We start from the raw sequence: 72,089 nt of genomic DNA, 5'->3' as shown, positions 1-72,089 counted from the left end.
GGTTTTGTCAATAGTGATGATCAAAAGAAATTGAGAGTTATTGTCTGTGCAAGAGCCAGCATTCCACCCCCACCCCCCCACCGCCCCACTGTGTGTGACTGGAGAACTTTTGGAATCAACAATCCTCACAGACGATGCCATTTCAAACAAAGGGTTGGTCACATGATTAACATGCTGGCCAACCTGGGGAATTTTTGAATTGTGCCACACAGAATGGGCAGACTGCAATTTGAAGACCATAGAGAATGAAGGCCTCTCTCCCTGTCTCTCTCTCTCTCTCGCAAAATTCCAGGGATCAATGGAAGCAGCTTAAGCCTCAAGACAGAGGACCACTTCAACCTTCTGATACTAGCGAAACAAGTCTGAAAGTGTGCACTGGGCTCCAACGAGAACTGCAAGACTTAATTCCAATCAAGGACTTTAAATCCCAATTAAAAACAGTAACTGAATTCCATCTACTGCTCCAAATGCTCCCCCTTCAATTCTTTCTCCTCCTCTGTATCTATTTGTTTGTGTGTTTATCTCGTATGCATGCTAGCATGGTTGCGTCATGTATTTTTAATAATTTTAACTGAGTTAGAGTGATATGATTAATAAACTTACACCTTTCTTGGTTAAACCTAAGAAAGCCTGTCCAATTGGTTCATTTACAATTACAATTAGAAAGCAGTGAGTAAGGACTCACTGAGGTGAAGCTAAAACACCGTGTTTAAAAAAATTAAACCCTGTTATGGCCAAACCAGGAAAGGGGCCAGAGGGGAGCCTGAGACTCCTTCCTCACCCAGTTGTAACAAAGTAAAGCTAGAAGATGTGTACAATGTGGATCTAATGTGATTTAGACAGAAGAAAAATGAAAAGCTCCAAGAAGAGACTTCCAAAAAATCCTGTTCTATAGGCATTATGGCAGCTTATTGTCATGCATGGCTGGACACGATACAAGAGATCCCCGCAGACCTCACAACATTTTGGCCACACCATGACGAGTTAGGAATATCCAGTGGTGTCATTTTTAAAAGGGAGAGAAGAGTTGATTCCAAAAATGCTATATTAAGATATCATTACACAGTTGCTTCAAGGTCACATGGGCATTGAAAAATCCAGACGACTTGCATCTGAGACAGTTTATTGGCCAGGAATCAATGGTGACATAGAACGAGCAGTGAGGATGTGTGATGCATGCCAAGAGCATCAAACAAACCAACACAGAGAGCTACTTAATCCTGATGATGTTCCATCACATCCATGGTCAAGGACAACCACTGATCTATTTACCATCAAAGGTAACAACTTTCTACTCATCACCGACTACTTCCTCAAATTTCTGATCATTCGCCAATTGAGAGATACGTTAAACGCATTGGAAGCAAACACAATGAGCATTATTTTTAGTCTCTTTGGTTCCCTAGAAGAGATAGTATTGGATAACGGTCCACAGTACACCAGTAAGCCATTTCAAGACATGTGTGCAAAGTGGGCTGTAATTCATGTTACATCATCACTGCATTACCCTAGGCTGAACTAAAGGATGGTGCGTACAGTAAAGTCATTAATTCTGAAATGCAGATAAACTACTCAAGATCTGAAAATTGCAATGTTGCACTTATGAGCAACACCTCTAGATGCAGGTGTCTACAACGTGTCAACTAATATTCATTATAAGCCCAATGACTCTCACAGCTACCTCGACTACACTTCTTCACACCCTGCCTCCTGTAAGGACTCCATTCCATTCTCCCAGTTTCTCCGTCGCCGATGCATCTGCTCTGATGATGCAACCTTCCACGACAGCGCTTCTGATATGTCTTCCTTTTTCCTCAACAGAGGATTCCCCCCCCCCCCCCACTGTGGTTGACAGGACCCTCGACTGTGTCTGGCCCATTTCCCGCGCCTCTACCCTCCCCCCTTCCCCTCCCTTCCAGAACCGCGACAGGGTTCCCCTTGTCCTCATTTTCCACCCCACCAGCCTCCACATCCAAAGGATCATCCTCCACCATTTCCGCCACGTCCAGCGTGATGCCACTACCAAACGCATCTTCCCCTCCCCTGTCATCATTCCGAAGGGAGCATTCCCTCCGCGACACCCTGGTCCAATCCTCCATTACCCCAACACCTCATCCCCTTCCCACAGTACCTTCCCATGCAATCGCAGGAGGTGTAACACCTGCCCTTTTACCTCCTCTCTCCTCACTATCCAAGGCCCCAAACACTCCTTTCAGGTGCAGCAGCAATTTACTTGTACTTCTCTCAATGTAGTATACTGTATTCGCTGCTCATAATGTGGTCTCCTCTACATTGGGGAGACCAAATGCAGATTGGGTGACTGCTTTGCGGAACACCTTCGCTTGCTGGCCGTTTCAACACACCCCCCCTGCTCTCATGCCCACATCTCTGTCCTGGGCTTGCTGCAGTGTTCCAGTGAACATCAACACAAGCCCGAGGAGCAGCATCTCATTTACCGATCAGGCACGCTACAGCCTGCTGGACTGAACATTGAGTTCAATGATTTCAGAGCATAATGGGTCCCCCTTTTTATTTTTAGTTATTTTTTGTTTTTCTTTTTTATTTGTTTATTTTATTTTAGTTAGTTTCATCATTCATTGTTTTACCATGTGCCTACCCACTGTTTCTTTTCCATGTTTGTGCTTTGGGCCAGGGCTGTTCATTTTTCTGTCAATTAACACCCACTCTGTACTAACACTTTGTCTTTCAGCACACCATTAACGTACCATTTGCATTTGCTCCATGACCTTCTGGTCAGTTATTCTCTGTGACCCTCTGTCCTATCAACGCTTTGCCTCTTGTTATTTCTTGCCCCACCCCTGCTTCAATTGCTTAAAACCTATTACATTTCTAACACTTGCTAGTTTTGATGCAAGTCACTGACATGAAACGTTAACTCTGATTCTCTCTCCACAGATGCTGCCAGACCTGCTGAGTGTTTCCAGCATTTCTTGTTTTCATTACCTTTTAGATACAGGACTACCATCTCCAGCAGAAATCATGTTCAGAAGGCAAGTCAAAACAACTCGTCCAAGTCATCACTTGATAAGATCATCATCAATCCAAGACAAACTCTTGGTGAAACAAGAAAGAATGAAAATTACACACGATAAGCAGCACAGTGGTGCAGTGGCTAGCACCACAGCCTCACAGCTCCAGTGACCCGGGTTCAGTTCTGGGTACTGCCTGTGCGGAGTTTGCAAGTTCTCCCTGTGTCTGTGTGGGTTTCCGCCGGGTGCTCCGGTTTCCTCCCACAGCCAAAGACTTGCAGGTTGATAGGTAAATTGGCCATTGTAAATTGCCCCTAGTGTAGGTAGGTGGTAGGAGAATGGTGGGGATGTGGTGGAGAATATGGGGTTAATGTAGGATTAGTATAAATAGGTGGTTGTTGGTTGGCACAGAATCGGTGGGCCGAAGGGCCTGTTTCAGTGCTGTATCTCAAAATAAATAAAGGTGTGGAATTACCTCCTCTACGGTTCTGACAAAAGGTCAGAGTGATCCATCTGTAAGAAAAAGCGTGGTTCCCTGTGGAAGTGTCAAAGATCTGTATTGAGCCACATTCATACGAAGTAACCACCTCAAATGGAGCAACATTGAGAAGAAACAAATGTCAACTGAGAGAGTTATCCAACAGCATCGTACCTAACACTTCTATAGCATTGACATCACATTCACATTCAAGTCCTAAGAATGGAACTAAGAAAAGTGACACATACAATTCTCAAGTACAAAATGATTGTCAGTCCAAACCTACGAATCAAGAGAAAAGAATTGACAATTCCAGATCTCAGAAAAAGTTCACAGTTACAAGATCAGGTCAAGCCAGCAGACCACCTGTACATTTCAGAGACACTTGATTAATGAACATGACAGTTAATACATGTGTAAATATTGTTCACAACTATCCTATTTCATTATGTACATAGCTTATGATTTATGACGTTTCCATTTAAGGAAAGGGGATGTTGTGATATTGCTTTAACTGTTGAGTACTGGTTAACATACTGTTGAATATGTAAATAATTTAATATACATCACAGGAAGTGATGTAAATCAACATGTGATTACAGTAATTGGAGCAGTGTTAATCAACAGTAAGCACTTGTATCTTGGAGCTCTCCTGTAAGTCTGTTATTTCGTAATAAAGAACCCTTTATTCAACTTATCATTCAGCCTCAGATTGTTTGGTACATTTTTGTTGAGAAATTAGTCGCATAACAAAGAGTTTTGATCGAGTAGATGAGGATAAACTGTTTCCCACTGGCAGGATGATGGGTACGCAGATTTAAGGCAATTGGCAAAAGAACGAGAGGGGAGATGAGTTTTTTTTTGTTATGCAGCGAGTTATGAGCTGGGAGAACTGCCTGAAAAGGTGGTGGAAGTAGATTCAACAGTAGCTTTCAAAAGGGAATTGGATATTGACATGAAGGTGCTTCCATTATTAACATTTTTCTGAGGACTCATGTTTAAAGATTGTTTAAATTGGTACATTTGAAAGACTGAGGAGGTGCCTGGATTTGTTTTTTTTAAAAGGTTACTGGAAGGACACTTCGGATTAAAAAAGAAACACTTACTGGAAGAGACAATGATGTGCTAAATAAACATAAGGAGCTTTGCTGGCTATTGGAGTTGTTTACAGAGAAGTCCCATGTCTAGATTTATGGATGTGAGGAGTTTTGGATTTCTGATTTGGGCGTTGATTGTTTGAATGCTCAGTTGGTGTGTATCCTGCTAAGAGAGAAGCCACCCAACTCCTCCTTTTCCACCTGCTTTGGAAAATCTTCAGAGAATCCAGTGTGCTAGCTGAAACCACTCATGTAGTAATGCTCCCAAAAAGCCTGCAACTCATCGATGTCTCCTGAACAGAACTGCTGCAGAAAGATCCCAGTGACAGCTGTCTGCATGTACCCGGACACAGACCAAAGGCCACCTGGAACATTCCATATCTTATCCTTTTTCTTCAAGAATTGACAATAACTAGTCCAACGTATTTCTTTTAGAGGTTGATCTCTGCAGAGCCAGTTTTTTCATTTTTCTTCAATCGGTGTGTGTGTTAGGTTATTTTAGGAGGGTAGATATTCATACCTTCATATTTCAAACTGTGTGTTAATAAACTTTGCATCTTTATTGAATAAGTCTTGTTCTATAATAAATCAATAATTTTGTTGTTTATTAAAGAAACCTGGTTGGTGGACTTTTATTCTGAAACTAATATAAAGTATATAATTAGCCGTATTGGTAACTGGGTAAAACATTTAAATATGTCGTGACCAGTGGAGTAGTGGAACTGGAGAAAGAAAGTGCATTTCTCCAAACTCAGTCGTGACAATATAAACTTAAAAAGGAAATATTTGCAGTACTTTCGAAAAGGGGAGAACAGTGGGACTAATTGGTAGCTCTTTCAGAGAGCTGGTATGGGCATGGTGGGCCAAATGACCTCTTCCTGTGCTGTATGATTTTATGATTCTAAAACCCAATCACTTGTAGGAGAAATGTATCTCAAAAAAGACAGAATTTTTTCAATGCACTGTGCAAAAGGAATTATGGAAAATATGACTTGATCCATTAGCAAAACAGAAATCATGTTTCTTGACCCATTCTTAAAAAAACTATGCAGTAATTAGTTGACTTGGCCATTTATCACAAGTTTTTCCTTTATTGATTGGCCATATTCACTATCAGTTACAGCTCACTGACTAACGATTGGCCAAATTGTCAGCTCATTAGTATAGACTTTAGCCTGCTATGTCACAAAACATGATGAAGGCTCAATGAAGTCAAAGACCTCTAGATATTAAAGGGAATCGTTCCAATTACTGACTTTTACAATTTTTAGTGCAACATTATACAGTGCAATGCCACACCCTTGAATCAATGTTATGAAACTAAATCAGTGGACTGTACCACCAGTGTCACCCTGCATATTGTTCTTGTGTTTCTGTATAGGAAGTTCTGCTATGTAATAAAGATTTATGATAAGTAAATTTTCCATTTTAATGGATTTTTTTAATGCTTTCTCAGGATGTGGCATTGCTGGTCATGTGACATTTATTCCTCATCCCTAGTTCAACTGAATGGATAGTTCACAGGGCAGATAAGAGTCAATCCCATTGGGTATGGGACTATAGTCACATACTTTTTTTAATTTCCAAAATATACTTTATTCATAAAAATCTGTAAAACTTACATTCCCAAACAGTTTAAAACAGCATCAAGTCAAAAAATACAAACAGTGCAAAGGTGATCAGTTTCCTTCTATACAATCATGAGTTGTCTCACAACCCTTCCATTTCATTGTCATGCCATATACATTTTTACATTTACAGCACACAAACTTTTCCCGATACAGTTCGAGGGGTTTCCCATGAATCCAGCCCCTCAGTTCAGCTTGGTGGGGGGGGACCTTACACTGTGGTCTTTCCTCATTGAGCCTTTGCTGTGGCTGCCCCAAGCTTTAGTGCGTCCCTCAGCACGTGGTCCTGGACCTTGGAATGTGCCAGTCTGCAACATTCGGTCGTGGACAACTCTTTGCGCTGGAAGACCAGCAAGTTTTGGGCAGACCAAAGGGCGTCTTTCACTGAATTGATAGTCCTCCAGCAGCAGTTGATGTTTGTCTCGGTGTGCGTCCCTGGGAACAGCCCGTAGAGCACAGACTCCTGTGTTACAGAGCTGCTTGGGATGAACCTCGACAAAAACCACTGCATCTCTTTCCACACCTGCTTTGCAAAGACACATTCCAGGAGGAGGTGGGCAACCGTCTCTTCCCCACCACAGCCACTGCGGGGGCATTGTGCAGAGGGGGAGAGACTTCGGGCGTGCATGAAGGATCTGATGGGGAGGGCCCTTCTCACCAGCAGCAAATCTACATCTTGGTGCTTGTTTGAAAGTTCTGGTGATGAGGCATTCCGCCAAAATGCCCATTGGGTATGGGACTGTAGTCACATGCAGTGCAGGCGGGGTAAGGATGACTGGTTTACTTCCCTTAAAAGACATTCGTGAACCAGTAGGGTTCACCAGACAATCTGAAAGCTTTATGGTCGCTCTTACTGGAAACCTTTTGGTTTTTGCACATTATTTTAAACTGAATCAATTCGAATGAGATATTTTTAGCAATGCCTTATTACAATAAGGTTGGATATTTAAGAGTATACATAAGATCGGGGCCTCTTTCTTGGAAGATGTATTGCTGTTAGATGTATGGGGGTAAATTTGCATCTTCACCTCATGGATGGTAATCTGGGGGAGCAGATTGCATGCCCTCAGATGAGTTCTATGAGGGGTGGACATTTGGATCTACCAGTTGAAGGTAAAGAGAATAATTTACCCTCTGGTCATTGGTGCATTTGTATACTCCATTCCACCTTTTATGACAGATGCAATCAGTAAAATGACAGTGACAGTAAGGAGTACAGAATTACAGTGAGTAAGTTGCAAGCAAATATTTGAACAAGATGGTACAATGATAGGCATACACAATGTATGTGTTTTTTCTTAGATTTAGCAGACGCACTTTCCAATGAGAATATGTTGCCATCTTTCATCATTAGTTTTCTTCTCTTACTGGTTGTTGCAGCTCAGTCTAGGTTGTACCTGGCACAATGGAAGGTGGTTGTGGTTGTTGGAGGCCAATCATCTCAGCCCCAGGACATTTCTGCAGGATTTCCTCAGAGTAGTGTTCTAAGTCCAACCATCTTCAGTTGCTTCATCAATGCCCTTCCCTCCATCATAAGGTCAGAAGTGGGGATGTTCACTGATGATGGCACCTTATTCAGTACGATTCCTCAGATACTGAAGCAGTCCATGCCCACATGCAGCAAGACCTGGACAACATTCAGGCTTGGTCTGATAAGTGGCAAGTAACAGTTGCAGCACACAAGTGCCAGGCAATGATCATCTCCAACAAAAGAGAATCTAATGATCTCCCTAGATGTTCAAAGGCATTACCATCACTGAACCCCCATCATCAACATCCTGGTGGTTACCATTGACCAGAAACTTAACTGGATCAGCCATACAAAAACTATGGCTACAAAAGCAAGATAAAGGCTGAGAATTCTGTGGCGAGTGACTCACCTCCTGACTCCTCTAAGCCTTTCCACCACCTACAACAACAACAAATAACATAATAAAATGTCCCAAAGAGCTTCATAGGAGCATTATAAAACCAAATATGACACTGAGCCATATAAGGAGATATTAGGTCAGATGTCCAAAAACTTGGTGAAAGAGGTAGGTTTAAAGGAGCATCTTAAATAAGGAAAGTGAGGTAGAGCGGCGGAGAGGTGTAGGGAGGGAATTCTAGAGCTGAGGGCCGAGGCAGCTGAAGGCACGGCCACCAATGGTGAAGTAAAATAGGGATACTCGAGGTCAGAATTAGATGAGCACAGATATCTTGGAGGGCTGGAGGAGATTACAGAAATAGGGAGGGATGAGGCCATGGAAGGATTTGAAAACAAGGATGAGAATTTTAAAATCAAGAGTTTGCCTGACTGGGAGAAAATGTAAGTCAGCAAGCAAAGGGGTGATAGGTGAACTGGACTTGCTGTGAGTTAAGACATGGGCAGCAAAGTTTTGGATGATCTCAAGCTTATAGAGGGTAGAATGTGGGAGACCAGTCAGAAGTGCATTGGTATAGTTAAGAATAGAGGTAACAAAGGCATGAATGAGGGTTTCAGCGCAGATGTGCTGAGGCATGGGTGACGTCAGGCAATGTTATGGAGGTAGAAATAGGCCGTCTTAGTGATGACACGAATATGATATGGGAAGCTCATCTCAGGATCAAATATGGCTTAACCTTAGAATGTTGCCAGGGAGAAGGATAGGGTTGGTAGCTAGGGAATGGAGTTTGAAGTGGGGACGAGAAACAATGAATGGCTTCAGTCTTCCCAATATTTAATTGGAGGAAATTTCTGCTCATCTGGTTCTGGATGTCAGATAAACAGTCTGATAATTTAGCAACAGTGGAGGAGTCGAGAGAGGTGGTGATGAAATAGAGCTGTGTGTCGTCAGCGTACATGTGAAAACTATCGCTCTGCGTTCGGTTGATGTTGCTGACGGGCAGCATGTAGATGAGCAATAGGAGGGGCCAAGGATAGATCCTTGGAGAACACCACAGGTAACGGTACGGGAGCAGGAAGAGAAGCCGCTGAAAGTGATACAAGGCACAAATCAGGAGTGTGATGGAATACTCTCCACTTGCCTGGGTGAATGCAGCTCCAACAACACTCAATAAGTTCATCACCATCCAGGACAAAGCAACCCACTTGATTGACACCCACTCCACCACCTGACACATTCACTCCTAACACCAGCAAACCATGGCTGCAGTATGCACCATCTACAAGATACAATGCAGCAACTCGCCAAGACTTCTTCTTTGACATCATCTCCTAAACCTGTGACATCTACCACCTGGAAGGCTAAGGGCAGTAAGTGCATGGGAACACCACCACCTCCAAGTCACACACCATCCTACTGGAAATATGGGTCAAAATCATGAAACACCCCTAACAGCACTGTGGGGTTTTATTTATTCATTCATGGGATGTGGGCATAGCTGGCTAGTGTTCATTGCCCATCCCTAATTGCCCTTGAGAAGGTGGTGGTGAGCTTCCTTCTTGAACTGCTGCAGTCCATGTTGTGTAGGTACACCCACAGTGCTGTTCGGAAAGGAGTTCCAGGATTTTGACCCAGCGACAGTGAAGGAACGGCGATATAGTTCCAAGTCAGGATGGTGTGTGGCTTGGAGGGGAACTTGCAGGGGGTGGTGTTCCCATGCATTTGCTGCCCTTGTCCTTCTAGGTGGTATAGGTCACAGGTTTGGAAGGTGCTGCCTAAGGAGCCTTGGTGCGTTGCTGTAGTGCATCTTGCAAATGGTACACACTGCTGCCACTGTGCGTCAGTGGTGGAGGGAGTGAATGTTGTGGATGGGGTGCCAATCAAGCAGACTGCTTTGTTCTGGATGATGTCGAGGTTCTTGAGTGTTGTTGGAGCTGCACCCATCCAGGCAAGTGGAGAGTATTCCATCAAACTCCCTGACATGTACCTTGTAGATGGTGGACAGACTTTGGGGAGTCAGGAGGTGAGTTACTCGCTGAAGGATTCCTAGCCTCTGACCCACTGTTGTAGCCATGGTATTTATATGGCTACTCCAGTTCCGTTTCTGGTCAATGGTAACCCTCAGGATGTTGATAGTGGCGGATTCAGAGATGGTAATGCCATTGAATGTCAAGGGGAGATGGTTAGATTCTCTCTTGTTGGAGATGGTCATTGCTGGCACTTGTGTGGCATGAATGTTATTTGCCACTTATCAGCCCAAGCCTGGATATTGTCCAGGTCATGCTGCATTTCTACACTGACTGCTTCAGTATCTGAGGAGTCACAAATGGTGCTGAACATTATGCTATCATCTGCGAATATCCCCACTTCTGACGTTATGATTGAACGAAGGTCACTGATGAAGCAGCTGAAAATAGTTGGGCCTAGGACTCTACTCTCAGGAACTCCTGCAGTGATGTCCTGAGATGATTGACTCCAACAGCCATCTTCCTTTGCATTAGGTTAGACTCCAGCCAGTGTAGAGTTTCCCCCCTGATTCCTATTGACTCCAGTTTTGCTAGGGCTTCTTGATGCCATACTCGGTCAAATGCTGCCTTGATGTCAAGGGCAGTCACTCTCACCTCACCTCTTGAGTTCAGCTCTTTTGTCCATGTTTGAACCAAGGTTGTAATGAGGTCAGGAGCTGAGTGGCCCTGGCGGAACCCAAACTGAGCATCAGTGAGCAGGTTATTGCTAAGCAAGTGCCGCTTGATAACACTTTCGATGACACCTTCCATCACTTTACTGATGATCGAGAGTAGACTGATCGGATGGTAATTGGCCAGGTTGGACTTGTCCTGCTTTTTGTGTACAGGACATACCTGGGCAATTTTCCACATTGCAGGGTAGATGCCAGTGCTGTAGCTGTACTGGAACAGCTTGGCTAGGGGTGCGGCATGTTCTGGAGCACAGGTCTTTAGTTATATTGCCGGAATACTGTCAGGGTCCATAGCCTTTGCAGTATCCAGTACCGTCAGTCGTTTCTTGACACCAGGCAGAGTGAATCGAATTGGCTGAAGACTGGCATCTGTGATGCTGAGAACTTCAGGAGGAGGCCGAGATGGATCATCCACTCTGCACTTCTGGCTGAAGATTGTTGCAAATGCTTCAGCCTTATCTTTTGCACTGATGTGCTGGGCTCCCCCATCGTTGAGGATGGGGATATTTGTAGAGCCACCTCCTCCAGTTAGTTGTTTAAATGTCCAGCACCATTCATGACTCGATGTGGCAGGACTGCAGAACTTAGATCTGATCTGTTGGTTATGGGATCGCTTAGCTCTGTCTATCGCATGCTGATTACGCTGTTTGGCATGCAAGTAGTCCTGGGTTGTAGCTTCACCAGGCTGACACCTCCCTTTGAGCTATGCCTTGTGCTGCGCCTGGCATGCCCTCCTGCACTCTTCATTGAACCACGGTTGGTTCCCTGGCTTGATGGTGATGGTATAGTGGGGGATATGCTGGACCATGAGATTACAGATTGTGATTGAGTACAATTCTGCTGCTGCTGATGGCCAATAGCGCCTCATGGATGCCCAGTTCTGCATTGCTAGATCTGTTCAAAATCTATCCCATTTAGCATGGTGATATTGCCACACAACACAATGGAGGGTATCCTCAATGTGAAGATGGGACTTTGTCTCCACAACGACTGTGCGGTGGTCACTCCTACCAATACTGTCATGAAGAGATGCATCTGCGGCAGGCAGATTGGTGAGGACGAGGTCAAGTATTTTTTCCCCCTCTTTTTGGTTCCCTTACCACCTGCTGCAGATCCAGCCTAGCAGCTATGTCCTTTAGGACTCGGCCAGCAGTGGTGCTACCAAGCCACTCTTGGTGATGGACATTGAAGTCCCCCACCCAGAGTACATTCTGTGACCTTGCCATCCTCAGTGCTTCCTCCAAGTGCTGTTCAACATGGAGGAGTACTGATTTATCAGCTGAGGGGGGTAATCAGCAGGAGGTTTCCTTGCCCATGTTTGACCTGATGCCATGAGACTTCATGGTATCCAGAGTTGATGTTGAGGACTTCATAGGGCAACTCCTTCCTGACTGTATACCACTGTGCCATCACCTCTATTGAGTCTGTTCTGCCGGTGGGACAGGACATACCTGGGGATAGTGATGGCGGTGTCTGGGTCACTGTTTGTAAGGTATGATTCGGTAAGTATGAGTATGACAGGCTGTTGCTTGACTAGTCTGTGGGACAGCTCTCTCAGCTTTGGCACAAACACCCAGACTTTGCAGGGCTGGGTTTGCCGTGGTCATTTCCAGTGCCTACGTCGATGCCAGGTGGTCCGTGTGGTTTAATTCCTTACTGATTTTGTTGTGGTTAGGTACAACTGAGTGGCTTGGGGCTAGGCCATTTCAGAGGGCATTTAAGAGTCAACTACATTATTGTGGGTCTTGAGTTACATGTAGGCCAGACTAGGTAAGGGCGGCAGATTTCCTTCCCTGAAGGACATTAGTGAACCAGGCGCGTTTTTACAACAATCGACAATGGTTTTATGACCATCATTAGATGAGTTTTTTAATTCCAGTTTTATTAATTGAATTCAAATGCCACCTTCTTCCGTGGTGGGATTCAAACCCATGACCCCAGATCAATACCCTGGGTCTCTGGTTTACTAGGCCAGTGATAATACCACTGTGCCACTGCCTCCCCATGTGTTCCTACATGGAGTGCAGTGGTTCAAGATGGCGTCTCACCACCATCTTCTCATGGGCAATTAATTTTTGGCAATAAATGTTGTCCTTGTTAATAACGCTCACATCCCGTGAATGAATAACTGAGAAAAAATACAGCTGTCAGCTCTTCAGACCCAGCAGGGCCACTGGGAGCATTGGCCACTGCTGGGACTGCACCCAGCCAGAAGAGGACCATGGACTTTGGCCTCCATAAAGGCGAGTGGGGTTTCAGTTCTCGCTGGAGACATTAGGCTGGGCCCCAACTAGGGGGTTGGTGGTCGTTCAGGAAGGCGGGGGAGGTGCTCCATCAGGGATGGCTTGTGCTGCTGGGGTGGCCCTCCGTGGGGCACAAGGTGCCCAATCAGGAGGGCTCCCCCCCTGGGGCCAGCCAGTTGCTAAAATTCCCGGCCGCCGCTGGTAATGTACCAGCTGTGGTGGGAGGAGGAAGCACTCAAGTGGCAAGTAATTGATCACTCAAGAGCCTCAATTGGCCTGGGGCAGGTGGGTTGTCCCATCCCCAAACCCACCATGGCCAATATGATTGACGCGGGAAACGGGGTCAGGAAACTGGCATGCCAGCCATTTCTGGTATTTTCAGGTCCCGTCTGCCTCTGTTCCCAACCTTGGTGTGGCCCGAAAATCCTACCCAAAGTGCATGACTTCACACTTTTCCACATTAAACTGCATTTGCCATGTGTCTGTCCATTTCACTACTCTATGTCCTCCTGAAGTCTGCTCCTGTCATGCTCACTATTTACTACATTGCTAAGTTTTGTATCCTCCCCAAACTTCAAAATTGTACTCACTAAACCCAAGTCCAGGCCATTTATATAGAAATAGTAAAGCAATGGCTCTAATACCCACTCCTTGGAGGAACCCACTACAAACTTCTCTCTGGTCTGAAAAACATCTGTTCACCACTATTCTGTGCTTCCTATCCCTTAGCCAATTATATGCACAAGTTAGCACCGTCCCTTTAATATCATACGCTTCTATGTGGTACTTCATCATATGTCAGGTATTCTGGTCAGTTATTCTCTGTGACCTTGTCCTATCAACACCTTTTCTTTTGTTATCTCTTGCCAGCACCCCGGCTTTACTTGCTTAAAGTCTTTTACATTTCTAATATTTGCCAGTTCTGAAGAAGGGTCACTGACCTGAAACGTTAACTCTGCTTCTCTCTCCACAGATGCTGACAGACCTGCTGAGTATTTCCAGCATTTCTTATTTTTATTACTTTATCATATGTGTCATACAACACCTACTACACTACATTCATCAACTATCTTTACTTTATCAAAGAACTCAATCAGGTTAGTCAGACACATTTGCCTTTAACAAATCTATCCTGGCTGTCCTTTATTAACTCCTGCTTCTCAAAGTGAGAATTAATATTGTCCTTGACAATGGTCTTCAATAGTTCTCTCACCTGAGTTAGACTGATTGGCCTGTAGTTATTGGGTTTGAACAGGAGTATAACTTTTTCAATCCTCCAGTCCTCTGGCACTACTCCCATATCCAAGAAGGATTGAAAGATTTTGATCAGAGCTTCTGCTATCTCCAACTATCTCTGGATCGGGTAACTTGTTAACTTTGAGCGATGCTGAAATATTTGGCATCTTCCTATCCAATACCTCTATTCTCCCTTCCTCCACTGTGACATCAACCTCATCCACTTGCTTTTTTTTTTAGAGATACAGCACTGAAACAGGCCCTTCGGCCCACCGAGTCTGTGCCGACCATCAACCGCCCATTTATACTAATCCTACACTAATTCCATATTCCTACCACATCCCCACCTGTCCCTATATTTCCCTACCACCTACTAGGGGCAATTTATAATGGCCAATTTACCTATCAACCTGCAAGTCTTTGGCATGTGGGAGGAAACTGGAGCACCCGGAGAAAACCCACGCAGACACAGGGAGAACTTGCAAACTCCACACAGGCAGTACCCAGAATTGAACCCGGGTCACTGGAGCTGTGAGGCTGCGGTGCTAACCACTGCGCCACTGGGCACACTCTCCACACTCCCCCCCCACACACTCTCCACTCTCCCCCCCCCCCACACACTCTCCACACTCCCCTCCCCCCCCACACACGTTCCACACTCCCCCCCCCCACACACACTCTCCACACTCCCCCCCAACACACTCTCCACACTCCCCCCCCCCACACACTCTCCACTCTTGTGAAGATAGATGTCAAGTATTCATTCAGTACCTCAGTCATGTCCTCTTGTCTGCACAAGATTTTCTTTTTGATCCCTAATTGACCTCCCCACTCCTTCAACCATCTATTTATTTTGGTGGCCTTTATTTGAATGTGCAGTTATTCACCTGGTATCCCAATCTGAGAGGCAGTGTGTGAACCTTTTTCATTAACGCACAGAATAAGAAGTTCCTTTAACTTCTAAATAACGGGAACTCATTCCCTTCTATGATTTATGTGAAGAATCATTGCCTGTGGAAAAAAACAGAATTGGAAGACACCTCAGGCATGAAATATAAATCATCATTATCTTCTCCTAGGTACATTTAAACCCTGACACATGAGATTGGTTGCCAATGTCAAATTGTTAATAAGTGCATTTATATCTGATGACTGCACCAGTGCTAAGGCAAAAATGAAGTAGATTTTGTTAAAGAAAATCTAGTCAGAAACCTGTCTGTTGATGATAGAAGATGTTCTCTTATGACGAGCATGCTACTCTAGAAGTGTCATCCATTTACAGGTTAGGATTCTTTAGTAAAATTATATTTTTTATTTATTTAGAGATACAGCACTGAAACAGGCCCTTCGGCCCACCGAGTCTGTGCCAACCAACAACCACCCATTTATACTAACCCTGCAGTAATCCCATATTCCCTACCACCTACCTACACTAGGGGCAATTTACAATGACCAATTTACCTATCAACCCGCAAGTCTTTGGCTGTGGGAGGAAACCGGAGCACCCGGCGAAAACCCACGCGGTCACAGGCAGAACTTGCAAACTCCGCACAGGCAGTACCCAGAATTGAACCCAGGTCCCTGGAGCTGTGAGGCTACGGTGCTAACCACCGCGCCACTGTGTTGCTATGTGACCATGATGCTGCACCAATATGCAGGGATGGCTCAATAATTTGCATTTATATGGCACACTTCACAATGTCAGGTATCCTAAAGCAACTCACGGCCAATGAAGGAGTTTTGAAGACTAATCAGTGCTGTAATATCTGGAAACCGAGCAGCCGATTTGGGCACAGCAATGTCCCACAAGCACCAATGAGATGCTTGACCAGATAACTTGTTTTTTAGTGACTTTACTTAAAGGAGAAATGTTGGCTAGGACAGTGGAGAGAGCTGCCCTGCTGTTCTTTGAAATAGTGCCCTGGGATTTTTTACATCCACCTGCAAAAGCAGACAGGGCCTCAGTTTAACATCTCACCTGAAAAACGGCAGCTTCAATAGTGCAGCACTGGGAGTGTCAGCCTGAATTTTGTGCTCAAGTTTCTGGACTGGGACTTGAACCTGTGCAACTATGGGCTAATTTTTAGAAAAGGCAATGGCTGGAGTTTCCTGTCCAGTGAAGTTACAGGCCAGCAAAGGCAGAATCAGAAAGCCAACAAATTCGGGGTGCATCATTTCTTCAAACAGTGAGACGGACTGATAGGATTAAGGTGATGGAGCTCTGAGAATGGGCTGAATCCATGCAGAAACAGAGGGCTGAATTTTCCGAGCCCTTTGGGAATGTGCTGGAAGATGGGAGTGCTGGCAAAATAGTGGGGGAAGGCGTTGGGAGGGGAGCCCAATGTCTTCTTGGCGCCATGCTATATTGCCAGCAGCGGGAAGGTTGGTGGCTCGGACGCCCACTGGGAGGCCAATTGAGCCACTTAAGTGTCAATTAAGGGCCACTTACTGCCTCCAAAGGCATTTTGCCCACATTGGGAGGGCCTGCTGTAGCTGGGGAGTTCGCTGGGTGAAACCTGGCAGTCTCCCAGTGTGTTCCAGGGGAGGGAACCCTCCTTTACCGGGAACCCCATGGCCCAGGGAGTGGAGCCCCTAGGAAACGGCGATGCTGCCACTCAGCAATTTCCCCCTCCCCCACTTCCACCCCCGATCACCAGGGCCTGCCTGCTTGGCCCCAGCATCCCTCAATCCGACTTACCTGTCTTCAAGGGCACCCAGCCATGGAAGTGCCCTCTCCCCGGAGCTGCAGCTTCAGCAATGGCCACCGCTAACAGTGGCACCTCTGAGGCTGCTGAGCTGCTGACCCTCTGAGTGGGCCAGCCACTCTTGAAGGTGACCTCTCTGGTGGCGGCCTCTTAATTGGCCACCCCTGGCAATATGCTGCTGGCCGAAGTGGAGTCGTTTCCTGCTTTCAGCCCTGACTACCCGGTTAACGACAAAATTCAACCTAAAGATTTTCCTTTTGGGGGAGTAGGCAGTGGGTGCAGTTGTAGGGATGGAGGTGTTCAGCGATAGGGTGAGTTAAGGCCATTAAGGGATTTAATTTGCGGTGAGAGTGGGGGGTTCCGAAGAAGGGTCACTGACCCGAAACGTTAACTCTGCTTCTCTTTCCACAGATGCTGCCAGACCTGCTGAGTGAATCCAGCATTTCTTGTTTTTGTGTGAGAGTGGGGGGGAAGGGTTAAGAGTGACAATTTTACATTGGAGAGATTGAGGACCAAGAGCCAATGTGAGGGTGAACATTCTGATGAAGGGTCACCGACCTGAAACATTACCAATGTTTTTATCTGCACAGATGCTGCCAGACCTGCTGACTGTTCCCAGCATTTTCTGTTTTCGTTTCAGATTTCCAGCATCTGCAGTACTTTGCTCCTGAGGGTGAATGGGTTGGATTTGGCGGAGAGTTTGGATGAACAGAAGTTTATGGAAGGTGGAGATGCGAAGCTGACAAGGATGCAATATTCCTTAACATTTTGCGTTCTTCTCTGACATGCGAAAATAAATTGGTTAATGGCTCCATTAGATGCCAACAATGAAATCTCAATTCAATGCATTCAAGTCTTTGTCTGCTATTATCCCCTACGATGATTGCTAGCTTAGAAAATCATGTGCAAGGCCTATCTGATCCTTGCTTCTAACTCCATACTGGAAAAAGCAGACAGCCATTTATGATTGGAAGAGATCAACTCTGGGACTTTCTTCTCCCTGAAAGATCTGCTCCAAAGATGTACACAACAACCACATGTTTATTCGTCTGCAGAACTGCCAAAATGTTTTATTTTACAATGTCATTTTATGATACATTAAGTTCCTTAAATCTACAATCTATATCAATGCTTAATGAGTGATGCTGCTGATAATTGGCCTTTTGGATGAGGCACACTCAAGAGTAGAAATACACTCGCAAGTGGAAGAATATGAGCAAACAAATGGGAAAAGGCTTCTTATACGTTTGCCATTGGTCAAGCATCTCCTTTGTAATGGTGATATCTTAAACTAAGCTCATGAAAGCAAGTTGAACTTTACGCATGTTTCAGTAATTGGAGGGGTCGATGGTGAATCTGCCTGTGAGATGTTTGTACTTATCTGCCATTAACTTTGATGGAACATCTGTCGAAAACCCTATCCCTGAGACTCTGAGGTACATATAGATTGAAGCTCGAGTGTTGTCTTTGGCAGTCACCCATTGCCATCTGAGGTCACTTTCAAGCGTTCCAGATTTTTATAACGATAGAATGTTCTTCTATTGGAAGATGACAACACAAATATCCTCTGTTTGTCTCCTCAAGCTTTTTCATCATGAGGGAAGAATCATGTGCTGGCTGCTATGGACAGTGCTGTCATAAATGCATTTGCTAAGCTCTCTTCTGTTCAGTGCCTTTACTGCAATCACAAGCACACTCAGTTCTACTGCTCGTGTGGCTGCCCTGGAAATAGGGCAGAGGAAAATTCTTCCCAAAACATTTCTTCTGCCTCTATGCAGAGCCAGTCGGGATGGGGAGGGGTGGGAATTGTTACTCCTGCCCCGTCTCTTCTACCTCTAAGTATGAGGCTAGAAGTGTAATCAGCAAATTTGGTGTAAATCAAAATGGTCATAGTTACAGATGGAAAAACATTGGAACACACAAGAAGGATTTCAGTTTGAAACATTGTGGTACTGCAAAATGGGTGATAGCAAACCAGCCACCCATTTTACAGTTCTCCATTGATTTCATTTGAAAGTAAAATGGAGCTGAGTTAAAGTGGGCTGCCAATTCACTAATGCCTGTTCTGTGCTACAGTCCTAAACTTACTTCAAAACTGAGAGGTTAATGCCCAACAGGCACCCGAAACAGCATGACGGGCCCCTCTTTTTTATTTTTATTTTTAGTTATTTTTCATTTTTTAAATTTCTTATGTGTTTATTTTATTTTTGTTTGTTTAGTTTGTTTCTGCTGTGCCAACCCACTTTTTTTTTCATGTGTGCTTGGGGCCAGCCTGTTCAGTTTTCTGTCTATTAACACCCTCTCTGTACTAATGCTTTGTCTTTCAACACACCATTAACATACCATTTGCCTTTGCTCCATGACCTTCTGGTCAGTTATTCTCTGTGACCTTGTCCTATCAACACCACTTTTGTTGTCTCTTGCCCCACCCCCACTTTACTTGCTTAAAACCTATTATATTTCTGGCTCTGCCAGTTCTGATGAAGGGTCACTGACCTGAAACATTAACTCTGCTTCTCTCTCCACAGATGCCACCTGACCTGCTGAGTATTTCCAGCATTTCTTGTTTTTATTACCCTAAACAGCTATTGTTTTCTGAGACAATGGGGAAGCCTCCTTGCTGTTTATTTAGGATGGAGTTAGTGGCCAGTAGGGAATTTTTTAATAGTGTAACTGCACCCCAAGAGACACAGGATACCAGCTAGTTTATCAGAGATCAGGAGGGGACCACTCAGCCCCTCGAGGCTGTTCTGCCATTCAGTTAGATCATGGCCAGCCTGTACCTCAACTCCATTTATCTGCCTTTGTTCCATATCCAGATCTGATATCTCAGTCTGGAAGCTCCAGCAGACCCCCAGAATGAACAGCCATTTGGGAGAGTGAGTGCCAGATTTTCACAACCTTTTGTGTGAAAAAATGCTTCCTGATTTTGCTCCTAAATGGTATTATGCAAATTTTAAGACTGTACCCCTTGTTCTGGATTCCTCCATCAGGGGAATTCGTTTCTCTGTATCTGCTCTATTGAATTACTTCATTTTAAACTCCTCCACTAGATCACCACTCAACCTTTTAAACTCAAGGGAACAGACATCAAGTTTATGTAACATGACTGCAGAATTTAACCCTTTAAGCCCTGGTACAGTTTTGGTATATCTGCACTGCCTTCACTCCCTGAGAAATGGTGCCCAAGAACTGAACGCAACAATATAACTGCAATCCAACCCAATGTGAATGGGGTATAATTCTGTCTTGGCTGGTAGTGCAAAATGGACATCAGCGAATTGGCAGTCTGTTTTACACCCTTCCATCAACTTTAATTTATATCTGAATATGTATTCAATGTAGGTGTTATGACAAATAAATCATAAGTGTCATGATTAACATAACTTTGCAAACTGTCAGGATCAGAACAATATTAGGAATGAGATTTATGATTAGTTCGAGTAATTAAATAGAGCAAGTAGAGCAATTGAATATATGGAGGTGTGTTTATTTTTAAATGTGACAGACTTTCATTATAGATCATAATCTGCAAACCAAAGTTCTTGATTAATGAATGACACTGGGCATTAGTCCCAATGGTACTAATGGTATGTTCTCCTCAACCTTTGTCAAAGAGCTTCATCTAGTTCAATGTGTTTTATGGACATCAGTCACAATGTCCCAGGAACCATCCAGTCCAATGGATTTTGATGGACATTGGTCACAATCTCTTACTGGTCATCTACTCCAATGGGTTTGATGGACATAAGTCACCATCTCCCACTGGATAACTAGTCCAAAAATTTCAATGGACACCAGTCACAATCTCCCAGTGGCCATCTAGTCCGATAGTTCCAATGGACAATAGCTGCAGTCTCTCAGTGCTTGGTTGACATTTCATTCTAATGAAAACAAAGTATACAAAAAGTTTTACTTTGAGTATCGAAGCTAAATAAAACCCAACGAAGAACAATTAGAAAAATATATACAATAAATATGCCAATGGTTCTGTTGTAGTTCAATATATATCCATAAATGGGTAATGCACCATAACTCCTGTGTGTATTCCGATTAATACACATAAATTTTACATGCAAATAGAACTTAAACCATTGTGTTAACAACAGGGCATTCATTAACTGTAAAATTTGAAATAATATACAATTATCTTTTTTTAACCATCTGCATGCTTAACTTTCAGAAATGTATCAAATGGTTAAATCAGTACTGTCAAATCAATTTTTTTTGAAGCTTCACCTTTATGGACATTTGTACATGCTCCAGGTAAGTTGCTGTTTTCCTGGTTTAACCAGATTTCATGTTGAGTAGGTGATTAGCTGAATAAGTGCCCAGCAAAGGAAAAAACATTTCAATCCCTCATTACCATAGTTAGGTTTGAGCTAAGTGCTGTCAAAGATTCTCTTCTTTAAGTCCTGGTGGAATATTTTTGAATACGTTGTTGGCACTTTGAGGAATTCTGGGAACAGTCAGTAGGACTCCGTTGTAATTCAGCCACGTTGATGTAAAGTTGTACAGTAGGTATAGCCGTAACCGAAGGTGAGGTTTTGTGATCCATATTGTTCCTTTTCCAATTAAAGTTCAGGATTTTTTCTGGTAGATGTGATTGGTGGCATGGTGTCTTTGTGGCATCACTGAACACATAATTGCACACAATTCTGATCAGAGGCCTTGGTAAAGTAATTATTTAGCCAATGACAATGGGTTATAGTTTCCCTTTTCCAATTAATATTAATGGGTAGTGGACATGAGTAGAAAATAGTGTGATATCAGCCAATGTGTGCACAGCAAGGTCCCACAAACAGCAATGAGATAATGATCAGATAATCTGTTTTTGAGATGCTGGTTGAGGGATACACATTGGTCAGGACACTGGCTCCTCTTCAAAATGGTGCTGTGGGATCTTTTACATCCACCTGAGAAGGCAGATGGGGACTAGGTTTAATGCCTCAACCGAAAGATGATGCCTCCAACAGTGCAGCATCCCTCAGTAATGCACTGGAAGTGTCAGCCTGGATTATGTGCTCAAGGACTTCTGACTCCCACTGAGCCAAAGTTTAGGTGGGAGAAAATAGCAGGAGAGAAAATGAGATAAGCTAAGGAGTAGAGTTTAGATGATGCCAAGCGTGTATGGGAATGGGAATAAGGATTTAGTAAAACAAAGAAAGGAAGGTTGTAATGGATGTAGAGAAAAATTGGCAGTAGAACTGGCAGCAGAATCAGTTATTACAAGTGCCTTGTGGCAGCTCTCAGTTCTGCTGAAAGAACTTTTTGCGTAATTACTCGTAAGGAACAATTGATTACAAAACCCTGCCCAGTTTCAACGTCCAGGCACAGTTAGGGAGCATTAAAGTATTTTGTGAAGAAGAATTTGGTTTCATGACTGTCATGATATCAGATACATCTTTGTATTCAGCTATGCTGCTTTATAGAAGGTGGAAGCTACTTGATTTGGGAGATAACAATGCCTTTAAGCCTGAGGAATGGGTTACAATGTTGGGGTAAAACAAAGGTTGTCCCACTTCTGTTTCAAATATGTTTTTGAATCTATATAAACAAGTAAGGAGGATTACCTCGGAACAGGAGAAAGCCATTCAGCTCCTTGACTCTGCTCCGCCATTCATGGCTGATCTGTAACTTAACTCTATTAACCCAACTTTGTTCTCTATCCCTTAATACTCTTACACAAGAAAAATATATCGATCTCAGTTTTGAAAGCTTCAACTGACCCCCAGCATCAATAGCCAATGGAGAGTAAGTTTCACATTTCTACTTCCCCTTATGTGAAAAAATGCTTCCCGATTTCACTCCTGAATGGCCTGGCTCTAAGATTTAACATTGTTCCTCCTTATTCTCGAGTGCTCTAAAAAGAAATGGATTCAAAAGTTACAAGCTGGATTCAGCCCAACATTATGCCCTTTTGCAAAGATGACAAAATGGCAAAAGATATTTCACTGAAAACATCTCAGCACTGTGGATTTCTTTATTTGACCATTATAAGCTCTCCCCCTCTTCAAAGTTGCTTCTCCAGATTTCTGCGTTCCTCTTTTCTCCTGATGGCAGTGACTCATTGTACAGGGACAGACTCACAGGTGGTGGTTTCCCATTAATAACTCACTCAAATGCTTTTTTTTCATTCATTCAGCATTTATTCCCCAAGCCTAATTGTCCTTCAGAAGGTGGTGGTGAACTGCTTGAACTTCTTGAACCGCTATAGTGCACGTGGTATAGGTACACCCAAAGTGCAGTTAGAGAGGGAATTCCAGGATTTTGACCCAGCGACAGTGAAGGAACAACAATATAGTTCCAAGTCGGGATGGGATGTGGTCTGGAGGGGAACTTACAGGTAGTGGTGTTCCCATGTGTCTGCTGCCCCTGTTCTTCTGGGTGGTAGAAGTCGCAGGTTTGAAAGGTGCTGTTGAAGGATCCTTGGTGAGTGCTGCAGCGCATCTTGTAGATGGTACACACTGCTGCCATGTGTGCGTCAGTGGTGGAGGGAATGAATGTTTAAGGTGTTGGATGGGTTGCCAATCAAGCGGGCTGATTTGTCCGGGCTGGTTTTCTTAAGTGTTGTTGGAGCCGTGCTCATCCAGGCAAGTGCAGAGTATTCTATCACACTTCTGACTTGTGCCTTGTAGATGGTGGACAGGCTTTGGGGAGTCAGGAGTAGAGTTACTCGCTGCAGAATTCTCAGCCTCTGCGTTGCTCTGTAGCCACAGTTAAGTTTCTGATTAATGGTATCCCCCAGGATGTTGATAGTGGGGATTCAGCGATGGTAATGACATTGAATGTCAAAGGGAGATGGTTATACTCTCTCTTGTTGGAGATAGTCATTGCCTGACACTTGTCTGGCACGAATATTAGTGCCACTATCAGCTCAAGTCTGAATATTGTCCAGGTTTTACTGCACGTGGGCATGGACTCCTTCAGTATCTGAGGAATTGCGAATGGTACTGAACACTGTGCAATCATCAGCTAACATCCCCACTTCTGACCTTATGATGGAGGGAAGATCATTGATGAAGCAGTTAAAAATGGTTACGCCAAGGACACTACCCTGAGGAACTCCTACAGTGATGTCCTAGGTCTGAGATGATTGGCCTCCAACAACCACAACCATCTTCTTTTGTGCTAGGTATGACTCCAACCGGTGGAAAGTTTTCCCTCCAATTTCGATCAACTTCGATTTTATTGGAGCTCCTTGATACCACCCTTGGTCAAATGCTGCCTTGATGTCAAGGACAGTCACTCTCACCTCACTTTTGGAATTCAGCTCTGTTGTCCATGTTTGGACCAAGGCTGTGTTGATGTCTGGAGCCATCATGCACAAGGGTGTCTCGACACTGATGGTTAGCGGGCCATTCGACCATGAAAGACGTCATGGTGCAGAATATCCAATCGCCAACGTTCACACAATCACACTGCGCTTGTTCTCTGGGCTAGTGTCTGCGCATTCTGTCACAGACTTGGCTGATCTTAACTGACCTGCTGAGCCTGGCGCAGTCTTCACCTTGTGACGTGCCCCTAAGCATCTAGCCGACGGTTGTCGACAGACATCAGGGGCAGGAACCCTTCCCTTGGCAGATGCTACAACCAAGTGAAGCCTCCCTCCAAATGTGGCTGGCTGAGGTCAGTTGATTCAGGACAGACCAGGGGGTGGAGTTGGGGAGAATCGGTGGCGCCATGATATCGTGGGCACATCCTGACATGGAGCATTCAGGCACTCCTGGGAGGCCAGGTGCTTGTCAACAGAGATGCATTGGGATGGGATGAGGGTGAACTGCAGGGACTGAAACTTATGGCTAGTCTAGTGGCTTGTTTGAGGGTGTCATTACCAGAGGCCTTAGAGGAGGTTACAATCAGTGAAGAGATCAACAGAAGGAGAAGGGAAAGAAGCAAGTAGATACCTTAGAAAGCCTAATTTTTACAGACTGTTTCCAAAGCTACCATCAGATTGACTATTAAGACAGCTTGCACATTTTTTTCTACATTTATATCATTGCTGTAACACACATTTGAAAAGTTATCTTGTCCTTACATTTGGGGCAAAGCCTCCTCCTTGTGGAGCTGACTGAATTGCCAGTTAGAGCCCAGGGTATTTCTGGGCAGCACTTGGCTTTCTTTTCTCCCAGTACTGTACACTGATGCAATTGGTCGGTATCATGAATGCTGATGAGGTTTTTGTTTTAATCAAATGTTCTATCGGCCGTGTTGGAACTCTCCAACTCGCATTCTGATTTTGGGACATCTGTCACGCAGCTCAAGAAGTCACGTGCCAAAGGGCTGCGTGTGTGTACATCTAGGTCAGAGTTCTACAAATGGTTGTTCTTGGACAGATAGGCTATCAGCGCCACGGCAACACCCACGTAAATGCCAGTCCCAATGGTGATGGAGAGCACAGCCAAGAAAAGTGCCCGTCTGGAGCTGGAGCTCGCATGGTGGTAGTCTCCCTTCGCCACACCCTTGTTGGTCTAGAGAGGAATGAATAAAAGTAACTGGTTTTAGACAGTGAGGAATGGCGCACTTTTCATCAGTTATTCAATGATGAAATTGCCTCTTTAACCAAAGCATTTATCAGCATATCCCACAACAATAGTATTGCATCATAACATTTAGATGTACTGCTGTTTATAAAGTCTTTATATTGTGAATATTATGCTCTTCAAGGTGAAACAGGTTACTGGTGGGGTATTGAACATTTCAGGTGCCCAATGACTGTATTAAACATCGAGAGCAGGCTTGCATAAAGCATGTACATCAACTTGTTAGCTGTGGCTAGGTGCTAGTGTTCTCACCTCTGAGCCAAGAAGGTTATGGATTTAAGTTCCACTTCAGACACTTAAGTACTTTGTGCTGATATTCCAGTGTAGTAGCGAGGGAGCACTGCACTGTTAGAGATATTACCCTTTCATATGAGACATTAAACTGAGGCTCTCTCAGCTGGTCCTAAAAGATCCTGTGGCACTATTTTGAGCTGAGTTGTGAGGAAAGATTGGAATAACTTGGCTCTTTCAGCCTTGAAAGAAAATATCTGAGAGGCAATCTTATTGAGGAATATAACTTTGTAAATTGTTTAGAAAAGGTAAGCTGGGAATTTGAATTAAATTGCAAGTAGATGTCACAGATTGAATTCGTAAATTTAAAACTGATATCTGAAATTATTTTTCCACAGAGACTGCTTCAAACCTGGAATGGGCTTCCAGATACAGGAGGCAGAGGTAAACCCCTCAAATCATTTAAGAAGGATGAAATAGGGAAGGCCATTCAAGCCATCTTATCTGTAACTGGCTTGTGATGTGGAAAGGCAACAGCAGTAAAGCAGGTATTGGGGACTACGAGGGGAATGGTGAGGCTAAGGTTGGGATGTGATGGCTGTGACATCTGGAGCATGTAGCTGGGAAGCAGGATCTGGAGCTGGAGTCCAGAGATGGGAGGTGGTGGAACCAATCAGAAATGACAACAGACCTGCTTCAGGGATCTGATTGGTTCTTGATTTCATGGTTCTGGGATTGAATTGGTCCCTGGATCTAATTGGTTGAAGGGACAATGTTATTGGGAATCTGATTTATCAAAGTTTTGATTAGTTGACGGATAATGGTCACTTGTTCTGGGATCTGATTGGTTGAAGCTAATTTATATATTTCTGGGCACAAGCTTTTTACGTATTTCGATACATATGTATACCTTAAAATAAAACCCATAATGGAATATTGTCCTTACACTGCCACTTCACTAATTGTTATGTGCAGGCAAAGAGGGATTGTGACAGATTCTCAGGAAAATCCAGGCCATAACGATTCAGATATGAGACAATGTAGAGGTGAACTGATCAGTATAGAAATTGAAAGTTAATTTTGCTTTGCAATTTTCTCCACCCATCTTTTAAAAAAATTATCCCCATCCAGGGAACAGCAAACTAACAGTCACTATCTGTAAGTCTTTTACAGCAATGATGAGGCCATTTGACCCAACAGATCTATGCTGGTGTTTATTTTCCACACAAGTCTCCTCCCAGCCAATGTCATCCCACCTTATCCTCCTATTCCATTTTCTCTCATTTGATTATCTAGCTTCCCCTTAATAACATCTCTATTATTCACCTCAACCACTCCATGTGGTTGCAAGTTCCACATTCTAACCACTCTCTGGGGAAAGATGTTTCTCCTGAATTCCTCATTGGGCTTGTTAGTGACTATCTTATGTTTAGATTTCCTCTTGAACACAAGAGGCCAGAACTCAAGGCATGTCAGAAACATACGACAGACTTTAGGAGAGGGAAAAAGGCAAGAGAACAATTAATAAAAACAATTCCGCTCTGTTACCTTCACAGATCTCTGGACAGAAAGCAAGAAGCCAACAGAAGAGTTTTCTCAGTAATCGTTCACTGTATTGAAGCATCAAAGTACAATGTACCCTGCACGGATACTGTCAACTGCATCAGCATGAGTTCATTTCATTTGGTTTTCTTGTTGAACCTGTAAGTGCCTTGCTGCCTCGTATATGAGTCAGGATGCTGTTACCTCTACTGAGGGAGTGCTGCACTGTTGGAAGTGCCGTTTTTAAAATGACAGGCTAAACCAAGGTTCCGCCATTCCTTTCAGGTGGATGTAAAAGATCCCAAGGCAATATTTCAAAGAAGAGCTGGGAGTTCCTGGTGTCCTGATCCGTATTTATCCTTGAACCAACATCATCAGATTACATGGTCGTTATTACATTGCTGTTTGCGAATCTTGCTGTGTGCAAATTGGCTGGCATGTTTCCTACATTACAGCACTGACTACATGTCAAACATACTTAATTGGCTTTAAAGCGCTCTGGGACATCCTGAGAGCATGAAAAGTGCGATATAAATGAAAGTCTCTCTTCCTTTCTTTCTCAGCTAGTAGCATTCAGCAGCGGCTGGTTTTAATTATTCATGCATGCTCTTTGCAGCTGCTTCGAATGTAAATAAGTCATAGTTGTGGCATAAAGAATGTGGCAAAAATAGCTGCACAACAGCAATGTGAAGCTGCAATACTTGAGCCTTTCTTTGCTGGAATCCATCTGATATTTTCAGTCTACCTGCTGCATATTACAAATAGAAGAAAATTCACTTCCACTTTCATTAAGAAGCACAGCACTGGGAGGGGAGGGAGGAGGGGGCTGATCATGAGTTTTCAGGAATGCTATGGAGTTGAGAGGAGCACTCTTGCTTATCCTGGCTGCACAAAAATGACTATTTAAGAATAATTTCATTGGCAGTGGCCACTGAAGAAACTGGAGTGAGGCCTCTGTGGATCAATTCAGCAGATGGGCTTGAAACAGTCCTTGGGCCCTGCATTTCCATGCATGCAAGGTCTAAAGCCTGTTTGAGGCAGCTTGGAAAATGGCCCCACCCACTCTTGGGTTGGCCGTTTATCAGGGATTGATAGGGCGCTGGATAGTGGACCCTGAAATTGGACCATATTGTGCCTGTTTTATACCCAGAAAAGGACACAATGAGGTCCAATTTCTACCTACACAATTCTACAGCAAAACACCATAAATACAATGCATGGCACAGCTATACAAGAAAATGGAAAGCCAAAATATACACAAAAATGATGCATAATACACAACAATTTTCTTTGCGGTGAGTAACTGATGAATAAAACGACTAAATCATTTTTTTATGAGCCAGTGATCAACCCACTCCATCATCACTTACGCAGCGCACCACTGCACCAGCTGCTCTACTTAATTGACAGGAGGTCATTGCCTATTCCAGAAATATTTCATGCGCAGTTGTTTGGGTCACACAAATAGCTGAGGAAGATTGAATTAAAGCAGAGGCTCAACATAATCCAAGGTTGGTGAGATAGTGCGTAGGGCTCGTTTCTCTACTGATTCCCATTTGTCTCTGTCAGTTGTCATCTGTTCAATTCACTTTCTGCTTCTGTTGGCTAGAATCAAAATGTTAATCATTCAGTGCCTTCCAACATTCCCTTAGCAGGCAAAGGCATTTTACATTTACATAGCCTCTGTGTTTTAGGTATATGGAAAGTGGATATAATGGAGAGCACTGATTGGGTTTTTGTCCTTTTGAATCATAAACCGAGGTCCCGTCTGCTCTCTCGGAAAAGATCCCACAGCACATTCATTCACTGTCGCTGGGTCAAAATCCTGCAACTCCCTTCCTAACAGCACTGTTGATGTACCTACCCCACAAGGACTGCAGCGGTTCAAGAAGGCAGCACACCACAACCTTCTCAGGGACAATTAGGAATGAGCAATAAATGTTGGCCTAGCCAGCTACTAGAGCTACTAAGTATCATCACCTCACTCCATGACAATATGAAAGGCACAATTCAGCATAGCAGTGCCTCGTCAGACCCCTTTCCCATCCTGAGTGGCGTGAAACAGGGCTGTGTTCTCGCATCTACACTGTTTGGGATCTTCTTCTCACTGCTGCTCTCACAAACGTTCAAGTCTTCAAAAGAAGGAAATTTCCTCCACACAAGATCAGGTGGCAGGTTGTTCAACCTTGCCCATCTTAGAGCGAAGACCAAAGTACGGAAAGTCCTCATCAGAGAACTCCTCTTTGCTGACAATGCTGCATTAACATCTCACACTGAAGAGTGTCTGCAGAGACTCATCGACAGGATTGCGACTGCCTGCAATGAATTTGGCCTAACCATCAGCCTCAAGAAAACGAACATCATGGGACAGGACATCAGAAATGCTCCATCCATCAATATCGGCGACCACGCTCTGGAACTGGTTCAAGAGTTCACCTGCCTAGGTTCAACTATCACCAGTAACCTGTCTCTCGACGCAGAAATCAACAAGCGCATGGGAAAGGCTTCCACTGCTATGTCCAGACTGGCCAAGAGAGTGTGGGAAAATGGCACACTGACATGGAACACAAAAGTCTGAGTGTTTTAAACCTGTGTCCTCAGTACCTTGCTCTACGGCAGCGAGGCCTGGACAACATATGTCAGCCAAGAGCGACGTCTCAACTCATTCCATCTTTGCTGCCTCCGGAGAATCCTTGGCATCAGGTGGCAGGACCATACCTCCAATGCAGAAGTCCTCGAGGCAGCCAACATCCCCAGCATATACACCCTACTGAGCCAGTGGCGCTTGAAATGGCTTGGCCATGTGAACCGCATGGAAGATGGCAGGATCCCCAAAGACACATTGTACAGCGAGCTCGTCACTGGTATCAGACCCACCGGCCATCCATGTCTCCGCTTTAAAGACATCTGCAAACGCGACATGAAGTCGTGTGACATTGATGACAAGTTGTGGGATTCAGTTGCCAGTGATCGCCAGAGCTGGTGGACAGCCATAAAGGCGGGGTAAAGATTGGCGAGTTGAAGAAACTTAGCAGTTGGCAGGAAAAAAGACAGAAGTGCAAGGAGAGAGCCAACTGTGTAACAGCCCCGACAACCAATTTTATCTGCAGCACCAATGGAAGAATCTGTCACTCTAGAATTGGCCTTTATAGCCACTCCAGGCGCTGCTCCACAAACCACTGACCACCTCTAGGTGCTTACCCATTGTCTCTTGAGACAAGGAGGCCAAAGAAGAAGAAGAAGCCAGCAATGCCCACATCCCACAAAGAAATTAAAAAAAACTATTTTAGAGAGAAGGGAGTTCTCCTCAGTGTCCTGGCCAATATTTAACCCTGACTTAAAAAAGATTATCTGGTCGTTATCACATTGCTGTTTGTGGGATCTTGTGCGCATATAGGCTGGTAGTTTTTCTGCAGAACAACAGTAACTACACTTAAAAGTATTTTTGTGGTTGTGAAATACTTTGGAACACTTTGGGTTCATGAAAGGCAAGGGCATCACCAACAGAACTATGGCTGGCTACCTAAATAAAGGGTAATGTGCCAGATTGTTACCATTGCACTGGAATGAATGATTGCAACAGAAGGTATAAAACAGGCATAGAAACAAGAAATGCTGGAAATATTCAGCAGGTCTGGCAGCATCAGTGGAGAGAGAAGCAGAGTTAACGTTTCAGGTCAGTGACCCTTCTTCAGAAATCGCAAATATTAGAAATGTAAAAGGTTAGAAGCAAGTAAAGCGGGGTGGGGCAAGAGATAACAAAGGAGAAGGTGTAAATAGGACAAGGTCACAGAATAGCTGACCAGAAGGTCGTGGAGCAAAGGCAAACAATATGTTAATGGTGTGTTGAAAGACAAAGCATTAGTACAGATAGGGTGTTAATGGACTGAAAATTGAACAGCAGCAAGTACAAACATGAAAAAAAAAGTGGGTAAATAAACTGAACAACCTAAGATGAAATAAAATAAAATAAACACAAAAAAGGAAAAATATATTTTAAAAGGGGGATAAAAAAACTAAAAATAAAAGTAAAAAGGGGGGCCCGTCAGGCTCTGAAATTATTGAACTCAATGTTCAGTCCGGCAGGCTGTAGCGTGCCTAATCGGTAAATGAGATGCTGTTCCTCGAGCTTGCGTTGATGTTCACTGGAACACTGCAGCAATCCCAGGACAGAGATGTGAGCATGAGAGCAGGGGGGAATGTTGAAATGGCAAGCAAAGGGAAGCTCGGGGTCCTGCTTGCGGATTGAGCAGAGGTGTTCCGCAAAACGATCACCCAGTCTGCGTTTGGTCTCCCCAATGTAGAGGAGACCACATTGTGAGCAGCGAATACAGTATACTACATTGAAAGAAGTACAAATAAATCGCTGCTTCACCTGAAAGGAGTGTTTGGGACCTGGGATAGTGAGGAGAGAGGAGGTAAATGGACAGGTATTACACCTCCTGCGATTGCAGTGGAAGGTGCCATGGGAAGGGGACGAGGTGGTGGGTGTAATGGAGGAGTGGACCAGGGTGTCACGGAGGGAACAATCCCTTCGGAATGCTGACAGGGGAAAGGAGGGGAAGAAGCGTTTGGTAGTGGCATCATGTTGGAGGTGGCGGAAATGACGGAGGATGATCCTTTGGATATGGAGGCTGATGGGGTGGAAAGTGAGGACAAGGGGAACCCTGTCGCGGTTCTGGGAGGGAAGGGAAGGGATGAGGGTAGAGGTGCGGGAAATGGGCCGGACACGGTTGACGGCCCTGTCAACTACAGTGGAGGGGGGAATCCTCTGTTGAGGAAAAAGGAAGACATAGCAGAAGCGCTGTCATGGAAGGTGACATCATCAGAGCAGATGCGTCGGAAACGGAGAAACTGAGAGAATGGAATGGAGTCCTTACAGGAGGCAGGGTGTGAAGAAGTGTAGTCGAGGTAGCTGTGGGAGTCAGTGGGCTTATAATGGCTATTAGTAGACAGCCTATTGCCAGAGATGGAGATAGAGAAGTCGAGGAAGGGAAGGGAATGGAAGTGTCGGAGATGGACCATGTAAAGGTGAGAGAAGGGTGGAAATTAGAAGCAAAGTTGATAAAGGCTGCTCACAATGTGGTCTCCTCTACATTGGGGTACATTGGGGAGACCAAGCGCAGACTGGGTGTCCGCTTTGCGGAACACCTCTGCTCAGTCCGCAAGCAGGACCCTGAGCTTCCGGTTGCCTGCCATTTCAACACCCCCCCCCACCCCTGCTCTCATGCTCACATCTCTTTCCTGGGATTGCTGCAGTGTTCCAGTGAACATCAATGCAAGCTCGAGGAACAGCATCTCATTTACCGATTAGGCACACTACAGCCTGCCGGACTGAACATTGAGTTCAATAATTTCAGAGCATGACAGGCCCCCCATTTTACTTTTATTTTTAGTTTTTATTCTTTCCCCTTTTTAAAATATATTTTTCCTTTTTTTGTGTGTTTATTTTATTTTATTTAATCTTAGTTTGTTCAGTTTGCTTACCCACTGTTTTTCTCGTGTTTGTACTTCCGGTTATTCAATTTTCAGTCCATTAACACCCTATCTGTACTAATGCTTTGTCTTTCAACACACCATTAACATATTGTTTGCCTTTGCTCCACGAACCTTCTGGTCAGCTATTCTGTGACCTTGTCCTATTTACACCTTCTCCTTTGTTATCTCTTGCCCCGCCCCCACTCTACTTGCTTATAACCTTTCACATTTCTAATATTTGCGATTTCTGAAGAAGGGTCACTGACCTGAAGCGTTAACTCTGCTTCTCTCTCCACAGATGCTGCCAGACCTGCTGAGTATTTCCAGCATTTCTTGTTTTTATTTCAGATTTCCAGCATCCGCAGTATTTTGCTTTTATTTGAGTATAAAACAGGCAATCTGGTGCAGCTCACAGGATTGAAATCTTAAGATTTGGCTGGGACAAAGTACAATGCAGAGGTTAGGAGGGTGGAAAGGCTGCAATCATGAATGTGGATATCCTGGGACGGCAGTGTCCCAGAGTATTTTTGTGGGCCGTGGAGGTGCAGTCCTGCAGCTCCGGGACCCACAGAAATTAATTGCACAATTAGCCGTAGACGGCCTCAGCATTTCCATCACCCATAGAGTTGGTAGGAGCCTGCTCAAGTGCAGCCTCCAACTAGTTCTGATCGAAGATGGTAATCAGAGTCTATTTACATCACAGGGCCACGATTTCCATATTAAAAGGGATCCATTGTCTGAAACTGGTGGGGGCTTTGGGCACCCAGCAGTAGGTCCCTTGCAAAGTGGAGCCAGCCACATCATCAGTATTAACAGGGACGGTAACACTGCTGACCCCATTTTGAGGTTGTTACTATCCTGTTAACGCCAGTGAAAATCGAACCCCAATGTGCGAATGGGCCTAGTTACTAAAGCAACTTACATAAGTGGCAACAAAATGCAAGATGCAGAGTTTTAATGATTTTCATCCATTTGTCTCAGCAAGCTTTTCACTTCCAGAGAAAGTAGAAGAATTTGGCATTTGCTCCAATGATTTATTTGTTAAATAATCTTGACTACATGCAAGATATTAATCTCTAATGAAGGATTAAGTACTTAATTTTACAATTTTTTTAACAAATGGCCATGTCATTGTTCAGTACACTGCTGATAATACATTAAAACATGAGGGGTTTCTTAGCAACCAAGTAGGCTTCTAAGCAACAGACATGTAAAACAATTCAACAGATAATGAAGAAGTACACATTTAAATGTTTGTGATCTTTTCCAAAGACATTCAATTTGTTTCCCTGATTGAAAAACTGTGGCTGACCTTGTATTTATTTATTGAACATTTTTGAATTTGATTTGGAGGTTGTTACAGTCAGCGAGATAAATGTTATAAACCTGCAAAATGAGACTGAGATTTTATCCTGTGAATGCTTGATGTCTTCACATCAAGTAATATCAGCTGTAGTTCAGTGATAGCACTCTTGCCTCTGTATCAGAAGGTTGTGGGTTTAAATCTCACTCTAGATATTTAAGTAGAAAATAAAGGCTGATACTTCAGTGAGGGAGTGCTACACTGTTGGAGGAGTTATCTTTCAAATGAGATGTTAAGCTGAGACTCTATCGACCCTCCTAAATGGATGTAAAAATTCCTGTGGCACTATTTGAAGAAGTGGAGAATTCTCCCTGGTGTTTTGGTTAACATTTATCCCTCAACTAACATCACTAAAACAGATTAGCTGGTCATTACCTCTTTGTTACTTGTTGGATTTTGTTGTATTGCCATGTTTCCGACATTACAACATTTAGGCATACCTAAAAATGAGATGCCAACCAGGTGAATCTACAACACAAGACTACATGCATGCTAACCAGGGCAAGCAGCATGCGATAGACAGAGCTAAGCGATTTCATAACCAACGCATCAGATCTAAGCTCTGCAGTCCTGCCACATCCAGTCGTGAATGGTGGTGGATAGTTAAACAACTAACTGGAACAGGGAGCTTCACAAACATTACCATCCTCAATGATGGCGGAGCCCAGCACCCAATGCAAAAGACATAACTGAAGCATTTGCAACCATCTTCAGCCAGAAGTGGTGAGGGAATGGACCATCTTGGCCTCCTCCTGAGGTCTCAACCATCACAGATGCCAGTCTTCAGCCAATTCGATTCACTCCATGTGATATCAAGAACTAGCTGCAGTGGTTAGCACTGCAGCCTCACAGCTCCAGGGACCCGGGTTCGATTCTGGGTACTGCCTGTGTGGAGTTTGCAAGTTCTCCCTGTGTCTGCGTGGGTTTTCTCCGGGTGCTCCGGTTTCCTCCCACAAGCCAAAAGACTTGCAGGTTGGTAGGTAAATTGGCCATTATAAATTGTCACTAGTATAGGTAGGTGGTAGGGAAATATAGGGACAGGTGGGGATGTTTGGTAGGAATATGGGATTAGTGTAGGATTAGTATAAATGGGTGGTTGATGGTCGGCACTGACTCGGTGGGCCGAAGGGCCTGTTTCAGTGCTGTATCTCTAATCTCTAATCTAGCTGAACACACTGGCTACTGAAAAGACTATAGGCCCAGTCAACATCCCAGCTGTAGTACTGAAGACTTATCCTCCAGAAATAGCCACACCCCTAGCCAAACAGTTCCAGTACAGCTACTGCACTGACATCTACCTGACAATGTGGAAAATTGCCCATTTATGTCCTGTCCACAAAAAGCAGGACAAATCTAATCTGGTCAATAACCACCTCATCAGTCTACTCTCAATCATCAGCAAAGTGATGGAAGGTGTCGTCGACAGTGCTGCCAGTACTACTTGCTCAGCAACAACCTGCTCACGATGCTCCATTTGGGTTCCACCAGGATCACTCAGCTCCTGACCTCATTACAACCTTGGTCCAGAGGTGAGGTGAGAGTGCCTGCCCTTGACATCAGGCAGCATTTGATCGAGTATGGCATCAAGGAGCCCTAGGAAAAATGGAGTCAATGGGAATCAGGGGGAAAACTCATCAGTTTTTGGAATCATACCTAGCACAAAGGAAGATGGTGGTGGTTGTTGGAGGCCAATCATCACAGCCCCAGGGCATCACTGCCGGAGTTCCTCAGGGTAGTGTCCTAAGCCCAACCATCTTCAGCTGCTTCATCAATGACCTTCCCTCCATCATAAGGTCGTAAGTGGGGATGTTCACTGACGATTGCACAATGTTCAGTACCAGTCGTGACTCCTCAGGTACTGAAGCAGCCCATGTCCAGAGGGAACAAGACCTGGACAACATCCAGGCTTGGGTTGATAAATGACAAATAACATTCACGCCATACAAAGTGCCAGGCAATGACCATCTCCAACAAGAGACAATCTAACCATTTCCCCTCAATGTTCAACTGTATTACCATTGCTGAACCCCCACCATCAACATCCTGGGGGTTACCATTGACCAGAAACTGAACTGAACCAGCCACATAAATACTATGGCTACAAGAGCAGGTCAGAGGCTGGGAAGTCTGTGGCAAAATCTCCTGACTCCCCAAAGCCTGTCTACCATCTACAAGGCACGTCAGGAGTGTGAAGGAATACTCTCCACTTGCCCAGATGTGCAGCTCCAACAATACTCAAGACGCTTGACACCATCGAGGACAAAGTGGCTCAATTGATCCATACCCCATCCACTACCTTGAATATTCACTCCCTCCACTATTGGCACACAGTGACAGCAGCGTGTGCCATATCCAAGATGCACTGCAGCAAGTCGCCAAGGCTCCTTAGATAGCACCTTTCAAATCCACAACCTCTACCACCTAGAAGGACAAGGGCAGCAGGTGCATGGGAACACCACCACATGCAAGCTCCCATCCAAGCCACACACCATCCTGACTTGGAATTATATCACCATTTCTTTACTGTCGCTGAGTCAAAATCCTGGAACACCCTTCCAAACAGCATTGTGGGTGTACCTACACCAGATAGACTGCAACGGATCAAGAAGGCAGCTCACTGCTACCTTCTCAAGGACAATAAGGGATGGGCAACAGTAAAAAAAGTGACTACATTTCACGAACGAAAGTTTTCAGGAAGTGTAAAATCTACTTGAATCTTTATTTTCATTCATTCTTGGGATGTAGATATCACAGGCAAGGCCTATGCTAATTGTCCATCCTTAGAAATTTGATTCAACTGAGTTGTTTTCCAGGCTACCTCAGAGACAACAGTTCAGAGCAAACCACTTTGGTGTGGGACTGGAATCAAATGCTGGCAGACGAGGCAAGGGTGGAACCTTCCCTAATGAACTTTAGTGAATCAATTGGATTTTTTTTTTGACAATCTGGCAGCTACGTGGTCACTTATACTGAGACCAAATTTTTATTCCAAGATTTAAGAAAAATGTAAAAATGGTAAACTCAAATTTCCATGGTTGGATTTGTATATCATTCCCTAGCTGATTGGCCAAGACCTCTAGATTTTTAGTCCAGTAATGTAACCATTATACTACCACACACAATACTGTTCAAGCCTATGTGCCCATCTGTCACTTCATCCTTCAATCTTTTCTCTGTTAAACATATTGTCATGCAGGCCCCCACCTGCTAAGAATGAGGCACATTAATTTCGCCACATGGTCATTAAATTTCAAATTGTTGCTGGGAAGAAGAGAAGGCCTGTGACAATGGGTTGCCAGGCCCCTGGCTGGAAAGACATTTTTGCATATTAGCAGACAGTGCTTGGAACAAAGGAGCCATCTCTGCTCCTGTCTGCTCCCATCTCTTTCTCACGGAACTCCAAATCCCACTGAAGATACATGAACCCCAAGAGAGAAATGTCTCCGACAAGGTTTAAGAAGAATACTGGGCCCCAACAAAAAGCAAGATCTATCTACAATCAAGGACTCTACAGTGAGCTCGAAGCACAGTAACAAAAAACTGTCTTCAGAGATTGCCTCAAACTTTTCCACTTTATTTTCTTCTGCTCTTTCTGTCCCTATCTGCATGTGTGTAGCATGTATGCATGCTAGCATGGGCATGTTGTGTTTTTGTAGGCGTTAACTGAATTAAAGTTTAAGTTTAATAAATTTCCATCTTTCTTCTTTGAACCTAAGAAAGCTTGTGTGTGCTGGTTTCTTTGCTTTATAATTGGAAAGCGGTGAACAAGGATTCATCAAGCGGGAGCTAAAAACCCAGTGTGTTTAAAATTAAACCCTGTTACAGTAAGACCAGGTGAAGGCTGAAAGGGAACCCTACACCTCTTTCTCACCTGGTCATAACAATATCTAAATGTAACTTGAACCCATTTTTATTTCCCACTTCAATGTTTTACCTGGTAACTTACTCCACATATCTGTTATCCTGGGTTAAAAAAATACACCCTTCTCCCCTTTTACCATGCTTTTGTCTTTCTTCACATGCTTCTCCTATAGGAAAAGAAAAAAGAACTTGCATTTATATCGTGCCTTTCATGACCTCATGACATCAAAAAGCGCTCTACAGCCAATAAAGTACTTTTTGAAGTGCAGTCACTGTTGTAGTTCAGGAAATACAGCAACCATTTTGCACACAGTATGGCCCCATATACAGCAAATGAGATAATGACCATAGAATCTGTTTTAGTGATGGTGGTTGAGGGATAAATGTCGGCCAGGAAACCAGAGAGAACTCCCCTGGTCTTCTGCAAAATAATGCCATAAGTTTTTACATTCATCGGAGGGGGTAAGTAGGGCCTTGGTTTAAGGTCTCGTTTGAAAGACAGCACCTCTGACAGTTCAGCACTCCCTCGGTGCTGCAAAGGGGTGCCAGCCTAGATTTGGTGCTCACGTCTCTGGAGTGGGAATCTGACTCAGAAGCAAGAGGCACTGCTAACACAGGAGAATTGGGAAGGGAATGGTAAGTGATGGCAACTGCCCTCAGCCTGAAGCTCATGAGGCAAATAGGAGGAGCATGGACAACTTTCACTTTGCAAATTGTGCCACTAGCACATAGAGTAAAATAAAGTTTTACAGTGAGCACAAAACAGATGGTGATCAATTGGACTGCTGCCCTAAAGGCAGGCTGACATAACAGATGGACATTTTAATTTTGTCACTTTTGTTTTCCATCTCTGCATAAGATTCTGTGATATCTGTGATATCAACATATCAAGACTGTACAACTATAACTAATGAATTGCCTTCAGACTTAAAAGGAGCTATAAAGGTGTTGAATAATTTCCATATGATGGATAGGTTTTGTGTAAATTCTCAAGTGAAGATATATATACAGACCCACACACACATGTGTAGATCGTTCAAGGTGTGGGGTGAAAGCGAGCAGTACGAGGGTAGCATCTCAGGGCCCCTGAGCTTTCAGGTGGGCTCCCATGGTCTGGGGATGATTATGGGATTGGGAGCACTGGTACAGTGTCTATGGGCTTGCAACCACTGAGGAGGAGTGTCACAGGATCTAGGGGTGTGGTAGGGAGGTCTAAGGAGGGAGGTCTTGAGGTCCAGCAGCTTGGAAAGGAGCTTGGAGCATGGGAGGTTGGCATTGTTGGGGAAAGCAGGATCTAATACCCTTGTGGGGGAAAGGGAGCCTAGGAGAATGGGATCCAAATTGTAGTTGGCCCCTATCAAGCCTTCAAACCCACACCCTCATGTGCCAGCTATCCTTAACATAATTTTCCCCATCATTGATGGGTGCCATTCTTCTTGTTCTTGCCTTTAAGCATTTAAGTGTAAATTCCTGTTAAAATTAATGACTAGAAAGATTTGTATTTATATAGCACCTTTCATGGCCTTAGGACATTCCAAAGCACTTTATAGCAAATGAAGTTCTATTCAAATGTAGTCACTGTTAATACAAGAAAGAGATTTAAGAAAGGAGAGGCATTTTACAGACATGCAACGAGTTAATAACTCGAGCTGGCAAATCACAAAGAGAAGAGTCTTCCAACCACTGATCCTCTGTCTGCAGTGGGGTTCCTGCAAAATGGTCGACAGATAGAACACAAAATCAAACTGCATCCTCCAGCACCTTCTCGAACTGCTGCTACATTTTCTGAATCATGACTTGAATTGGCTTCATTTGACCTGCATGGAGACAGATTGCATAACATCACCCTGCTCCATGTGAAGGAAGCCTCTAAGTTACTTACTTTCACTTCAGAGATGCACAGCTCCCTACCAAGCTGAGAGGCGACTGATATTACACACTTAAAACATTTCCAGTTAGGGCTGCGTGAAGAAAATTCACAAAACTATAGCCATGGTGCCCTGGGGCACAGTGCACACAGCAAGTTATTTCCTTTGAGGTTCCTGGATTGCAATTTAATATCTTTCTGAATTTTACAGTGTTGTCTCCCTTCATTGTAATGCAGTCCTCAGGAGCTGTATTATAATGAAGAAAGTGCTAGAGTGCACATCCCACAACACTGCATAAAATCAAACTGAGGCCCAATAGCTTTCAAACAGAGACTTTACAATTATCTTTAATGAGATTCTCTGCTGACCATCTGAATATAACCTAAACACTACACCTCCCCTCATTGATATCAGGCAGATTCATCTGCTGTGCTCCGCAATTGCTGTTTTGCGTGGAGCTATTTGGTTGTCAGAACCCATCCCTGTTTTATGCACAAAAGATTCACTGAAATAAAATGCTGCTGATGCCAGAAATCCCAATGAAGACAAAAAAAAAAGCAGCTGGAATGATGCAGGAGGTTGGGGCAGTCAATATTCTGATCTAAAGACTCTGCTTTAGTCCAGTCAGTGAGGGAATGGTTTTCTGGCCTTCAAATCACTGTGCGGCAAACATGGCTAGTGAACAAGGGGTTCACATTGGTGAATCTTAGGATCTCCCTATCGCAAACTGACCAATGGGAGAAGAAACCAACTCCTCATAATTTAGGAGCAATGGCAAAGCTTTCTGTGATTAATGTTCCTCTGTTTCAAGTGTCCTGGCCAATATTCATCCCTCAAATAGCATCAATAAAACAGATGATCTGGTCATTATCACATTGTTGTTTATGGGAGTTTGCTGTGTGCAAATCGACTGCCACATTTCTTACAGTACAACACTGACTTCACTTAAAAAAACACTTTGTTGGCTGTGAATCGCTTTAAGACATCTTGAGGCCATGAAATGTACATTACCAATGGCGATTTGTTTTGCTTGGTAAAGTTGAAGATTAGTTTTTCTTTTGAATTGTCATTACAAACCCAATGATAGGTCAGTTAAACATTGCCTTTTCTTCAATTATACACACAGAGAAATAGTCACAGGCGCCAAACAATCTACAGCTGGGTGGATAATTTCAAAGGGATCTAAATGGTCACCCTGCTGTTATTTTCCACCTAATTCGTGGTTAATGCTGTTAGTCATGGCCTCCGCATTCAACTCCTACTTGGCTGTATGAGAGAATCGCGGTATGCTCTCAGCACAGTAAAGCATATATATGGCAAACATCTCATCCTCTTGTTCAAATCCTCTTGGTCTCGTCCCTCCCTATCTCTGTAACCTTCTCCTGGTTACAACCCTCTGAGATTTCTGTGCATATACAATGTGTGCTTTGGAATAAATTAAAACCACAAAATATTTTCGACCATATAAAGGCAAGTTGTTTTTGGTGTTGTTGAAGTTTCAACCACTGATGCAGTGGTGAGGGTTTTCTAGTCAGGCATTATTTGGTAATGCTTGTTTCTGCCTGTTGGAAAGGAGGAGGCCTGAAGCCTATTGATTTTTATGAAAGATGCATATTAGTAGCATTTTCAGTGACTTCCGGGTATGGCAAACACCTCCCATTGGGAGCTCCCTATCTAGCTGGGGAAAAATAGCCTGTTGTACCACTCTAACGGGAGGTAGATTGTTTTTGATAAAACAGGGATAATGAATCTAAGAATATATTTTTCCCTAATGGGGGAGAGAGATGCTACAGTGGAAGCATCAGGTGACAAGCACGAGGCATGCACATCATTTGTGGACAATAATATTTGATTACGGTTCAATTCAACTGCACCCAAATAGGATGTTGGATAGTAAACAACAACAGGTTTGCCAGTAATTGACATTGGAGATGAGGTCATATTTGGAATGGCATGGTAAAGATGTTGGGTTGACTGCTTTGGGAAAATGAGGATACTTCCAAAGGAAGAAAGAATAAACTTGCAGTTATATAACACCTTTCATAGAATCATAGAATGTTTACAGCACAGAAGGAGGCTATTTGGCCCATTGTGTCTGTGCTAGCTCTCTTCAGGAACAACTCATCTAGTCCCACTCCCCAGTCTTTTCCCTGTAGCCCTGCAAATTTTTTCTCTTCAGATAATTATCCAATTCTCTTTTGACAGCCTCGACGGAATCTGCCTCCACCACACTCTCAAGCAGTGCATTCTAGATCCTAACCACTCACTGTGTAAAAAAGGTTTTCCTTATGTCACGGTTGTTTCTTTGCCAATCACCTTAAATCGGTGTCCTCTGGTTCTGGATCCATCGACCAATTGGAACAGTTTCTCCCTATCTACTCTGTCTAGACCCCTCATCATTTTGAACACCTCTACCAAATCGCCTCTGAATCTTCTCTTCTCCAAGGAGAACAGTCCCAGCTTCTGCAGCCTATCCAAGTAACTGAAGTCCCTCATCCCTGGAACTGTTGTTAGGCAAGGGAATCAAAGGTTATCTGGGGTAGATGGGAGTATGGTATTCGAGACATAAACAGATCAGCCATGATCTTATTGAATGGTGGAACAGGCTCGAGGGGCCAAATGGCCTACCTCTGCTCCTAATTCTGTATGTTCGTATGTTCTCATGCATCTTTTCTGCACCCTCGCAAATTTCTTGACATCCTTCCTCAATTAATAGTGGAGTTAATGGTGGATAACACAGAAATGGTGGAGACACTAAATCAGTATTTTGCCTCAGTTTTCATGGTGGAGGACACTAGTACCATCCCAATAGTAATAAGTAATGCAGACGTTATAGAAAGGGAGGAACTTAGAACAATCATCATCACTAGGGAAAAAGTACTGAGCAAACTATTGGGATTGAAGGCAGACAAGTCCCCAGGGCCTGATGGCCTACATCCTAGTGTCTTAAAGGAAGTGGCAGGTAGTGGGTCCATTGGTTATAATATTCCAAAATTCCCTGGATGCGGGAAAGGTTCCAGTGGGTTGGAAAAATGCTAATCTAACGCTCTTATTCAATAAAGGAGGGAGGCAGAAAGTAGGAAACTATAGACCAGTTAGTTTAACATCTGTCATTGGGAAATTGTTAGAATTAGGGTGACACAGTGGCGCAGTGGTTAGCACCGCAGCCTCACAGCTCCAGCGACCCGGGTTCAATTCTGGGTACTGCCTGTGTGGAGTTTGCAAGTTCTGCCTGTGTCTGCGTGGGTTTTCTCCGGGTGCTCCGGTTTCCTCCCACAAGCCAAAAGACTTGCAGGTTGGTAGGTAAATTGGCCATTATAAATTGCCCCTAGTATAGGTAGGTGGTAGGGAAATATAGGGACAGGTGGGGATGTGGTAGGAATATGGGATTAGTGTAGGATTAGTATAAATGGGTGGTTGATGGTCGGCACAGACTCTGTGGGCCGAAGGGTCTGTTTCAGTGCTGTATCACTAAAAAAAAAAGAATCCATTATTAAGTAAGTAATAACAGGAAATTTAGAAAGCCAAAACGCAATCCATCAGAGTCAGCATGGTTTTATGAAGGGTAAATCGTGTTTGACTAATTTTTTAGAGTTCTTTGAAGATGCAACAAGTAAAGTGGATAATGGGGATCCTGTAGATGTAGTGTATATGGACTTCCAGAAGGCATTTGATAAGGTGCCGCACAAAAGATTAATAAACAAGGTAAGATCACACGGGATTAGGGTCAATTTATTAGCTTGGACAGAGGATTGGTTAACCAACAGAATACAGAGAGTCGGGATAAATGGGTCCTTTTCTGGTTGGCAAGATGCAACTAGTGGGGTGCCACAGGGTTCGGTCCTCGGGCCCCAACTATTTATAATCTATATTAATGACTTGGATGCAGGGATAGAAGGTACTATAACCAAATTTGCAGATGACACTAAAATAGGTGGGATAGTAAGTTACAATAAAGAAATAAGAAATTTACAAATGAATATGGATAGGTTAGGTGAATGGGCCAAAATCTGGCAGATGGAGTTTAATGTGGATAAGTGTAAGGTTATCCATTTTGGTCGGAAGAATAGAAAGGCAAATTATTATTTAAATGGAGAGAATCTTCAGAGTGCTTCGGAGGGATCTGGGTGTCCTTGTGCATGAATGGCAAAAAACTAGTATGCAGGTGCAGCAGGTAATAAGGAAGGCAAATGGAATTTTGACATTTATTGCTAAAGGAATAGAGTATAAAAGTAGGGAAGTGTTGCTGCAACTGTACAAGGCATTAGTGAGATCGCACCTGGAGTACTGCGTACAGTTTTGATCCCCTTACTTGAGGAGGGATGTAGTTGCATTGGAGGCAGTTCAGAGGAGGTTCATTAGATTGATTCCAGAGATGAGGGGTTTGTCTTATGAAGAGAGATTGAGCAGTTTAGGTCTTTACTCTCTAGAGTTTAGAAGAATGAGAGGAGATCTAATTGAGGTATATAAGATGATTAAGGGGATTGACAAAGTAGACGTAGGGAGGATGTTTCCTCTGGTGGGGCAATCCAGAATGAGAGGTCATAGTTTTAGGATAAGGGGTAGCAGATTTAAAACAGAGATGAGGAGAAATTACTTCTCTTAATGGGTCGTGAGTCTGTGGAATTCACTACCCCAGAGTGCGGTGGATGCCGGGACATTGAGTAAATTTAAGGAAGAGATAGACAGATTTTTAATTAGTAAAGGGTTGAAGGGTTATGGAGAATTGGCAGGAAAGTGGAGTTGAGGCTGAGATGAGATCAGCCATGATCGTATTGAATGGCGGAGCAGGCTCAAGGGGTTGAATTGCCTACTCCTGCTCCTAGTTCTTATGTTTTTAAACTGTGGTGCCCAGAACTGAACAAAATAATCCAATTGAGGCCAAACCAGTGTTTTATACAGATTTATCATAACTTCCTTTTCTTGTACTCTATGCCCTTATTTATAAAGCCTAGTACCTCATATGCTTTATAACTGCTTTCTCAACCTGCCCTGCAACCTTCAATGATTTGGGCACATATACCCCCAGATCCCTCTGCTCCTGCACCACTTTAGAATTGTAACCTTTAATTTATATTGCCTCTTCTCGTTTTTCCTACCAAATGAATCACTTTGGACTTTTCTGCATTAAATTTCATATGCCACTTGTCTGCCCATTTCACCAGCCTATGTCCTCTTGAAGTTTATCACTATCCTCCTCACAGTTCACAAAATGTCCAAGTTCTGTGTCATCCACAAATCTAGGTCATCAATATATATCAAAAAAAGCAGGGGTCCTAACATCGGCCTCTGGGGAACCCCACTATTTACATTCCTCCAGTCCAAAAAACAACCGTTCACTACTACTCTTTCTTTCCTGTCACTCAGCCAATTTTGTATCCAAGCTGCTACTGTCCCTTTTATTCCATGGGCTCTAACTTTGCTGGTAAGCCTGTTATGTGGCACTTTATCAAATGCCTTTTGGAAGTCCATGTACACCACATCAACCGCATTACCCTCATCAACCCTCTGTGTTACCTCATCGAAAAGCTCAAGTAAGTTAGTTAAACATGATTTGGCTTTCCTTAACTAATCCACATTTGTCCAAGTGACTATTAATTTTGTCCCGAATATCCCACCACTGAGGTTAAAATGACTGGCCTGTAGTTGCTAGGCTTGTAATTACACCATTTTATGAACTAGGGTATAAGATTTGCAATTCTCCAGTCCTCTGGCACCACCCCTGTATCTAAGGAGGATTGGAAGATTATGACCAGTGCCTCTGCAATTTCCACCCTAATTTACCTAAGTATCCTTGGATGCATCTCATCTGGTCAGGCTGACTTATCAACTTTAAGTACAGCCAGTCTATCTAATAACTCCTCTTTATCAAATTGTAGCCCATCCAGTTTCTCAACGACTTCCTCTTTCACCATGACTTGGGCAGCCTCTTTTTCCTTGGTAAAGGCAAATGCAAAGTACTCATTTAGTACCTCAGCCATGTGTAAATCCCCTTTTAGGCCCCTAATTGGCACCAGTCCTTTTACAATTTATATGCCTCTAGAAGACTTTTAGAATCCCTTTTATGGTAGTCACGAGTCTCTTCTCATACTCTCTCTTTGCTTCTCTCATTTGTTTTTTCACTTTCCCTTTGAACCTTCTATATTCAGCTTGGTTCTCAATTGTATTATCGACCTGACATCTGTCATATGCACCCTTTTCCTCCTTCATCTTACTCTCATATTCATAACCTTAGGACATTCCAAAGTACTTCACAGTCAATGATACCAGCATGGAGTTTTTGGACTGAGTGGCCTGTTTCTGTGCTGTAGATACGATTCAAGTACATGAGTGTAAGAACACTGTGGAAGGCCTCATCTCCCATCTCATGGCACTAATTGAAGAAGAGCAGGGCAGCTTTCCACAGTGTCCTGGCCAATATTTATCCCTCAACCAACATCACAAAAAAAAAAACGATTATCTCATCATTAATATATTGTTGTTTGTGGGATCTGGCTGTGTGCAAATTGGCTGCCATGTTTTCTACATTGTAATAGCCAGCACACTTCAAAAAAAATACTTCATTGGCTGCAAAATGCTCTGGGCCATCGATGAAAGGTGTTCCTTTCTCCCCTTAGGATCATAGGACATCTGGCTGTCACACTCCCTGATGTGACAATATTTGGACTGAAACCTTCAAAGATGTGACTATGTCAATAGTTGACTCTTATTATTTCAATAGGAATTAAAATGATAATGAAACCCAGCATTTTGATTGTCAGGTTTTTTTGTTTCTGGCTTGCTATTATTCTGCCCTACTCCTATTTCTTATGTTCATAAGACACAGGTACTGTAATAGTTCTTTAAATGGATTATTGATGTTACTAATCCCTATGTTTACAGAGCTCACAGGTTCTGTAATAGTTCTTTAGGTCAGATTATTCACCTCTGCATGTATACAGGACAAGGGTACTTTACATAGAATTACATAGAATGTACAGCACAGAAACAGGCCATTCAGCCCAACCAGTCCATGCCAATGTTAATGCTCCATTCAAGCCTCCTCCCATTCTACCTCATCTAACTCTATCAGCAAAATCCTCTATTTCCTTTATTCCCTTCTCCATCATATGCTTATCTAGCTTTCCCTTAAATGCGTCTACGCTATCTGCCTCGAACAATCTCTATGGTAGCGAGTTCCACATTCTCATAACTCTGGATAAAGAAGTTTCTTCTGAATTCTCTATTGGATTTGTTGGTGACTATCTTATATTGATGGCCTCAGTGGAAAGACCCTATTTGTGTCTACTCTATCAAAGCCTTTCATAACTTTAAAGACCTCTATTAGTTCATCTCTTGGTCTCCTCTTTTCAAGAGAAAAGAGACCCAGTCGGTTTATCTTTTTCTGATAGGCATAACCTTGCATTTTTGACATTATCCTTGTAAATCTTTTTTGCACCCTCTCCAGTTTATATCTTTTCTATGAAATGGTGAACAGAACTGTACACAATAGTTCAAGTGTTGTCAAACCAAGGTTCAATACAAGTTTAGCTTTACTTTTCAATTCTATCTCTCTAGAAATAAACCCTAGTGCTTTGGTTGCTTTTTTAACAGCCGTATTAACCTGCATCACAACTTTTAGTGACTCGTGTGTTTGTACTCCTAGATTCCTTTGCTCCGCTGCCCCATTTAGATTCTTATTTCTAAGTAATATGTGACCACCTTATTTTTCTTATCAAAATGTAATGTCTCAAACTTAGGGCTGGATTTTATGCTCCTGTTGAAGGCAGAATTGTTGGCAGTGTTGGGGGGTGGGGCTAGGAGTGAGGTGGGGTGGGGGGGGGGGGGTGGGGGGTGGCCGGAGGATCCCAGCAGAGCTGTCTGCCATGGAAGCTGGCACTATAATGCTCAATTCCAATTTTGTCAGAGGTGGTGAAGTACCACAGTGGCACTGCCGCCCCGGCACGATGCCATCATCATTTAAATGTTTTACATACTGTTTTACATACATTTGAATGTCATTCAGCACGATTCAACGAGGCATTCTCAATTTAGTGTTTGATGAGCAGTACTCAGGTGCCTTCAGTTTTGCATCTTTCAAATGCTGGCAGCACTGAGGCGAGAGTCCTCGGTGCCTCAAGAGGGAAGGTAACTTCACCGGAGTTATGTAGGGGAAGTGGGGTGTGCAGCGGACATTGCAGTTATGCCAACTCTGCAAGTGGATTGCCTGTCAAGGTGGTGGGGGAACACTGCAAGTGCATTGTGTTTGAAGGTGGGGGTGGGAGGATGTTAGAACACTGCAACGGGATCGTGTGTGAAGGTGGGGATCTCTGAAAATGTATAGGTTGTGTTTGTCTGGGGAGAGGGCATGATAGGGTTTTGGTAAGCTAATGCTGGCTTGCACTTAAATGACGTTGGTATGCTAATGCTGGCTTGCACTTATTGAAAGGTAGTCAGATCAACATTAACCAATCCTATAGAGCTACTGCAGGCATCCTCCAGAACCAAAGTTTACACACTTCTTTGCCCAGGCAGGTTTACTTTAGCTTTTGAAGGAAGCTGAAGGTCCAAGGAGAATAGAGATGGTGCCTGTAGGGCTGGCAGCCTTTTAAATATGGCACCAGCACTTGCTCAACATCAGGTGATGCCGTGAACTGCGCTTCCACTACCACGTGATTGTGGGGGGGTTGGCGGGGGGGGGGGAAACGGCCATCTCCGTTCTGGTAAATGGCTGCCTGTGCATAATCGCAGTGGCACGACTGCTGATGTCACAGGTGGGACCACTGCTATCTTTTTTCTTTTGGGCCTCCTTATCTCGAGAGACAATGGATACGCGCCTGGAGGTGGTCAGTGGTTATTATCTAGGGATAATAAAATTCAGCCCTTATTCTGTGTTGAAATTCATTTACCAATTATAAGCTATTGCTGCAAGTTTATTAAGGTCTTCTTGTAATTTGTTGCAGTCCTCCTCAGTATTGACTATCCTCCCAATTTGGTGTCATCCACAAATATATAAATTGTGTTTTTTATTCCAAAATCTAAATCATTATTATAAATTGTAAACAACAGTGATCCCAGCAATGATTCCTTGTGGTACCCCACAGTCCACCTTCTGCCACTCTACCTTTTACTCCTGCTCTCTACTTACTGTCTTGCACCCAGCTAGTTATCCATTCTGTTGCTTGTCCCCTGACTCTGCATGCTCTGACTTTATTCATTAGTCTAATATGTGGCAGCTTATTGAAGGCCTTTTGGAAATCTAGATAAATTATATCTACTACATTACCCTGGTCTACTCTCTCTAAGAATTCAATGAGATTAGTCAAGCAAGTCTTTCCCATTTGAATTTCATGCTGACTACTCATTACTATATTTTTGGATACTCGATGTTTTTTTTAAATTTTCATCTTTTGTAGGGATCCTATTGTTCTTCCTACCACCGATGTTAAGCTGACTAGTCTATAGTTCCTGGAACATGTTCTAAGTCCCTTCTTAAATATAAATATCACATTGACTATCCACCAGTCCTCTGGCACTTCTACCCCATTTTCTAACGAATTATTAAATGTGTATAGTAATGCCTCAGCTATCTCTACCCTAGATTCTTCTAAATTGCATGAATGTAATCCATTCAGACCAGGGGCTTTATCCTCTTTGAGTTCGATGAGTTTATTTTGAATGCAGTTATCTCAGTACTGATCTCATCGTCCAATGTTCTATCTCCCTGGTAAATCCCAAAGTGAAATAGATGGTCTGTAGATAACCCTTATTAGTGTGATTGATCCTTTACTATCTTTTATCTCTATCCACATGGATTCTATTTCTGGATTATTGATGGCTGCATCACTTTTTTTCTACTGCCATGATGTTATCTCTAATTAAGTACAGCTATTCCACCTCCTCTTTTTCCCTCTTTATCTTTCCTAATATGTAATAACCTGCAATGCCTTAATTTTTTGTAGACATGTCTAAGTACGACTCTACCTGGTTCCTCGCAATGTATTATTGTTTCCCTGTTTTATTAAGGACACTGTGTATGTTTCTCTACAGACAGTTCAACTCATTTTTAATAGCAGTTTCTTTCACTTTATTTTTAACCATCTTACATAAGAACATAAAAAATAGAAGCTGGAGTAGGCCATTTGACCCTTCAAGCCTGCTCCACCATTCAACAAGATTATGGGCGATCTTCTACCTCAACTCCACCTTCTCACACTATCCCCATATCCCTTAATTCCCTTAGTACCCAAAATCTATTGACTCTGTCTTGAATATACTCAATGACTGAACATCCACAGCTCTTTGGGGTAGAGAATTCCAAAGATTCACAACCCTTTGAGTGAAGACATTTCTCTTCATCTCTGTCCTAAATGGTTGACCCTTTATTCTGAGACTGTGACCCTGTATTTGAGATTCCCCAGCCAGGGAAACAACCTCCCAGCGTTTACCCTGTCAAGCCCCTTAAGAATTTTATATGTTTCAATTAGATCACCTCTCATTCTTTTAAACTCCTGGGAATATAGACCTAGCCTACTGAAACTCTCCTCATAGGATAATCTTCTCATCCCAGGAGCCAGTCGTTGCAGTCCCTCTAGGTCAAGTATGTTATTCCTTAGGTAAGGACACCAAAACAGCATACAATACTCCAGGTGTGGCCTTACCACTGCCCTATATAATTGTAGTATGACGTCTCTATGCTTATACTCTAGTAACTTGGTAACAAAAATTAACATACCATTTGCCTTCCTAATTGCTTGCTGTACCTGCATGTTAACATTCTATGATTCATGTGCAAGGACATTCAGGTCCCTCTGAGTGCCAACATTTCCCAGTCTCTCATCATTCAGAAAATATTCTGCCTTTTTTGTAATACTTAAAAAAAAATCTTTAGCACTTCTATAAATCTTTATTCCCTTGCCATTAATGTTCTCCCTTCATTTTGTCTGTCCAATGCTTTCCTTTCCTGTTTCATTTATATTTAGGATTGCTTCATTTCTTGGAGATCCCTCCCCCTGTTTTACTAGATTAAAGACTTTACCATTCCACTGGGACACTGGTCCCATTCCTTTTCAGCAGTCTGCCCATCGGTACAGCTCTTTCCTGTCCCCGTATTGGTGCCAGTGTCCCATGAAAAGGAACCACTCTTTCCCATATCAGAGCTTTAGCCAGACATTAATTCTCCTGATATAAAAGCAAAATATTGCAGATGCTGGAAATCTGAAATAAAAACAAGAAATGCTGGAAATACTCAGCAGGTCTGACAGCAACTATGGAGAGAGAAGCAGAGTTAACGTTTCAGGTCAGTGACCCTTCGTCAGATAATTCTCCTGATCTGTATGTCTCTATGCCAATTTGGATGTGAATTGCGCAATAATCCAGAGACTATTACCCTCAGGATCCTACTTTTTAATTTAGCTCCTAATTCCTGATACTCCCTCAGCAAGACCTCCTCTCTGTTCCTCCCTATGTCACTTGTTCTCACAACAACTGGATTTTCCCCCTTCCTTTCCAAATTCCTCTACAGGCACCTCGAGATATTCCTTACTCTGGTATTGGAAAGGCAACACACCCTTCAGTACTCCCTGAAAGACTGAAATAACTAGTGAATCAAGCCAATCAAGATAGCTTTATGAGTTTTGATCTAACAAAATACATTGACCTGATAAATGCAGAATTACTGCCACAGTGGAATAAAACAACAGTAATCAGTAGTCACGCTAATGCCAACTAATGTTTGATGATAAATTTTGATGTTTCCTTAGCAGTCCTTGTGATATTTCATCTCTACTTACTTCATGTGAAAGATAGAAGGCAGCGATTCCCAAAGGCCAGAAGCAGCACAGCATGGAGAAAACGCTGAGACCCAGATGGTCCCTGGGCGGTATCATTAGGAAATTATCCTCACTTTCTGTCTCACTCGAGTAATCACTCTGCATGAAATCAAAAGGCAAGACATTTGGTGAATGACATAACCCTGGATTGTTTCATCATTTCATAACAAGTGCACAAGTTAGTGAGAAAATCAGGAACTTAGCAAAGAACTAATGAACTGTGATTAAATTGCAATATATTCTTTTTTTTGTGTCACAGAGACTTGTAACTTGTACTTCAATGTCAGCTCATAAGATATGAAGGAACTCTCAATACCAGCAAGTCACTGATAATCAGAAACATCTACTAAATACAAATCTAAATAAAATAGAACCAGCGACGCAGCTTGGTAACCACAAGACAGGAATCTAGTCTCGACCGATATTCAAGTGATTCATAAGGATGTGTTTGCCGGTCTCAGCTTGGTTCTTTCAAAGAGGCAAAATCTGATGGGCTTGAGAGCCTTCAGTCCTTGGCCAGTTAACATAAGGAACAGCATTGATCCTGTCAGAAGACAGGCGATAGGCTATCCCATCGTAAGACATAGGAAAACTTGAAACAATCTCAACCAAGGATAATGGGGAATGTCAGGGTGAATTGGCTGGTTATTTCAAAACTAGCATACCACACACTTTAAAATAATGAACTGGTGCTAACAACAATTGACTTTAACCACCTAGTTTGCAATTTTTCCCCCTTTTGTTCACTAGTTTTGTTCAGCTAGTCTGACACCTCCCAGTGGTTAGTACAGGTGAAGAACTGAGACAGCAATGGAAGAGATCTCTATTTAATCCCTTAGATAAAAATAGAGGGATGAGGAATCTATTTAAAAAGAACACACATTAGAACAACCAACGTGTCCACAAGTAAGGATTGATCATAAAAAGGCAGTTTTGGGACTATTTTCTCCCCCAGGTGCCACTGATGTCTATGAATCCTCCGAGTTCAATTTGAAATTAACTTTAACATAAAGGGTGTTGGATAAGTCAACCCAATAAATAGATCTGTGCAACTAGGAGACAGTAACATGTTTGATAATTCATTTAATTTATTATTGGCAAAACATTAATCTTAAACACCCTAACAAACCATACAGAGTAGCACACATTAGCCCTGTATTATTTTGTGTATATTTAAGAAGGACTGGCGAAGACGGCTTTGCCAAGCCTGTTCATACCCCACAGTCTTGAAGGCAATGGCCTTTCTTTCTTCCCTTCTTTCTTGCGAAGTAAAAACATGGCATCTCTCTTGTACCATTTTCTTTTATGGTTCTCTCCCTGTTCGAGGCAACTCTATCTCATGTTTTATGAACACCCAGTTGCCTGAATGGGCTGCCAAACAGAAGTGAGAGGCCTTTTCATAACATACTTTTCACACATACATATTTCTATCAAATACAGCTGGCACAGCAGATTCCCGTAGAATGAAGGCAACATGGCTACTGCCAGGATACTGGGAATTGACCTGCATGATTCTCTGTGCATGGTCATACACCAGCTAGAGGGAATGGAATCCCTTTTGGTTTCAGTATAAGGCAGAGTTGATATGAGGTCAATGGCAACCTGCAACATGGGACAGCCTGCAATCCTAGTGAGCCATGTATTCGCGCCACTTACTTCTTTCTGGCAAAAGAGAATGACATTTTTTCTTTATTAGTTCAAGGGATATGAGCCTTGCTGGCAAGACCAGCATTTATTGCCCATCTAATTGCCCTTGAGGAGATGGTGGTGAGCCGCTGCAGTCCATCTGGTGTAAGTACACCCACAGTGCTGTTAGGGAGGGAGTTCCAGAATTTTGACCCAGCAACAGTGAAGGAACAGCGATATAGTTGCAAGTCAGGATGGTGTGTGACTTGAAAGGGAACTAGCAGATGGTGGTGTTCCCATGCATCTGCTGCCCTTGTTCTAATAAGTGGTACAGGTCGCGGATTTGGAAGGTGCTGGTGAAGGAGGCTTGGTGCATTGCTGCAGTGCATCTTGTAGATGGTACACACTGCTGCCACTGTTCACCAGTGATGGAGGGAGTGAATGTTTAAGTTGGTGGATGGGGTGCTGATCAAGCAGGCTGCTTTGTCTTGGATGGTGTTGAGCTTCTTGAGTGAGTTTGGAAATGCATTCATCCAGGCAAGTAGAGAGTATTCCATCACACTTGAGCCTTGTAGACGATGAACAGGCTTAGGGGAGTCAGGAGGTGCAGAATTCCCATGGCTGGTCTAATTAAGTTTGCAGTCAAGGGTAACCCCCAGGATGTTGATGGTGGGGGATTCAGCAAATGTAATGCCATTGAAATGCAGTTATCTCTCAATGACTAGACTGCGTCAATGACCTCCTTTACACAACAGTGGATGGCAGATTGTGAGATGCTGCAAATATCTCTAGCTCCAGCCTAGAGGAGCCAGATGCATAAAAGTTCATCGCCACAGTCACCTTCACAGCTATTGGCAATGTGGTTCTTGCCTTGCTCTGAGGTTTCAATTGTGGTTGCAGCTGGTGGCAGATTTCAGTGAGGATCTACTTACTGAAGTGTGGAAGTCACAAACATTTTTCCTCACTGAGATTCAGGTGGGGGAATTGTTCCCTGAACACCTCAGGGCAGATATAGCTTTCTGCTGAGAGCCATTCTCTCCCTCCTTCTCCTTCCTCTTCCAGCAGCTGGTTCTGCTCTGTGTGACCTCTGTTCATTCTCCAAGTCATGCTGAAATCCGAGGAGAATTGCTACTAGTGCACTGGTGCCTGGGAGTAACTGACTTGTGCAGAAGTCTGTCAGCAAAAACTCCTTCAGCACTCCCCATAGACCTTTGCAACTTTAAACAACTAGAAAACTCCAAGCATTTGTAGAATTGAAACAACAGCCAAAAAAAAATCAACCAGCAACTTAGCTGTAAGCAGGTGATGATCCCTTTAAATAGCATTGATGGTGGGGGGGGGGGTGCCAGGGAGATTCTTCCTGCTGCTGAACACTTATTCAGCTGTGCCAGCTTAAGGGAGGGTGACAGCTGGAGTGTTGAGCTCTAAAGTGGCACCGCAGGCATCAAATCAGCATTGTATGTTGATAAACGTCATGATCTGCCTGCTTTGTATACTTCCCGCAGCCATTCACTGCCTGTGCTAATGCCCTCACCAATGTGGCATCCGGTGTGACTTGCCCCAAAGTGTGCATGCACACCACAAATGTCATTTTGGTCCCCAACCGTAGCACCCAAACAATGGGCGCTACCAATCCCAATTTCATGCTGAATCCTTTTGAGATCATGATTTAAACCAATTCTTTCTACATTACAGTTTTGTTTATATTAGGGACAAAAAGTAATATAAAAATATAGTATTGGTATTACAAAGGGCATGGAGCACTCTATTTGAAGACTGCTTTAGAATTTCTATTCAATCAGCTATGTTATACAAGACACAAGTGGGTGTAGATTTGACGCCAAAATTAAACTGAATAAAGCCTGGTGAAGCTGTGTTCACTTGAAGGTTGACAAAGTGATACTGTAAATGGTAGGGATTCAGTGGCCTAGAAATTGGTCCTACTAAGGCCCCAGTATGGCAGGCAGGAATCGTGCACACATTTATGATTAAGTGTGCGCCACTCATCATTTGGGAAAGGACAAACAAGAGGCATCCTTCACCCACGCCTGAAGCAGGTGTTAGGCCCTTTGCATATTCATGCTCATCTCTGAATCAGAATGCCCCACTCGAGATTTGAGCACATAATTTAGGTTGGCACTCCCAGTGGAGTATTGAAGGAGTGGCTGCACTGTCGAAGGTGCTGTTTTTCAGATGAAAAGTTAAACTGAGGGTCTGTCTGCCTTCTCAGGTGGGCATAAAATATGCCATGACTATTTTGAAGAAGAGCAGGTAAGATCTCTCAATATCACAAAAACAGATTATCTGGTCATTATCACATTGCTGCTTGTGGGACCTTACTGTGCACAAATTGGCTGCCGCATTTTCTACATTACAATAGTAATGACACTTCAAAAGGACTTAATTGTCTGAAAGTGCTTTTGGATGTCCTGGGGTTGTGAAAGGTGCTATCTAAATACAAATCTTTTGTTTTGCACTAACTCCCTCATTCCCAGGACCTGTGGATCATCTGACAAGACAGTCCTCAATCATAAAGTGTGGGCAGGTGATTGTAACTTCCAAGCTTTTCCTAATGCTGCAGAGTCATATGGGTAGGGCTCCCCTTAGATTTTTACCCCATCTGTCCCTGAGGCGAAAGCTCTTGCCTTTTCTCAGCAACTCACCCAAGGACCTGGCTAAGATGAGAAACGCACTGCGTGGAAGACACACCATGACTATTTCCTGACCTTTAATACTGAGGAACTTAAACTCCTGACTCGATGGTTCATCTCAATCGGGAAGAAAGCTGGACAATTCTACTTAACTCAGTGGCTGTAGCAAGCAGGATATAATTAGTCAGACCCCAACTGGAGTACTTGTTCAGTTCTCGGCACCACACCTTAGGAAGGATTATATTGGCATTGGAAAGAGAACAGGGCAGATTCACCAGAATCATACTGGGGCTAAAAGAATTCAGTTATAAAGACAGATTGCATAAACCTCATTTGCATTCATTTGAGTTTATTAGCTTAATGGGTGATCTAATTAAAGTATTTAAAATGATAAACGATAGAGAATGAGAAATTATTTCCTCTGGTGGGGGAATCCGGAACAAGAATGTATAATTTTAAAGTTAGAGCTGGGCCATTTAGAAGTAAAATCATGAAGCACTTTTTTATACAAAGGATAGTAAAAGTCGGGAACTCTCTCCCCAAAAGACTGTGGATTCTGATTTTCAAGAATGAGATTGATAGGCTTTTGTTGGATAGGGGCATTGATGGATGTGAAGCAATGGTGGATAAATGGAATTGAGATACAGCTCAGCCATGATCAAATAGAAAGGTGGAAAAGGGGCTGAATGCCTGTTCCTATGTAAACACAAGGACACCAGGTGTATCTTGCGCACGGGCTGGCTGGCATAAGAAAGACTATTCTGAAGAAGTGAAATGGTGTTGGGAGAACAGGTAAGTGATTTTAATGGGCCACTTACTGTAACCTAAATATAAACTGGGAAAACCTGAGCAGTTTCGAGTCAGAGTTAGCTGCAAGAGGAAATGCTCACCTTGACCTGGTATTCATTAATGACCCAGAAAACCTACAGAAAATGAAAGTCATAGCCTCTCTGGAGAACAATGACTACAGAATAATTTGGTTTAACATGAAAGGAATATAGCAATAGGCCATTTAATGCCTCAAACCTGCTGCACCATTCAATTAGATCATGACTGATCTGAATCTTAACTTCATTTACACAACCTGACTTCATATCCCTCAATACCCTTGCCTAACAAAAATCTATCAATCTCAGTTCCGAAATTTTCAAATTGCCCTAGCTTCAATAGCTTTTTGGAGGAGAGAGTTCCAGATTTCCACTACCCTTTTTGTGAAGAAATACTTCCTGACATCACCCCTGAACGCCCTGGCTCTAACTTTAAGTTTATGTTCCCTTATTCTGGACGCCCCACCAGAGGAAATAGTTTCTCTTGCTCCTTTAATCACCCTTAATACCTCAATCTGATCGCCCATTACTCTAGTATACTCAGGAGAACAGCAGACTAATCGTATAGCCTTTAAATGAATCCTTTTAGCTCCAATATGATTGTGATGAATCTGCATTGTACCCTTTCTAAGGCCAATATATCTCTCCTGAGATGTGGTGCTTAGAACTGAATGCACTGAAATGATCTGGGATTCAGAAGCACTAACGGTCAGGCGCTAATTATATAAATTTCATACAAACAAGGGAAAACTACAGCAAATGGATTGGTGGAAGATGTTCAGCCAACACTGAGGTAGAGGATAAATAGGACACCTTCAAAGGAATAGTACTGATCATGTAAGATAAATATATACCTAAAATCAGCAAGCTCAAACTAAACAAACATGACCCTAAATGGAGTAACAAATCAACAGTGATGGGAGAAAAAAATTACCTCGGTAAATCTTGCAGAGAAAAAAAGGGAAGTTAGATGAATAGAGAAACATATGTCAATGCATTAAAAGGCTGATCAGCAGGAACATGAGAGGCTTAGAAAAATGTACACTTACTGTGCAAAAACATGACTGTAAAAAATTATTTCAGTATGAGAAGAAAGAAAGACTTGCATTTGTGTAGCAACCGTCATGGTCTCAGGATGCTGAAAGCCATTTACAGTCAAATAAGTGCTTTTGGGAAGTGTCGTCATTGTAGGAAATGTGGCAGCCAATTTACACACAGCAAGATCCCACAAACAACAATGTGATAAATGGTCAGATAATTTCTCTTAGTGATTTTGGATGAGGAATAAATATTGACCAGGACAATAGGGATTGGTCCCCTGCTCTTCTTCAAAATAGTGCCATGGAATATTTTTATGCCCTCCTGAGAGGGCAGACACAGGTCATTGGTTTAATGTTTCATTTGAAAGATGACACCTCCGACTGTGCAGCACTGCTTCTGTACTGGCACTGGAGTGTCTACCTGCATCATGTACTCAGACCTCTGTAGTGGAACTTGAACCCATGACCTTGTGACTCAGGCAAGACTGATAACACTGAGCTAAGTGCTGATAATTTTTTTTTATAGAGATACAGCACTGAGCCCACCTTTAGCCCACCGAGTCTGTGCTGACCAACAACCACCCATTTATACTAACCCTACAGTAATCCCCTATTCCCTATCACTTCCCTACACTAGGGGCAATTTACAATGGCCAATTTACCTATCACCTGCAAGTCTTTGGATGTGGGAGGAAACCGGAGCACCCGGCGAAAACCCACACAGACACAGGGAAAACTTGCAAACTCCGCACAGGCAGTACCCAGAATTGAACCCGGGTCCCTGGAGCTGTGAGGCTGCGGTGCTAACCACTGCGCCACTGTGCCGCCATAATGTCGTAGTAACAATGGTTAGAGAAGAATTGAGCGCAATAAAAGGTGCAAGTGTGTTTAAAACTGAGAATCAGCATAGCATAGCAAATATTCTGAAGGTCACTTCTTCCAAGTATTCACAAGGGAAGGCATGAGCCACATGGTCTCCTCAAGCACAGGGTAACTAAGGCAGAATAATGACCTTAATGATGGAACTGCCAATCAGGCTTAATGGGCTTAAACCAAATACATCTCCAGGGATAGAGCTGAGAGAGACGAGGGATGGAATTTGCGAGGCACTGACAATCATTATCAGGCAGTCAATGGACACTGGGAAGGTACCAATAGATTGAAAACAGGCAAATGTAGCATTCACATTCAAATAGGTGGACAAAACAGACACAGATAATTACAGATACATTAGTTCTACTTCAATCCCAGAACAAAAATGGAATTGGCTATCAGAGTTAACTGAAGGGTTATCTATACAATAATAAACTAGTAAACGATAGTTAACACGACTTTCCAAGGAGGAGATCCTGACTGACTAACCTTTTCAAATTCTTTGAGGAAGTGATAACCCAAGTGGACTTCTACATTGCATTGTACCTAGACTTTCAAAAACAATTGGACAATATTTCACATGAAGGACCACAGGTTGAGTTCGGAGCTGTATGGATTCAAGGAGAACCATGGGAATAGATAAGAAACTGGCTGAGGAGTAGAAATCTCCTGGTTAAAGGGGTAATGGTAATGTTAGGGGCTCAGGGGTGGGGTGGGGATAAGAGTACTGTGTGAGGTGCTCAGGGCTGTGTGCTTCCTGACCTTAGGTTTCTACTTTACATCAAAGATGGAAATCTGAGATTGGATCGGCCACCTGTTTTGCAGTAGTTCCTGATTTTACTTTCCATTCATGTCAGGCGGCCAATTTGCAGATGATACAAACTAGAAGATGCAGTGGAACTAGAGGAGAGAGCTCAGAAATGACAGAATGAGTTGGGCAAAATATGCATGGTGGACAGAACAATGACAGATGATATTTAAGGCGGACATAAAGTAATTCACATAGGAAAGGAAAATGGGGTTGAAATAGCTATCGAAAAAGTTGAACGATATTGAAGAGTCATAGGAGACTCAACATGACCAGTGAAGCCTACGGGATGTTGAACATTATTGTCAACACAGTCGAACACAAGTCAGGGTAAGTCACGATCAAACTGTACAGAGCTCTGGTCAGACTGCACATTGAGTACTGGGTCCAGTTCTGATCACTGAGAAATAAGGGAGACATTTAAACATTGAAGGCAGGGCAGAGAGAGCCACAAGGCTGACACCCGGGTGACAGGGGTCTGAGTGATGAGGAAGGACTGAAAAAACTTTGGCTTGTCAGCCTGGAAAGGAGGTATTTGAAAGGGATAGATGAGAGTTGTGGGAGTGGAAAGGGTAAATAAAGAATAATCCGCACCTGGAATGGACTTTCAGACAAAGTAGAGGAAAGAGAAATCCGGCATCATTTAAAAAGGTGTTGAAATAGGCAGAAGGTGGGAAAATGGTCTGTTTTTATATAGATATTTATGTATATCTATATAGAGATATATATACAAACACAGATGTACATGAACACACTGTCCTGTTCCAGCTCTTTTAAAGGAGTATTCAATTAGCTCCATCCTCCACTCTTTCTCCATACTCCAAAAATATTTCCTTCTTAAGTATATATGCAATTCCCCCTTGAATGGTAATATCAAATCTGCTTCCACCACTTTTTCAGGCAGTGCATTCCAGTTCATAATAACTTGCTATGGAAAAAAAAAATTCTCATCTTCCCTTTGCTTCTTTTTCTAATTATCTTATATGTGTGTTCTCTGGTTATATGGTTCAACTGCCCCACAATAAACTCAAAGCGGCTATAGAATTTGTCAGGTAATGACTCGCCCAATATGACTTCTTCTTGCATTAGCTCCCACACGGTAATAACTGGCAATCTGATTGAGATCATCACAGAACTGTGTTTACTTTACCAATTTTGTCAAAGGAAACAGTTTGATGTGGGAACCAAAAGGTGATTCTGCGACCTAATTAACACAGAGGTTCATCAGTGTAGTTTGACAACAATTGCTGCATTTGACTGGATTCAGTTTAATAGAAATGGACCTGGAATGACCCCTGGTGCCGTTGATTGCTAACCATAGCTGCGGTTCAGTGGGTAGCACTCTTGCCCATAAATTAAAAGGTTTTGGGTTCATGCCCCACTCCAGACACTTGAACACATAATCCAAGCTGACATTCCAATGCAGTACTGAGGGAGTTCAAGAGTTCATCTACCTAGGCTCAACTATCACCAGTAACCTGTCTCTAGATGCAGAAATCAACAAGCACATGGGAAAGGCTTCCACTGCTATGTCCAGACTGGCCAAGAGAGTGTGGGAAAATGGTGCACTGACATGGAACACAAAAGTCCGAGTGTATCAAGCCTGTGTCCTCAGTACCTTGCTCTATGGCAGCGAGGCCTGGACAACGTATGTCAGCCAAGAGCGACGTCTCAATTCATTCCATCTTCGCTGCCTCCAGAGAATACTTGGCATCAGGTGGCAGGACCGTATCTCCAACACAGAAGTCCTCGAGGCAGCCAACATCCCCAGCTTATACACAATACTGAGTCAGCGGCGCTTGAGCTGGCTTGGCCATGTGAGCCGCATGGAAGATGGCAGGATCCCCAAAGACACATTGTACAGCGAGCTCGCCACTGGTATCAGACCCACCGGCCGTCCATGTCTCCGCTTCAAAGAGGTCTACAAATGCGACATGAAGTCCTGTGACATTGATCACGAGTCGTGGGAGTCAGTTGCCAGCGTTCGGCAGAGCTGGCGGGCAGTCATAAAGGCGGGGCTAAAGTGTGGCGAGTCAAAGAGACTTAGCAGTTGGCAGGAAAAAAGACAAAAGCGCAAGGGGAGAGCCAACTGTGTAACAGCCCCGACAAACAAATTTTTCTGCAGCACCTGTGGAAGAGTCTGTCACTCTAGAATTGGCCTTTATAGCCACTCCAGGCGCTGCTCCACACACCACTGACCACCTCCAGGCGCTTACCCATTGTCTCTCGAGATAAGGAGGCCAAAGACTGAGAGAGTGCTGCACTGTCAGCGGTGTTGACTCTAGCTGCCCTCTCAGGCGAACATAAAAGATCCAATGAAGAACAAGAGATCTCTCCTCAATTTCCTGGACAATATTTATCTGGTGATTATCTCAAGACTGTTAGTAGGACCTTGCTGTACACAAATTGGCTGTCATGTTTCCCTATATTTCAACAGTGCTGAATGGGCTGTCAAATGCTTTGAGGTGTCCTGAGTTGTGTAAAGTGTTATATAAATGCAAGCTTTTTTCAAAGGAAGATTTTTTAAAAAGCTTGCATTATTCCTTCAGTGAAATCTGCTCAGTTAACATGGCCTTCAGTATGTACTGGATTGTTGACAATTGTTATTACTCTGTTAAGGCCCTTGTGCTTCTAAATTATATTATGTAAAAGAAATCCATGGCCTTGGGCCTCCCCATCTCTGTAAGGTTCTCCAGCCCTACGACACTCAGAGATCACAGCACTCATCCAATTCTGGCCTGTACACATCTCTGATTTCCTTTACCCCACCAGTTGTGCTTTCAGCTGCCTAGGCCTTAAGCTCTGGAACTCCTCCCTAAAATTCTTCACCTCTCTACCCTCCTTGAAGATACACCTTAAAAGCTACTTATTTGGCCAAGCGTTGTCATCTGTCCTAATGTCTCCTTATGTGGTTCAGTGTCAAATTTTGTTTGCTAACGCCTCTGTGGAGCACCTTGGGACATTCTACTATATTACAGGCACTATGTAAATGCAAGTTGTTGTTGTTGCTACTTCCACCATCTCCCCAGGGAACCTGCTGCACACATTGAGTGCTCGCTCACTGGAAGAGTGGTCTGAATTTTGTCAGCGTGACAGGGGTCCCAACACTGGGCCGGAAACCTGGGGGCAATGCCACCTTGGCTGTTTGGGGGATACCTGGCTGCATTTTTCAGCGCTCAGGCAATTAACTGCCTGGCGCCAGGGCTCCCGTCCCTTAAAAAGAGAGGAGCCCACCTCCAAAAACTGCCGGCCAATTGGAGGGCTGGCAGCTTTCAGTCTCAGCAGCATTAACAGGAGCCGTGGCCACACCGACCTCCTCACAAGGTAAGTGGGGTTGGGGGTTGCTGAAACCAATCAGGTAATCGCCAGTGAGGAGTTGTTGGGGCAGTTGTTGGGGCAGTTGTTGGGGCAGGTTTTGGAATGTTTCTGCGGGGGTGGCCTCCCAACCCACAGGAAGGCTGCCAGTAAAACCTGGTGGCCTCCCCATTTGATGGGTGGGGGGGGGGGGGTGCCTATCAGCCACTGGTAAAATGCCAGCAGCGGTGGAAAGAGGCCCTTAGGTGGCCCTTAATTGGCTACCTAAGAGCCTCAATTTGCCTCTGGGCGGGAAGGCTGTCCTCCACTTTCTGTGTCCTCCACCTTCCCCACTCCTGATAAAATTTCATGATGTCAGGAAGGCAACGGGCACTCCACCTCCCCCACCCCTTGCCATTTAATGCACCCCCCACCCCCCTGCCTCCCAGCTCATCCCTAGAGGGTGAGTAAAATTCTAGTCCAATGTTTCTATTGGCTTCAATGGAGTGTTAAATCCGGTGACGTTGTAAAGTGGATGTCAGATCCAATCATGTACTCATTCCCATCGGGCAGGTGATATTAAAATTACCCTCCCTCCCCCCCACCCCCACCCCCAGAACCTAATTTCCAAAGTAACAATTTGAAAAAGATTCCTACCTCCAGCTCTTGGAACTCATCCTCATCCTCCACATCGTAAGACAGGGTTTGGACTTTGCCATCCTCAGCTGAGAGGTCTATAAAGTGGCTGTCTCCATAGTCCAGGCCATCCTTTGTGGGGGACCTGCTTTCAATAAAAGTTGTTTCACAGCAGTCTGAACTGTTATTCTCAGCCCAGGGTCTCAGCATGCTCTCGGAGTATAAAATGATATTAGGTCGGTATTGGGCCTCGACTGTGCGTTGCAATGTGCTGGGATTGAGGACCTGTTGCTGGCCGGAATCACTCCTTCTCCTTTCTATGTAGTTTTGAGGTGGGAAACTCCCCAGCATGTGTCCCTGGTATTGAGGAGCTGAATAGAGAGACACCAACCCATCCTTGCTGTCTGTCGCCAAGTCTTTGGTGTTGATTAGACCATTCCTCTTCCCAGTCTCGACAACAGCTTTGTGACTCAAGTCCTTGTTTGGATCCATTTGACTCTCCATTTTCTTTATTACCCCTCACCTATTTTCCTCAGAATTCCCAATGCTGTCCAAGAGAAAAAGTTATTTAAGTGGAGCCCACATTCGACCTCTAGATCTTCTTCCTGTTGAGAAAACAGAAATCTTTTGCTCATCACTGCAAACCAAGGAATCGGGTTCAGATGCCTGATGCACCATCAGATTTATTGACCTCTCCATCCACGTTTTGTATTTTTTGTAAAGTTATTAATTTTCCTGAGCTCAATCAACAACAACTTGCATTTGTAAAGGGCCTTTAATGCAATAAAACATCCCAAGATGCTTCACAGTAGCAAAGTCAAACAAAATTTGGCACCAAGCCACAGAATGAGATATTAGGACAGGTGACCAAAAGCTTGGCTAACTGGGTAGGATTTAAGGAACATTTTAAAGAAAGAGGAGGCGAGGTAGAGTGGAAATTGAAGAGCTACCAATGCTGGGGTGAAGGAAGTGGGGGTTGCAAAAGAGACCAGAGCAAAATGATCAGAGATGTGTAGGAAGTTACAGAGATAGCGAGGGTCGAGGCTATGGAGGGATTTGAATACAACCATAAGACTGTTAAATGTGAGATGTTGTTGGACCGGGAACCAGTGTAGGTCAGCGAACAGAGGGGTAATGCATGAAAGGAACTCGGTGCGAGTTAGGACACAGGTAGCAGAGTTTTGGATAATTTCAATTTCAAGTTTCAATACCATAGGGATTTGGGCACGCTCAATCTTACCGTGTTGGTTGTGGACTAACAGCCTTTAAGGGCCATCAATTACATCACATCTAGGCCTGGTTTTCCCGGCACCGCCTGCTTTAGGGCAAACCAATCTTGCAGTGGGGACCTCAAACAGGCATTAGGCCCCTTATTTGCAAGTGACATTGGGTCTCAATGCCAGTTTCAGAAATATTTCGGAAAGACAGACAGAATGGCAAAGGAGGAGGGGTAGCCCTGATAGTAAAGGATGACATAAGGACATTAGTGAGAAAGGATCTGGCCTCAGAAGATCATGAAGTAGAATCAGTATGGGTAGAAATTAGGAATAGCAAGAATCAGAAAACACGGGTGGGAGTAGTTTATAGGACCCCCGACGGTAGTTATACCATTGGACAGAGCATCAAACAAGAAATTATTGGAACTTGTAACAAAGGCAATGTAATTGTGGGGGACTTTACTCTTCATATAGACTGGAACAATTAAATTAGCAAGAGTGATCTAGAAGATGAGTTTGTAGAATGCTTTTGTGACAGTTTCTTGGAGCAATGCAGTGTGGAACCGATGAGGGATAAAGCTAATATTGTGTAATGAAGCAGGGCTAATTAGTAATGTCATAGTAAAAGATTCACTGGGAAATAGTGATCATAATACCATTGAATTCCATGTTAAGTTGAAAGTGACATGCTCCAATCACAAACAAGAATCTTAAACTTAAACAAAGCTAATTACAAGGGTATGAGGGGATAGGTTAATTGAGCAAAAAGACTAAAAGGTATGGAGGTAACTGAACTGTGGGAAACATTTAAAGAACCAATTCAAAATGTTCAACAAAAATACATTCCTTTGAAAAACAGAAACTCAGCAAGAAAGACCCATCTGTGGCTCACGCAGGAAGTCAAGAATAGTATTAGATTAAAAGAGGAGGTTACACTGTTGTTGAAAAAACAGTAGCAAGTCTGAGGTTTTAGAAACCAGCAAAGGGCCACCAAAAAGTTGATAAAAAGGGAAAAAATAGAATGAGGGTAAACTAGCCAGAAATATAAAAACAGATTGTCAGAGCTTTTATAAGTATATAAAAAGGAAGAGAGTAGCTAAAGTTAATGTTGGACCTTAGAAGCAGAGACAAGAGAAATTATCATGGGGAATGAAGAAATGGCAGAGGCATTGAACAAATATTTTGATTCTGTTTTCACAGTAGAAGACACAAGTTTCATACCAGAAATAGACCTTAACCTAAGGGCTAAAAAGAGTGAGGAAATTAATATCAGCAGAGAATAAGTATTGGAGAAACTTAAGGGAATGAAATCTGACAAACCCAGGAACCTGATGGCGGACACCCTACGGATCTAAAAGAGGTAGCTGCAAAGATAGTGGATGTGCTAACTATGATTTTCCAAAATTCCTTAGATTCGGGAACAGTCCCATCAGATTGGAAGTTGGCAAATGTTACACTGCTTTTCAAGAAAGGAGGAAGAGAGAAATAGGGAATTATAGACCAGTTAGCGTAATATCAGTTCTTGGGAAAATGCTGGAATCTATTATTCAGGAAGTCTTAACAATGTACTTAGAAAAGCACAGTATGATTAGAACAAGTCAACATGGTTTTATTAAAGTGAAATCCTGTTTGACAAATTTATTCGAGTTTTTTGAGGATGTAACTACCACATCCCCACCTGTCCCTATATTTCCCTACCACCTACCTATACTAGGAGCAATTTATAATGGCCAATTAACCTATCAACCTGCAAGTCTTTTGGCATGTGGGAGGAAACCAGAGCACCTGGAGGAAACCCACGCAGACACAGAGAGAACTTGCAAACTCCACACAGGCAGTACCCAGAATTGAACCCGGGTCGCTGGAGCTGTGGGGCTGCGGTGCTAACCACTGCGCCACTGTGCCGTAACAGCAGGGAAAGGGGGAGAGAATGCAAGAGGGAAGAGAAGTTGGGAGAGAAATCAATGATTGGCTGTAAGGTGAGGGAAGGAGGAGAATGAAAGGGTAGGGAAAAGCTGGAGGCAGGACACAGGGGAAGGGGAGGGGTTATATTGTAAGGGAGAGGAGAGGAAGGGAATAGAATTCAAGGGAAAGGGCGTTGCAGCAGTTGAACCAGAAGCACATCACTACTAGATGAGCAAAACTATTGCCACCAAAATGAACCTAATGATGATGGGTTCTACCTGAAACACTGACCTATCTTTTGACTTCAGATGCTGATTCAACCGCAGTGCACTTCCAGTATTTTCTATTTTTATCACAGCTTAATCATAGTCTTTGCAGTCGTCAATTGTGTTTGACTTGATTATAAATATAGGCAATGTGAAGAAGCCATAAATCGGTAATGGTTTATGTTGCCAGTCAGGAAAACCTTGTAATTCATGAATGACAAATTAACTGTTCTTGGGTGAAATGAATGACATCACTCAGTACACATGCTCTATATACAACAAGCCTTACATTATTTTGCTTGAAACAAGGCAATTGGAGTTTTATAAAATGTTATTTTAGTCAGAATTTTAAAAGAATTCATTCTTGGGATGTTGGTGTCACTGTCAAGGCTGGCATTTCTTACCCATCCCTAGTTGCCCTGAGAAAGTGATGGTGGGCCGTCTTGTTGAACCACTGTCGTAGCAGTTTGATACAACTGAATGGCTTGCTCGGTCACTTCAGAGAGCAGCTAAGAGTCAATCACGCTGGTGTGTGACTGGACTCATACATAGTCTAGATTGTTTAAGGTCGAAAGATTTCCCTTCCCAAAGGACATTAGTGAACTAGTTGGGTTTTTACGACAATCCAACAACTTCATGATCACTTTTACCAGATTTTTAAAAAAAGAATTAAAAATATATAAATTGAACTCAAATTCTTAAACTGGCACAATAGGATTTGAATTCACATTCTCTGGGTTATCAGCCCAGTAACATAGCCACTAGATGACCATTCCCCTATTTCTACAGTTACAAGGTATTTCAATATTATCAATTAGGTCATTTCAGGCACTTCTCCTCTCTTCAAGTGATTGTCATTTTGAGAGTTCCCTAGGCATTGGTGAAATATTATGTTAATAGAATGGAAAGCCAAATACTAATGTCTCAAATGTCAAATGGTGTACTTGAGAAGTTACCTCGGTGCCAAACCTCCCCATAATACCCTCTCAACTTCTTATATGGTTAAATTGTAGCAAATACATTGCAAAATGTTGGTGGTAGAAAGGGAACAAATGAATGTTCTAAGCTGGATTGATGACCATTCCAGCTCCTGCCGGTGCTAAAGTCAACTAAAGATATCCCAAGTGCCAGAAATAGAATTGCGGAGCAGAATCCTAACCTCCGACAAGCTTGGGCCATTTGGGTTACAGTTTTTAATCAACCAAACGTACTTGGAAACAGGTCCAGTTGAAATTATTAAGTGTGGTTCAGCAAGATGTAAAAATTGATTCTGTGTAAAATCCGGGTGAAACCTTTCAGAAAATAAGGGCCTAAAAATTGAAGCAAAATACTGCACATGTTGGGAATTGGAAATAAAAACAGAAAATGCCGGAAGCACTCAGATGATCAGTGCAGCATCTGTGGAGAGAGAAAAAGAGTTAATGTTTCAGGTCGATAAGCTTTCATCAGAACTGGGAGAAGTGAGAGATTGAACCGCTTTCAAGCAAGTGTAGAGCTGGGGAGAAAGGGGTGAGGGGGAAAAGAAGGATGAAAGGGAGGGTCCTGTAATAGGGTGGAGGGCAGGAGTGATTAAATGAGTATAGAGCTGATGGGGCAAGGCAAAGGGGGTGGTAATGGGAAAAGTAAAGAAGCTGTCGGAAAAAACGGGAGCAGTGGTTATGATATAACGTTGTTGAACTCAATGTTGAGGCTGGAAGATTGTTAAGTGCCTCATTGAAAAATGAGTTCTGTTCGTGGAGGTGATAACCAGTTTGTTAGCTTTCTGTCACTGAAGTAAATAAAGAAAGGACTTGCATTTATAGAGAGACTTTCATGACCAGCCTGGTGTTGGAATTAGCTGGAATTGGCCAGGCCTCAATCAATGAGCTGCATCAGGATCAAATCAGCCAAATGGCAGCTCTCCTGTTGAATAGGAGTCAGTGGCAGGGCAGGCCGAAGCTTTCCTTGTGCAGCCGAGAGGAGCTCTTCAATCCCTCTTGGCTCCACAATGAGAAAACATCTTTCTTGCTTGTGCCTCTTTTGGCCCCAGCTCCCCTTTCCCATGTGGTTAAAATTGCAGTTGGGTCCTGGTAACATCATCAGGGTCTGATATCCATCTATAAAGAAGGACCCCGCCAGCTCTGCGTAGCTGTCCTCGCCACCCGCTCAGTAGAGAGGATTAAAATTTGGAATGGTCAGCTTCCAGGCAGGTAAGCAACCCACATGATTTTACCTGTCCAGCTGCCTGGTTTCTGCCAAGGAACAAAGTTAAGATCAGTGCCAGGGCCTCCACTGGTATCTGAGCCAAGACCAGAGATTTGGAGATAAAAAGTAGCCCTATCTTACTCCACTCTCAAGAGAAACAGTTTCCAAGTATGGACCATTTGTTAAAGATCAGCACTATAAGTGCACACGAAACAATTTCAATAGTCGAATAATAAAGATATTCTCAAAGGGATAAAGAATACTCCACTTTGTCAAGGACTACCTGGGCTTCCAACATGATACACGGGTATCTATGCTCCAAACAGCTTCAATTCTGAAGAATTTCTCTTATCATAATCATTTTCACCCTTTGCTTGAAGCTTTTTCAGGCAGGCTATGTTAGCACAGGAACGGAAGGAGGCCATTCAGCCCAATAAGCTTGGTACACACTTTGTGTTTGTCACAGCCTACTTCGCTCAATTCCCTCTCTCTGCCTCACTCCATCATCCCCTGCCCACTCTCTGTCTCCACCACACTCCATCATCCCCTGCCCTCTCTCTGTCTCTACCTCATTTTATCTTCCCCTGTCCTCTCTCTGTCTCCACCTCACTCCATCATCTCCTGCCCTCTCTCCGTCTCTACCTCACTCCATCCTCTCCTGCCCTCTCTCTGTCTCGACCTCACTCCATCATCCCTTGCCCTCTCTCTGTCTCCACCTCATTCCATCATCCCCTGCCCTCTCTCTGGCTTGACCTCACTCCATCATCCCCTGCCCTCTCTCTGTCTCTACCTCACTCCATCATCTCCTGCCCTCTCTCTGTCTCCACCTCACTCCATCATTCCCTGCCCTCTCTCTTTCTCGACCTCACTCCATCATCCCCTGCCCTCTCTCTGTCTCCACCTCACTCCATCATCCCCTGCCCTCTCTCTGTCTCTACCTCACTCCATCATCCCCTGCCCTCTCTCTGAAGGAGCAACAGGGTGGTGATGATAGGAGATTTTAATTTTCCCAACATTGACTGGGATTCACTTAGTGTTAGAGGTCTAGATGGAGCAGAATTTGTAAGGAGCATCCAGGAGGGTTTTCTAGAGCAGTATGTAAATAGTACAACTCGGGAAGGGGCCATACTGGACCTGCTGTTGGGGAATGAGCCCGGCCAGGTGGTTGAAGTTTCAGTAGGGGACTACTTTGGGAATAGTGATCACAATTCCGTAAGTTTTAGAATACTCATGGACAAAGACAAGAGTGGTCCGAAAGGAAGAGTGCTAAATTGGGGGAAGGCCAACTATACCAAAATTCGGCAGGAGCTGGGGAATGTAGATTGGGAGCAGCTGTTTGAAGGTAAATCCACATTTGATATGCGGGAGGCTTTTAAAGAGAGGTTGATTAGCGTGCAGGAGAGACATGTTCCTGTGAAAATGAGGGATCGAAATGGCAAGATTAGGGAAGCATGGATGAGATGTGAAATTGTGAGACTAGCTAAGAGGAAAAAGGAAGCATACATAAGGTCTAGGCGGCTGAAGAAAGACGAAGCTTTGGAAGAATATCGGGAATGTAGGACCAATCTGAAACGAGGAATTAAGAAGGCTAAAAGGGGTCATGAAATATCTTTAGCAAACAGGGTTAAGGAAAATCCCAAAGCCTTTTATTCATATATAAGGAGCAAGAGGGTAACTAGAGAAAGGATTGGCCCATTCAAGGACAAAGGAGGAAAGTTATGCGTGGAGTCAGAGAAAATGGGTGAGATTCTAAACGAGTACTTTGCATCGGTATTCACCGAGGAGAGGGACATGACGGATGTTGAGGTTAGGGATAGATGTTTGATTACTCTAGGTCAAGTCAGCATAAGGAGGGAGGAAGTGTTGGGTATTCTAAAAGGCATTAAGGTGGACAAGTCCCCAGGTCCGGATGGGATCTATCCCAGGTTACTGAGGGAAGCGAGAGAGGAAATAGCTGGGGCCTTAACAGATATCTTTGCAGCATCCTTAAACACAGGTGAGGTCCCGGAGCACTGGAGAATTGCTAATGTTGTCCCCTTGTTTAAGAAGGGTAGCAGGGATAATCCAGGTAATTATAGACCGGTGAGCCTGACGTCAGTGGTAGGGAAGCTGCTGGAGAAGATACTGAGGGATAGGATCTATTCCAATTTGGAAGAAAATGGGCTTATCAGTGATAGGCAACATGGTTTTGTACAGGGAAGGTCATGTCTTACCAACTTAATAGAATTCTTTGAGGAAGTGACAAAGTTGATTGATGAGGGAAGGGCTGTAGATGTCATATACATGGACTTCAGTAAGGCGTTTGATAAGGGTCCCCATGGTAGGCTGATGGAGAAAGTGAAGTCGCATGGGGTTCAGGGTGTACTAGCTAGATGGATAAAGAACTGGCTGGGCAACAGGAGACAGAGAGTAGCAGTGGAAGGGAGTTTCTCAAAATGGAGACGTGTGACCAGTGGTGTTCCACAGGGATCCGTGCTGGGACCACTGTTGTTTGTGATATACGTAAATGATTTGGAGGAAAGTCTAGGTGGTCTGATTAGCAAGTTTGCAGACGACACTAAGATTGGTGGAGTAGCAGATAGTGAAGGGGACTGTCAGAGAATACAGCAGAATATAGATAGATTGGAGAGTTGGGCAGAGAGATGGCAGATGGAGTTCAATCAGGGCAAATGCGAGGTGATGCATTTTGGAAGATCCAATTCAAGAGTGAACTATACAGGAAATGGAAAAGTCCTGGGGAAAATTGATGTACAGAGAGATTAGGGTGTTCAGGTCCATTGTTCCCTGAAGGTGGCAACGCAGGTCAATAGAGTGGTCAAGAAGGCATACGGCATGCTTTCCTTCATCGGACGGGGTATTGAGTACAAGGGTTGGCAGGTCATGTTACAGTTGTATAAGACTTTGGTTCGGCCACATTTGGAATACTGCGTGCAGTTCTGGTCGCCACATTACCAAAAGGATGTAAATGCTTTGGAGAGGGTGCAGAGGAGGTTCACCAGGATGTTGCCTGGTATGGAGGGCGCTAGCTATGAAGAGAGGTTGAGTAGATTAGGATTATTTTCATTAGAAAGACGGAGATTGAGGGGGGACCTGATTGAGGTGTACAAAATCATGAGAGGTATAGAC

At 43.5% G+C, this 72,089-nt stretch overlaps 1 protein-coding gene across 1 annotated transcript; it reads right to left on the bottom strand.

The window, feature by feature from the left end:
- Positions 1-25,252: 25,252 nt before the first annotated feature.
- LOC137376692 (synapse differentiation-inducing gene protein 1-like) lies at positions 25,253-64,026 on the bottom strand. Its single transcript, XM_068045666.1, is given in 4 exon segments — positions 25,253-25,411; positions 51,598-51,735; positions 63,413-63,928; positions 63,931-64,026. Coding segments are annotated over 4 exon segments (909 nt in total).
- Between the last annotated feature and the right edge of the window lie 8,063 nt (positions 64,027-72,089).

This window comes from Heterodontus francisci, chromosome 13 (genome assembly GCF_036365525.1).
Source record: "Heterodontus francisci isolate sHetFra1 chromosome 13, sHetFra1.hap1, whole genome shotgun sequence".
NCBI classification, from domain to species: domain Eukaryota; kingdom Metazoa; phylum Chordata; class Chondrichthyes; order Heterodontiformes; family Heterodontidae; genus Heterodontus; species Heterodontus francisci.
Note: the sequence above shows the minus strand (reverse complement) of the source record. Positions and strands in the feature narration are given on the sequence as shown.